A 72,089-nucleotide genomic window follows, 5' to 3' on the forward strand; every position below is an offset into this window, starting at 1 on the left:
AATTTTAAACTAATAATAATTCATTTTGCATAAAAAACAGAAATTCAAACATTAACAATATGGGAAATACGGATTTAATAAATAATGACTTTATAGTAATATATTTGGAACTAATTTTCTAATGTTAAGTATTCAAATAGGATTTATTAAAACTAATTGGACTTCTAGGTAGTAAAAGTTAATGTTTACCTACACTTAAAACTTCATTAGATAAGTATATTAAAATTATTAAAGGAACTTTTGTGGGCTGGCATTTAAAGTTTAATCAAACCCTTTCATTATTCAATCAGTATAAATTCCCAAACGCTGAATGATCAAAGGATCCAATTTAGAATTAATTTAAATGCAGTGGCGGATACTTATATTTAAAATGGAAGGATAAGTTAACTAAAAACATATTTAAAGATCAAACATGTTAAAGAAAAGTTTCTGTAGAGATGCAACCCTTGTAAAATATTTTTTATACAAACTCTGAAAAAGAAAAAGACTTAATGTTTGTTATAAACCATTTCTTTTATTTAACGAATATTTCACAAGGTTTCATATGAATCCGTATATCCACTCGTATTGTGCCAATAATGCTTTAACCAATTAAGCTACGGGCCTCCTACTTAATTACGATACTTTAAACTTGTAGGTTGTACATGAAATTCCTATCAAATTGCGTTGATTTTGACTGTCAGCTTTTATGTTTTAAACCAAGGAATCATTAATTACCTTAATTACAAACTGACGTCCGGCTCCCGCCAAATATTTAGTTATAACGTCTACTTGAAATTGCTAACAATTTTTAATAAACCACATCTTTTAATCAACGAATAACTCACAAGATTTGAGAATGTAACATTCTACAGATTGAACATACATAACTTGAAAATAACACATTTGGCATACTCTGTATTACTTGGCATATTTAAAATACGTTGATGTCACTGTAGTATTGCTGAGGAAATTTTTATATTTTGGCGCCATTACCGAATATGAAACTTAATAAAACTTATAGAAAATTTCGCAATTAGTACAAAGATTTCAATTAAAATTAATTTGTAATTTTCATACAGTTATTGAAGATAAGGTGTAATTAAACAATCATTAAAACGATGAACTACATAAAAATCTCTTTAACACCTTCTTTAGAACTTATTAAACAATATTTTTTTTTTTTGTAATGGAATAAATCACAAGATTTAAAAATGTATTATTTTTTAAAATACATACCTAAAAGCCAGTCGTAAATATTAGCGAAATTTGAGAAACACTTCAGTTGTATTATAAACATTAGTTAATTTAGTCAGAATTTGATAGGGTGCAAGTACAATAACCAGAATCCGATGAAAACAGATTCGAGTCTTGTCCGGCACTATTTTTTTTCCAACATGTATATTCCTGAGGTGTCAACAAATTATCTATTGTCAAATCCTAATTAATACAGTGATGGAAACATTCAGTGAAAGCTTAAACAAATTAATGCACGCTCCCTTAACGATTTTAATTCTCTTTTACCTAATTTTTACTTAATAGAGGTACTTTAAAGGTTTCAATAAACTCTACAATTGACGTATTATTGTCAATGCCCATTTATGTAGTGTAGACAATAACGCGAACAGAAAATGATAGTTGCAATTTAGCCTAGCTTCGAAGGAGTCGAATTCACGCGCGCAGCTTTGCGTAATACCTTTCCTAAATTCATAATTCATTCAAGTAAATATCAACTAAAACAAATACAGTTAAGTACTCTGTGCCGTGCCGTAACCTAACTTAATGTTTTTTTTTTCCTTTATTTGGAAGCAATTGAGCTCTTCTCTGAATGGAAGGCTATTCTGCTTTACAATGGTTTACAAAAGTATACATACATTTTTTTAACGACAGGCATAAATAGTTACATTATAAATGATACAGATTTACAATTTTGTTACACTATACACTAGACATTTACGTTACATTTTTGGAGAAATTCATGTACAATTTTCATAACTGAAATATTTGGTTTTGCCAGGAACGAATTAATCGTAAAAAGAGGGTATAACTTGCATTTTCCCAACTTATTCAATAACACACTTCTCTCTCCTGGTCATAGGCATCACATTGCCAGACAATGTGGTTAAGATCTTGAGTGGGATGTCCACACTGACACTGAGGGCTGTCTACCACTTTAATTTTGTACAATGCTAACTTAATGTCGACAATATAAAAACCACAAAATTGCCATGTGAGTATCATTTAAACCCCAAAAGAGACCATAGCATCATGCATTATAATTATAATAAATGCAACCTTTTACATAAGATAATAAATGTGGTATCCTACCATCAAGGAACACTACATACGGTATCTATATAGTACTTACCTACCTATTTATATTGTATTTTATTAAATATCGATTTGTACTGTTGTTCTTTGAGAAAAATAGTGCAACTACCTAATAAAAATAAGTTTTCACCATTTTCACCATGATTGGGTAACATCACCATAAAACAAACTATGATGGGAAACGCCTCTGACTAGCAGTCTGGCCAAAGTGGTATTGAAAGCTCTCTCCGGTCATTTCACGAAAGCTTGATTTTATTTACCGCATGTGGTGATCCTTATCATAACGACCCCATAGAGGCTTAGCGGCAGAAAGCTAACACAACGAGTCCAGATTTATTCGCTCAATTGTTTCCGTTACTTCCGCCGCTAGATAGTGTGGACGTTGGAATGGTCACCTAACCAATGATCTGAGCAATGCAAGGTAATATTTATGTAATATTCGATTAAAAATATATACTTACTGTAAGACGAATTTTGATTTTTAAAAATGTTAACCGGAAAATCTGATTTACGGAAAGCAAAGCAGAAGAAAAGCATCGGAGTACTGAAGCGATGTAGTGAAGAAGCTTAATGGCAGCTTTCATTCTGTCTGCAGAAGCTCGTGAGGGGTGGAGAATCTCAGTCATGGGGAAGGACATGAAAAAAAAATTAGTTAAAATTACTTTATTGATTCAAATAAATTTAAATTCATATTTATTTGATCACATTTAGTAAACTTTACAAATTTTGAATTAAAAACATTTACAACATAAAATTAAAAACAAAAAGTATTATAGCAGTATTAAAAAAATAGAATAAATATTAGTAAATAAATACAAAAAATAAAGTACACGGAATTACTCTATTTTAAGAATTTATAAAATATTGTTCACATAAACTCATGCTAACGTAGGTTAAATATATAAATACAGTGATTGCCCGCCTAATTAGTATTATCAAAGGCAGGTTAATTATTCTTCATATTGGGAGAACAAACAACTGATGTTGCTTATTTCTAAGATCGTAGTGAGGGACACAAAGGTCAGCACTATCAAACATGGCAAAGTTCGGAGTAAATAGCATTATAAGGTGTGTAACAAACATTTTACCTGGTTCCATATTCAGGTAAATCAATAGTCATGTAACACCGTGCGCCAGAAACAGCAAATAGTGTGGCCGGATCAATTAGTAAAATACAATTTCGTTGCACTAAATGGTCGTTCGGTTTAAGTTTTTATGTAACTGTATTTTATATACCATTAAATGCAAATCAGACCATAAGAAAGTCCAAGTTCTTAAGAACGACGTGTAATTAATTGTTCCATACTTTGAATTGCAACATCAATATTTTCAACAGTACGTTTACGTTTTAGACGAGTTGGATTCATAACATCACAAATATTACCATTTGACCCAAATTTTCTAATTAAATTACGAATAGTAAGCTCTGTAGATTTATTATTTTGACCATACATTTAACGTAACACCCGAAACTTAGCTAGAATAGATACATTATTGTTGTAATAATTTTAACAATTTTCATACCCTGTACAATTGTGTATATCTCTAGGAAGATTTGCCAAATAATACTGAACATAAATTATCAATTTTTCTGGGAATCAGAAAAAAATAATGTTGCAATGACGTTTTAAATATCTATAGTACTAATTTGATAACGCTTTATTAGTAATAATGATCTGAAACTAACAACATGAAAACATCAGTTTGTTATTAATTGTACCCACTGCTTGAAAAATAAAATATTATCAGGTTACATAATATATTGTATAAAATATAATATTAAAGAATGCTTTTAATATTGAACTCTATAGAGGAGTGGCTTTATATTTCTGTCGTTATAATGTAGGCTGAGAAAAATAGTTAGCTTTGTCAAGTCAATTTCTGTCAAACATGTTATATTCTATTCTAAAAGGGTTACCAATATAACAGCAAGAAATAAATTCTTCATATGAAAAAATATATCCTGCGCAGTGGTCCAAATCAAATATATCAAGACAGGCGACCATTTATTGGAAATGTATTGTTTTTACAGGAGGTTTATTGAACAGAGAAGTAATTGAGAGACCTTTTTTTCTTTTCCGCCGTCACTTCGATCGGCACAGCTATTTTTGGCCCTTTTGCCTTTTTATAATTTCCCTTACTTTCTAACTATTTTCTTTTAGAAGCTCCTTTTCGTTTGATAGCAAACCTTTTCCGCTTGATTTGTAACGGTTTGGCAGTATAAAAAAAAGCTTTGTTTCCTGATGTAAATTTCTTTGATGGTTGTTTCCAAATAAGAAATGAATAATATTGAGAATTTTATTAATTAAGAGTCTTGTCAATAAAATCACCAGTCAAAGCCTTCTTCTCTTCAGATATTTGATAAAACCGTCACTGTTCTGGCAGAAGACACTAATTCGAAAAAATGACATATTGAGTTAGTTATACCAAAATGTTCCTTATTTCACACTTTACCGTCTGGAAACCTTCTTAATAAATAAACAGTCTTTATTTTAAAGTCATCCATTTTACGATTACTTAATATACTCACATGATAGACCATTTCAAACATTTTAACAACTTCAAAGTCAAATTACTCAAAACATTCTCCAGGTAGTGTGTTCTGCCAGAACAGAGACGAAACATAGGTAAAACCACATTTTTAACCTATAAGATCTATACTCTAACTCAAAAACAAATTAAAAAACAATATAACGTACTTATAAAACCCAGGATTTGATCCTGAGATCCACGAAGTTATAGGCCAACGCTTAAGCCACTCAAAGATTTTATAATATTATAATTTTCAATTATTACAGTTCTCAAAAAATAAATGTTATATCTTCGTATAAATAACATATTATTTTATATAACGGCTTAAAGTAACATAATACGTCATGCAAGATGTTTGCTACCCTTTTAAAGTGTATTAGTCAAATTGCCATTAGAGTAAGCTGGCGAAATACTAAAATTAATATTATTGCGAATTGTTAATGTGGATTTTACGCGGCCGAATCGCTTTTAGTTACACAAGTGCCTTCAATTAATATTGTAAATGGTTTATCTAAAATGTAAATGTGGCATTAATACATTTGGGATTTGAGCAAAGTGAATATTCTGACTAAGCACACAGACGCGACCAAAGCGAATGGAGTATGCGCGTGTAGAAAATCTGAATATCAAATTTAATTCAATTAGTGTGAATTGGATCACAATTAGGTAAGTTATTCTTTTGAGAACTCTGAAATAATTACTTTGAATTGTAATTCTAATAGTAAAGTTAGTTAGAGTTTATTTGGTAACATTCTATACATTTGTCAAAATAATGCTGATAAATGATTTGTCATTTTTGCAGAGTGCCAGTCTTTGAACACGTGGATTGTGCATTTGAATCTCGAGTCTGAAAAAATTCTCATTTTTTCAATACGTGTGGACCCAGTAAATTGGCTCTAGGGAAAATACAAATGTAACTTTACAATATCATTAATAAACTTTTTCACATTTGCAGTAAAAAAAAAATGCAGTAAGTACGTAGTATTTGTTACACAAAGTATAAATAATACATAATATTATTGTGTTTTATTTTAAGAAACGGAATATCTATCCAACGAGAATTGACCGCTAACACCATTTAAAAAAATCTGTTTCATTAGATCACACGGTGAACTCTAAACATATTATTCTATAAACATTTCTAATCACACATTAAAATTTATGTGATCTACAGAGAGTGTAGGTTTAGTTTTGTAGTAGTAGTTTAGGAGAGTTTGGTTAAGATCATGTTAACGCGCGTGTTTGAACATGTACCTAACCGAAAAAAAATCTTTTTTTTTAAACGGTAAAAATGTAGCTTAACCCTTGGGGAATGCCATAAGAAATGGCGTATTTAAAAAAAAACACTACCTTATTCTTAGGTCAATAATTATTATAAAGCAATCATTATTCGTAGGATGTTTATCACACTTGAATGATCAAAGACATAACTTATAATAAATATCTTTAGAATTATCTTCAAATGTGTTAATTTTGCCTATTTTTTGAATAATAAAATGCCTAATTCTTGTCAAATTTGGGATCACAAAGATTATCAATATAATTTTTATCGTAAATATTTTACCAAAATTATCTCATCATAAATTATACTAATGGTTTTATAAATGCGTTTAAAAATTAATAAACGCAAAAAATCTTAACACCACTGCACAGTTATGTACTGAAATATGATTATATTCTAAAACATTAGAGCGAGAGGTTTAAAAAAATACTATTTTATGTAATAAAAATACTTTATGCAGTCATCAAATGTTTAAAATAAATATAAAAGATAATAAGGCTTCAAAATTATACAAATAGATTATCTACAACGTTTAAGGTATGTCCATGATCATGCTGAGCACGTCCGCCCATAAAGGATGTACGAAAAACTATTTAAATTCTTATGAAGGAACTTATGATGTGATCTATAATTCAAGAAAATGCCTCATGTAAAATAACTGGTAAAAGATTCCATTAAGTCCCCTTATATAGCGGGTGTCTAATCTCATTATCATTTTTCGTACCACTGATAAGAAAAAACATCATGCTTACCTGCGCAAAAGTATTATTTATATAATTAATGAATTTATACAAATTGCCAGAATATCTTCTAAAACCTTCCAATAAATCTTATACTTTAGTAAATAATGCAATTTCTATTTTTATTTGTTGTGCAAAAGATTCGTGCGTGCAAGTGTGTATTATAATATTTTTATAATTTTTTCTTGTTATTATCATACAACCATCAGTATTTTCTACAAACAAACATTTATATAATAATATGTGTCTTGATCACTTTGTCATTTTTTTATAAAAAAACTGAAAGCTACGTAAGAGAACAAGGTCAATATGATACCTCTAGATTAAAGCTTTTGTTTCAACAAGCCACTAGTAAAACTGTAATATCCGATTACACTAAAAAACACGTTTTTATACTCTTTTAAGCACTAAAAAGTCGCATTAGTTTGAGCTCAAATAAAAAAAAAGCTTCGATAAGAAAAGTGTCGTACATTTTGAGGGTGTAAACTTTAAATTTCTACGTGGTAGTAAAACTTAGCCGAACCTGACGTCGAGCTTAATACGTTCAAACAACCTATCTTTGTCTATGAAGAAAGCTTAGTACTAAAATACACATTGCAAGAAAGTACTTAAATAATATAACTAACAACAATATACACGCGAAACTTTTGGCAAACAATAACAGCATTGTTGTAAAACTATTGTAGTATGTGTGGTGAGTTAATCTGTATTGTTGATAATACAGATAGTGCTATAATCTTTTAAGCCTAATGTTTAGTATACTATGTACGTACTGGGTAAGTGAGACATAAACTTCTATAATTTAATCCATGTCTATCCTCACGTAAATATATGTGGTCTTTAGTCAATTTATGATAAGTGCTAAATTGGTAGGCCTAATTCCAAAACTGCCTAATTATAAAAGTGATGAAAATTAGATTGATATTAATTTTTTATATGTTATTGTGCCAGGAGGCGATTACATAAAAAAGTATATTTAAATTTACTAAAAACATTCAAGTAACGTATGTTTATGAAATTAATATTAGATATTTTTTTGACCATGTCCGATCCTAATAAGTTCATATTATAGGCATCCTTAGAGAGGCGGTTTGTATTAACAGATTTTTCGTTTTTAGGATAAATGGGGGTTGCCAGTTACTCAATCTATTAGGCCCATACTCTGACTCATACACAAATTGAAAAACAATATGTGTACTTGCCAGACCCACGATTTGAACCTGGGATCCACGACGGTATAGGCCGACGCTTAAGCCGCGTGGCTATCGTGGGTATAATACCATAATAAGTATATTTAAAAAAAAAATGTTTTCATCCCATTAAGTGTTTGATAAAATTGTAATACCTTTTTTGTTAAAGATGGTAACAATTCGACGTTTGTATTTATAAAATTAAAGAGAATGCGAGAATGGAAAATTAAAATATTTAATCGTTTTTGGAAGCATGCAATTTGGAAAATAGCCTCTTAATTTTGGATTGGGGATATTATTTTATAAATTTATTATAACTAAAATTTTCTATTTTAATTATGTTTTGGTTAACAGGGAAAAATTAATGATTTAACATTGTCTAATGAAAAATATGAGACTTACAGTTGATGCAAATTCACCAAATACTACAATATACTATTATCATATTTGAATATTAAATTGAACCAATCAATGCACTCTCCAGAGATATATTATACACTTCCAGCGATTTGCTGTATTTAACATTATTTATATTTTTTTCTCTCTTTACTCTCCTGATGGTAATTTTTACTAAATATTATTTTGCTTCAACTTTTTTGATTATAACCAGTTATTTTAAAATCAAAATGTCATGTTGTGAACGTCCTTAATTCTCAGTTGTTATGTATACAGTGTTTTATATGTACAGTAAATAAAGAATTACATATAAAAATAAATACATAAATAAATAAATAATCCTCACCACGTTAATTTTAGATATTGATAGGTGATAGAGTACAACTATGTATATAAATTGGTTATCATCGAAGTGTGGGGTTTTGGTTTATATACAATAAACACTGTTACATAATATATTATTTTAATCTATCAGCTTAAATATTATTAGCTACCCTCAATAATAATAATCTGGCGTATGCATATATTATAAACATTAAGCATATAAACCATTCGGGTTATAAGATAAATCACAATTAATTCAAAACTAGCAAATCTGTCATGATCGTCGTTATATCTGATCTGATAAATAGATGTTCGAAATTCAAAAATTAAAAACAAAAAATAAACTGTATACAACATGACATTGATTATTAAGGTTCAAATAGATTATGATCACGTTACGTGCTGTCGCAAGCTTTCACAGTAAGCTGCCGCTACGGTAAAAAGTGTGTAATGTCGTTTTTGTTGATATTTAAAATGTTATCTGACTGATGCTATGCTCCCACCCCGTAGCAGATTTTGAACCTTTAAACGAACATTGTCGGAAATCTTCCGAAATCACCAGAAAACAATGAGGTCACCTCACGCGCACCGCGCTTCGTCGACACCCGAATGACTCAATGAACGTTTTTTTATAGTTTTCTTAATGCCTACATAATATGACTTAAGAAAATATTTTTTCGACGTATGTCAAAATTGCGTGTTATTTGTTTTTAGTGGTTTTCTCTATGATGGATTTTCTATTAAATTATTATGGTCTACAGGTTGGGTTATGTTTCAAATATTATCCATGGATACAATATTGCAAGTCATTTTAACGTATGCACGTCATGTAAAAACTGTTCAAATTAATTGAAATTAGTATGAATAATAATTCAAAATACTAATACATTAGAGTTGGCACTCTCCATCATTGAATCTATAAGTTAGTAGATTGTTGCATTAACACGTAGTCTTTTCTGTACTTTGTTTAAATATTGTTAATACAAATAGTGTTATATAGAACCGTCTAGATTAATTTGGCAATAAATACAATCCAGAGTTAATAATTTAGGTATGTTTTCATATATTTTACATGGTTCTGTTTTAAGCCACAGCCTTTTTCCGTAGATTTACTACCTGCTTTATAACGTATTATTATGTATAGGAACTGTAAGCAATGCAATATTAGTTGCCGATATCGACCTCCTAAAGATAGGCGCAATATTTTGAAAGCTTTAAATTAGTTATTTGTAGTACACCAACCGTAAAATAAATAAATTTGTAGCAGCGTGCCTTTGAAAAGAGAACGATAGGTAGCCGGATTAGAATTTAACTCTATATTCACTCCATAATTTTCATCTTTCACAGTATTCCAGCCAGTCAGCTTAGTCTAATTAGATTTAACCTTATTAATCATACAGGTCCACTATTTTGAAGCTCAGCATCTTACGCTATCGAGATTCGTTTCTAGTGATAGGTGTGGTTTCCAGTTGTCAAAAATGATACATACTTGAACTGAACTAATTCTTCGGCAAGTTCATCTGGTTATTTGGTCGCGCGATTCATCTTATCTTGTGAATCTGTTTTCGTGTACTGTTTGAAGTATTCTCTGTTATAATCGATTAAACTGGAAGTTATACTTTTTTGGCGTAAAAACAAAACTTGTGATAACCTAGATTCTTCGACTAGCTCTTAATAATCTTGTTAAATTACACACTCAAGAAAAAGGAACGCTTATTGGAACGCCGTTCGTTTATTTCTATAATAATTCTATAATATTAAATTATATAATGGTTTCTCGTTGTTTTTATTTTTAAAGTACCAAATGTCAATCTGATGTTTAATCGTTTGTTTACGTAAGGAATTGCAAATGGCCGACAATAATAAATTCGTTTCCTAGGCAACGGAACAATTTATTCTTCGTACATATAATAATAAATTCACTGCCTAGGCAACGGAATAAATTATAATATTATACTGTATAATCGTCAAAATTTCATTATCATACTGTGGTGTAAAGGCAGTGCGTTCGGCTGATAATAAAACAATCGTGGTTTGAATTCAATCGAGTGCGATTTTTTTCGTGGGAAAAATAAATTATGCGTCATATGTCACACGCCAAAAATACACTCTGATCTGATTTTCCAAACACGCCTAAATAAGTATAACTTCAAAAACATACTATATATTAAAATTTTGCATTTGGGCTGTGGGAACAGAATCGACAGAATTTATGACACTCAAAATTTTGATATACGAAGAAATACGCACGCGTTAAATCTTTGCTAACCATCCACATATACAAAATATATATATACTGGATCTTGTCCTTGGTTCAGAATATAATATCAGGTTTTTATTACCCATCAAATATGTCATATATCCAGAAAATCAAACCATAAACTAGCATTTATTGCATTCACATGTCTACGCCATAAAACTCAGACAATTTTAGATTTACGAGAACCGTATATTTCGAAGCGCGGATCGAATTTGCAAACATTTGCATAAAACACATATAGTTATGTTGTATGGAGAGTGTATTTGTTGTTTCACATTTCGATGAAGATTGATCGAAGCCTCTTATAAAACGTGTTATTTTCTCCCATCTTGGCGATTTCGTTGCTAAGGTTTGAATATTTATAGACAACGTTTTTGCCTTCCTTTTGTTTCAATGAAGATTACGTAAAAAATTTTATTATTGTAGAAAACACGAATAATGTTTCTGTAATTCGAGAATGTAGCATTTTGTATATTAAACATATTGTATATTTTAAATCACCTCAATTATATTATATACACTAAAAAAAATCTTGGAAAATAATACGACGCCGACGGAACTTGAACCCATATTACTCCAAATTTTAGTTAACCTAAGTCGTACCGTAACGTAGGTATATAATATTATCTGACCTATTTTTAATTTATGTATAATCAATAGAAAGAATGTTACATTCTCAAATCTTGTGAATTATTCGTTGAATAAAAGAAATGCGTAATTTATTAATAACAATTAATTTACCAACATTTTACGAAAATTTTGTTTCTAGCGCATTTATTCTATACACAACATTGCTATCGATCACTACGAGCGGTTATTGAGGGTAGTTTTTCATATTTTTGTATGGAGGTATTATAATGAATTGTTACAATATTAACCGTTTAAACAGTCAAAACAGTATATCTCGCTCTAAAAGTTTGCATAGCCAAGAGAGGTTCTGTTAAAACATAGCACTTATTGTAACAATTACAACTAGCTTATTATAAAAATTTTAATAACTCAATACAAAAATATGAAAAACTAACCTCCATAGCCACTGATAGCAGTCTTATGTATAGAATAGATGCGTAGAGCTCTCATATAATATGATAACGATTTGAACTAGTTTTTCCCGCCAACTTTAATAATTATAAAATTATTTTGAAAATGTATTATATTATAATAATTTATTTTAGTTTAGTTTATTATATTTAATATTAACTTGTGTATTGTAATAACAAACGATAAAAATGTTATGCTAAACAGCATTAATCAATTTTGTTCATAAATTTATCTGTATTGATTTGTATTGTCGTATAATAATATGTTTAATTCATTTATTGTTATTTTAGTTAAGGATTAAGACTCCAAATCTTTAATTTATTGATGCTATTCAGCGCAAGGGAGTAAGCAAATACAATGACTAGATACACAAAGCAAATAAGGATTATTTAGGAGACAACGAAAATTTATACTCTAAATGTAAATAGCATTGTTTATTGTTGTTAACGATTAATTATTCAATTCAACTGCTGAATTTATTAATTATAATGGAGGCTTAGAAAATTCAATTTTATTTTATATTAAAAAAAAAACATTGTGTACCAAAGATGTTGAAAATAACATTCTTCTATTAATGGATGGAGCCCTAATGTATCAAATAGAAGCAGAAAAACGACCTCTGCTCTATTGAATACGTTAACTTTAATATAAGTGACTAAGTTTCATTTGTCTTCATTTAATTCAAATATTAAGTAATATTTTAGATTTACCGAATTAGTAAATCACATAAGTAGGTACATGATTATTATGATGACGTGTAAGATCAAGTTACAATAAGCATTAAATACGTTAATTTATAGTTTTGGACATTGGTGTATCAAAGCAGAAATATTAATGTTATAAAATTTAACTATAAATACTTGTGGAAAGATTTATTTTCAGTTAGTTTTATGTAAGCAGTCAAAATCAATAAAAAGGGCAGACATGCTCAGCGTGGTTCAAAATGGAGCATTTTTTCTATTTTCAAAGCATGATCCTAGACATTCCTTAAATGTTGTAGATAATCTATTTATATAATTTTGAAGCCTTATTATCCGTTATATTTATTTTAAACATTTGATGACTGCAAAAAGTATTTTTATTACATAAAATAGTATTCTTATTAACCTAACCTAACCTAACCTAACCTAACCACTGGGGAATGCCAAAATAAATGGCGTATTTTAAAAAAACACTACCTTATTCTTAGGTCAATAATTAATATAAAGCAATCATTATTCGTAGAATGTTTATTACACTTGAATGGTCAAAAACATAGCTTATAATTAGTGTCTTTAGAATTATCTTCAAATGTGTTAATCTTGCCGATTTTTTGAATAATAAAATGCCCAATTCTTGTCAAATTTGGGATCACAGAGATTATCAATATATCTTTTTATCGTAAATATTTCACTATAATAATGTCGATATAAATAATTATAGTGATGGTTTTATAAATGCGTTTAAAAATTAATAAATGTAAAAAATCTTAACACCACTGCACATTTATGTACTGAAATATGACTATATTCTAAAACATTAGAGCGAGAGGTTTAAAAGAATACTATTTTATGTAATAAAAATACTTTATGCAGTCATCAAATGTTAAAATAAATATAAAGGATAATAAGGCTTCGAAATTATATAAATAAATGATCTACAACGTTTAAGGTATGTCCAGGACCATGCTTTGAAAATAGAACAAAAGCTCAATTTTGACCTACGCTGAGCATATCCCCCTTTAAAGTAAAACTCCAAGAAATACGGTTGTTGGTTTTGTAAATGAAACAACAAACTTCAAATCAAAACGCAAGCCACCATTTTAGTTTTGGAGCTGCCAACAAAAAAGAAAAAAAATACCATTACAACCAACACGAAACGCCAATGCAGTGACTATACATTCTATCTGGAAGCGGTCCAGCTAGACTACAAATATTGTACATATCTATAACATTTTCTCAAAAAACTGGCTTTTTGTTAACGATTCTATTAATCTGTGAAATTTACAACTATATTTATGATGGACGACTCAAATATAAATATAAAAAGCTTGTAGTTTTAGTGTACTTTTCAAGATAATTGAGCTTAAACAATACTTTAGTGAATGTCTTTATTTTATGCGTGTGTAGCAAAGAAAAGATATGGGTACTTCGGGTTTATTCTATACACAAGGCTGCTTTCGGTCCGCTACGGCAGCTAAATAGAGTAGGAATGTATCGAATTATTAACACTTATTGTAACAATTACAATAATTTAGTTATAATTGTTACAATAAGTACTATGTTTTAACAGCACCTCTTTAGGCTGTGATAAATTTTAAACCGAGTTAATGTAATTGTTACAATAAGTGTTAATAATTTGATACTTTCCTACCCTATTTAGCTGCCGTAGAGGACCAAAAGCAGTGTGTATATAATAAACCCGCTGGAGCAATGTAGGTTGGGGCATTAATAAATTATAATTTAATGCATTACAGTAATTCAAATGTGTGGGTAAAAAAATATATAGCATAAGGGCACGCGAAAAAAATCATTTGAAATATCATGTCTTTGTTACATTGCATTATAGATCATAACATTCGTTGTATGAGATTTTTTCGCAATCCGCTCGGACAAATTTGCTATTACGCTTTGATAAATGGCTACGAGAGATACATTCTAGCAACATCGACTATTGTATTTACGTGAGAAATTCTAATAAAACATAATACGCGACTGCGATCTTTTTTTGTTTATCGTCGCATCAAAGTGCCCGTATCTATTGTGATACAGGTGAAAAATTATTATTCTGTTGCTTACTAAAGAATATCGTAATAATGTATATGTATTTTTTTTTATTATTGCAGGTGAAATGAACAGTGGCGGGAAAAGCTTCTTTACGTGAATTATGGTAAGTACTTGAGTTTTATTTTGAATGGTATTTTTGCACACAATTGCTTTCATTTGGGATATACAATGTATGTTTCAAAATTAAAATATTAATTTTTTATACTTATACATTATTTTTAACAATAAGTTGTCGATTTTGTTTTTATTTATTTATGTATTATTCTTCTTCCGCCATATCCATCCCTTAATCGGAGCATATGGACACCACACAGCGCTTCCAAGAATTCCTGTCCCTCGCCAGTCTTCTTGTTTCGTTCCAGGTCAAACCAGCATCCCGTAGCTTCACCGTATACATTATATAGATAATATTTAGTGGCCTTCCAGGACGCCGGAATCCGGTCAGCTTGAAGAACAGCAAGCTAGGTTAAGGTTCTCTTCTGGCATCCGCAGCACGTGGCCGAGCCAGGTCAAAAGTCGCCTGTTCACTCTCAGCGTAATGATAGGCTGCTTGGTGCGTTCCCTTATCTCCTCGTTGCTCCTAAAGTCATACCACCGCACACCCAGTATCCCTCGCAAATATCTGTTTTCAAAGCTCAGTATAAATTAATTATTTAATAGAAGAAAAACCCATTACAATAATAAATACACCATTATTTCGGTAATTCCGGGTCCCCCCGGTGGCCGCGCGACTTAAGCGTTGAACTATAATGCCGTGGGTCCCAGGTTCGAATCCTGGGTCTGGCAAGTACATATATTGTTTTTCAATTTGTGTGTGAGTCAGAGTATGAACCTAATAGGTTGAGCAAGTGACTGACATCCATTTCTCGTAAAAAACAAAATCTGTTTATACAAAACCTCTACTCTGTGGAGGGCCATATGATCCTTTAGGAACGGACATGGTCGAATAATAGTACTGTGCCATATTGTAGTGGTTGATGACCTCGGGTCTTCTCAGCGTTATTTCGATAACGTAAAAATCAGCAAGTCACTATCGCACATTGGCGGAGGGTGAAGGTGGGCTGTTGAGATCCGTCATTAATAGTGCACACTAAGCTTTGTCATTCATACGTATTTGATGTCATTGAAATAAGACTGTAATTTACCGATGGTGTTGGTTAGTTTTTAAAATTCAATTAAACGCTGCGAAAACCAAGCCAAAATAGATACTAGCAATAATAAAAATACTCGTCTCACTATAAAATATCTAAAATGATGCATTTAAATCATACGTTACATAAGATATCTTATAGCTGATAGAATAATATTTCTTATCTATTATAGTTTGGTTTAAGCAGGGCTTCATGAATTAAAAAAATGAACTAACAATATGTGTAATAATATGTAAGTTATTCTTAATCCAATGAAAAAAAGAATGAATTAAAAGTGTACACAATTTTGTCGTATCGCCCAAAATATACCAAAACTATTATAGTTTGGTTTAGGCAAGGCTTAATTGATTTTTAAAAACTAACCAACACCATCTGTAAATTGTAGTCTTCAAGTCAATAAAAACAAATTCGTATGATTAACAAAGTTTACAGTGCACTATGTTTGGCGGATATTAACAGCCTACCTCTACCCTCCGCTACTGCAATCGCATAATCATCGGATCTCAGCATATTTTATACGTGTGACATTTTTTGATGGGGTTCGACTACCACAGTTTTGGTCATCAAAATGCCTCGAAATTGCAATAATTGATTTTCCAATTGCAAATTACATCAATAACGACTCCGAATCTTAATCGAATATTCTTTTATAAATGGCGAGTCATAGTTGATGGGTTACCTCAGTCATCTAAGTCAGTGCCATAATCGTATTGTTAGTCAGATCTTAGTGTCAGTATCACTCCGCACAGCATATCTTCCACCGAGCCTCGGACTCTTTCGTCACATCTTGCCCTGAATCATCCTTTTATCGTGTCTGGAACTACAGCATCACTTTCACTAGTAACAACTCTTGCAATATTTAACCTTGTATCAACTGTATACCGTTACTTGGTAATAAACTCTCGCTCTTCCATTCATCAACCTCCAATCCAACTTTTATCTCTACACCTGTCACCCCTAACACGTTCCCGTCCCTCTACAGAGAGATCGCCAAAAGATATTACAATTAAATAAAACTAAAAAATATACAACATCGTTAGAATGAAATATTTTTTAATGCGTTTAGCATTCAGACTAAATTTATGAGTTTAAATAAATTACTAATATCCATTTCTCGCAAAACTGTTTTAAAATCCCTCTTTGTTCTTTAAAAAAATTCAATATCCAGGCCACGAATGATGTTTGAGTTATCTATTTTGACAGTCTGCATAAAAATTATCTAAAATAAATAATCATAAAAGTTCACACAGTGAATGATCACAATTCGTAAACAATGATAAAAATAATGGTTACTCTGTTAAGTCAATTTGCCACGTTGCCATTGATATACTACTGGATGAATCATATGCTTCTTAAAATGACGCCAGATTTTCAGCGACTCGGCCAGTGTTAAAACTTACTGTTTTAATATCTGCGGACTTAACTCGATATAAGCTCACTTAATATTTGTCTCGAAAACGACCTGGCAATAATTATGGGTAAGCCCGATCTAGCTTGCATCTTACTCTAACTAATAGTCAGCGCATGACAACTTGCTCTGTCCGCTCAGACATGAATTTTTGGTAGCTTGCTAGCTTTGGGTTGCAGACACGCTTAGGGTCAATATTCCAAGAACGCAAATTTAGTTTTACAGCCAAGGCAATACGGGTGAAATTCGGGAATCCATGTTAATGGACTTAACGCATTATACCTACAAGGAAATATTATAAGACGATATTCGTAATATCTTCTTTTTTCTTTTGTGGTACATTTTTAAAATGACACTTGTATGGGAACTCCTCATCTAGTACTATATCAATGCACGTTGCTTAAAGTTAATAGTGGTATAATTTCTTGAAATTTTTTATGATTAATTTTATCCAATCTAAAAGTTTATACACGAAGCAATAATATTGTGTATATGGTAATGATTTAAAAAATAAAATTAAAAATAACTTAGCATTTTAACTAAAATACCATTTCAAAACCTGAAATTGTGGTAGGTACCGCTATTGATTCATTTAATTTACCGATTATGAAATATATCTTAACATTGATAATTTGTTTTTATTTTTATTTGGTAGGTATTTATATTTAGTGACATATTATCTCATTACATAATTATTACTTTATTATATTCCCAACACGTTACCTGGTTCCATCTAATGCGCTAACTGAAATATTAAAAAAATGATTTTATAGTAGTTAATCATTTACTTAGTCGATAATAATGTTTTTACATTATTTTATTGTATATATTATGTATTGTATAAGCAAGAGTTAACTGTATTCGTGAGGGTGTATAGTACCTGAATGTGCCGAAAGGTAAAACCCGGATCGTAAAATACCACTCAAATGAAATTACAAAACTTAAATCAATTAGAAAAAGATTAATATTTATAAATACCCTAAAAATAATTATGTTGAACTATTCTTTTTAAAAGCTTAAGAAAAAAGTATAAATCTACTTTAGAAAAGCATTGTACATGTGCTACAAAATTAGATATTCCATAACAGGCAGACGTTTTAATAACGGGTAAACATTCATGAAAAATACGTCAAGAACGTATTCATTTTTTTAGTATATGTATATACATAATAATATAAATATTCTTTATAACACTACAATAAATAGGCCACGACGCAAAATTAGTAATTAGTAATATAAGTGAAACAATTTATAAATATCCAACCTTTGAGAAAATCACATACAAAACATTATTGTGACCTCACTGGTAATCAAACTTGGAGTTCCCGGATGAAATTCCAATACCTTACGCACTGTACCAGAAAGAATTACCATAGTATCGATCTAGCTCATGGTCCTAAACCTGTGTATTACGCGTTATACTTTACACGTCAGTTTCTCACTTAGTATTCTTTAAGCTATGAAACAAGTAAGAAAACAACACATAATTTTAAAAAGTCTTTTAAAAAATCTCCAAATTATCTTCTGATATATGTTACGACTGTCATAGCTGTTATTTAATATAAAAAAATACAATTCTACATTATTATAAAAAACATTTAAATCAATCGAAAATGTTCATGTCCCAATAACTACCCACTAACGACTAATAATACTACCAGAATGCTGAACCCTCTCTTGTAGCATTCCAATGCCAGTTAATTCAGTATGTAACCAAGCATTTAGTCTCCGGCATGTAATTAGATTAAAAGGATTACACGCCACGTGATATGTAGCATCCTACATCATTGTGCCACTGTCGAGCCGTTAGTACGCATCTAGTAAATTTATTTCAAATCAGGCAGTAAGTGATGAATTATTATTATATTTAAACTAATAGCAACGTCTACATATAAAATTCTTTTCACTTAAACGAATGTTTAATTCCATATAAAGCGAAATTTTGTATATTATATTAACAAATAACGCTCCTTTCACATTATACGATTTTGACCGTACGGCAAAAAATCGAACGGTGACATTCTTTTAGTGGCGTGAAGAAGAGCATGGTCCCTTTTCACATTACGTGTTATTATTTCTTTCAACTGTAGTAATAAATATTAAGAATTACATTTTTGAAGTTATAATTCTTTTGGCGCGTTTGGAAAATCAGAGCAGTGAATTTTTGCGTGTGACATGTAACACATAATTTATTTTTTCTCACGAAAAAAAACGCACTCGATTGGATTCGAACCACCGATTGTTCGGTTATCAGCCGAACGCACCACCTTTACGCCACAGTATGATACTGCAATCGTGACGATTATAGAGTATAATAATATAGTTTATAATTGTTCCGTTGCCGAGGCAGCAAATTTATTATTGTCGGCCATTTGCAATTCCTTACGTAAACAAACGATTAAACGTCAGATATACAGTTGGTACTTTAAAAATAAAAACAACGAGAAACCATTATAATATAATTTAGTATTATAAGTTAAAGTGCATAGAAATAAACCAACGGCGTTCCAATAAGCGGTTCTTTTTCTTGAGTGTGTAATTTAACAAGTTAATTAAGAGCTAGTCAAAGAATCTGGTTTATCACAAGTTTTGTTTTTGTTTTGTTACGCCAAAAAAGTATAATATCTAACGCGCGTACATAAGTACACACACCGATTTTTTTCATTTTAATCTTTGTCTTAGTGGATTAATAATTTATAATAATTCTTATAGAAGTTTCCTTTTTCATTCTAACATGACGAATAGCAACAAGCACCACATCAAATATAATTTATGTAACTAATTATACTACATTGTTTGTTAAATGTTTAATCTACTGGCTCATTCATTTCACGTCAAATAGACAGAGTTCGGTATAAGAGATATCTCGGAGAGAGAGAGGAGAGAGAGATTATTTTAACGGTGTCAGGATAAGATTCTTCGGGGTGTGTGAGAGTGTTGGTGCTGGGTTTGCCTATTCTGGCCTCAAGTAGGCAAATCAATAGGCTTTTGCGGAAATCCTACAGGGGCGCCACCACCCTCCTTTGAACATCAGACGTATAAAACCTTTTAATACTTTTATAATACGACCGCTTATCCCTAAGTAAAAATAATAATTTAAATCATTGATTTTTTCATACACATAGTATAATATTTCTTAACCATTGCCAATAAAAGTTTATAATTATCACTTTCAAAATACATAATAATATTGTGATTTGAAGAAATATTGTCACATACTGGGCTTGGCTATATAACCATCGATTTTCGGATGATATATTTTACTATTTAAGCTAATACATATTGATACAATTGCCTTAATTTAAAATTAAATTTCTTAAGATAAACACTCGACCCACCAGAAACATCTCGCTTTTATGTTAATTTACATATTATTAAAGTATGTTAATTATTAAATACGTAGGTACTTATCTAAAAAATTTGAAAAAAAATAAACCAAATATTTTTTTTTTTAAAGTCAAAGATTATTTTAACAATTAGAAAAAACGATACAAAATGTGAATTCGTTAAAGAATCCTATTTTATTATTACATATTACTATTATTTTGTGGTCATGTTTATTATAAATAAAAAAAAACATAATTATGATTTGTTGGAATTAATTCTAACGAGAGGTGTTTCAAATTTGCAATAAAAGAAACAACGAGTTTTGTAATCTTCTTCTTCATCTATTGTGTGCATCTGACAGATGCGCCTTGACTCTTTACAATAGTACTTTGGCTCTGGATTTGTACTCTTAGTTACATAATATCAGTTTATTAATTTCGTTATTTTGTTTGTCTTATTGTCTTATACTCGAAGGTAATATTTTACTTCATTATTTATTTATTTACTTAAAAAACACTGTGTTGTGGATATAACACATCTGAATTCAAGACGTTTTCAACATGAGATTCAAATTGAAAAAAATCTAGCTAATCAAACAAGTATATACAGTATGTACATAAAAAATGTATACTTGTCTAATATATTACAATATAAAATAAAATTTCAAAAACAAAATATACAACACATCACTGAAAATGTCTATGTCTTTTGGGAGAGCATTGGCCCGTCTTGCACCCTCGCTAATGATGTATAATAGCTTGACACGAGGGAATGGTTCTGACCTAGAATAAATTAATCGTGGCTGTAGCCGCGTAGGTAATTATCAGGTGAATATAAATTATTTTTTTTAGGATGCCAAAATTTTAAACCATCCCTCGTGACAGCAGGCAAAAATGTTTCAAGAGCAGAAATGACCTACGGGAGTCAAGAGAGCGTAAAGTTGTGATCAAATTGAGATGCATGTCACGTCACTATCACGCTGTCACGACGACAGATTTCTACCATTGTTTCGTCAATTTACAGAATATTTTCAACGATCATCGCCTCTCTAAATTCAATTATAGAGAGTGCCACCTCTAATGTATTAGTATTTTTAATTATTATTAATTATGCATGCCTATTTCAATTAATTTTACAGTTTCTACGTGTACGTACGTTAAAATTACTTGCAATATTATATCCTTAGATAACCCAACCTGCAAACCATAGATAATAGAAAATTCATAGTGCCAACCACTACAAACAAAAAACGTGATTTTAACATGAGTCAAAAATATGCAGGCATGTAGAAAATGATAAAAAAATGTTCATTGAGTCATACAGGTGTAGATGCAGTGCAGTTCAATGTGAGGTAATCTCATTGTTGTTCTGGTGATTTCGGCAGATTTTGCCAACTGACATTGTTCGTTTAAGGGTTTAACATGTGCTACAGGGTGGGAGCATCAGTCTGATAATATTTTAAACACTAAGAAAAACGACATTACAGACATTTTTCCCGTAGCGACAGCTTACTGTGACGTCACGTAATAGTAGGCGACATGCACCTCAATTTGATCAGAACTCTAAAGTTTATTTACACGCGCGTGGTTTTTTTTACTTCGAATACCGATTAAATTATCCACCCCTAAGCTGTGACTTGTTGTACATCTCTGTTGCAAACCAACCGATAGGAATCTCAGCTCCTTCCTTTCCAAAGCATGCTACCCTTTTGTATTTGGATGAATCAAGTCCCTCCTATTGATCTAAATATTTGTAAGGTACCTACCTGCTAGTTACAAGTAAGTACTTACACTGCGTATCTCTCGAGTTGCCTCAAATATCAAAAGCAAGAGGATAACATTTCGCGATTGGAAATTGTGATTGGGTCGTGTAATACAATATCCGAATTGGTAGACATCAGTTAACTAAATTCTATAATGTTTTTTCACAAAATATTATCAAATTACGTTATCAGAATTAAAGTTATAGGTACCAATGTATTTTTTTTTATTTAAATTAATACTATCTTTAATAATGAATTAATAATCCTGCTTTATATATTCTTCTTCTTCTTCCACGGCGCTACATCCCGGGGTGGGATTTGGCCTCCTCCACAACCGCTCTCCAATCACAACGGTCTCTCGCCACACTTCTCCAGTTACCGGGTCTTCCTATATGAAGCCAGTCCACTTCTAAGGCGTCAACCCATCTCCATCTTGGACTTTACAACAAATATGTTTTACTTTATTTTCTTTAAAATTTGACAATACAATAATTTGAAAAATAAGTGTGTGTATTTTTACATTAAAAATACAGAGCTAATTTGAACACACCTTTTACGATGAAAACCTTGGTTCTTGTCGGTTAAGGAGAAGCCTACGGCAAACAAATTTTGAAAAAAGCCGATATACCGAATTATTTGTAAGGTTAGGTTTTAATTCTTGAATTAACGAATTTTGCAAAAATTGGCTATGAAAATTAGCTCGGTTCCCGCCTGGCTTCCCTTGAACCGACTTCTAACCCAAGCCTTATAATTTTATTTAAATATTTTTTTTCTGTTATACAAAGAATTTTACTTTATACTCAATAGTTTATTGTGAATTATTAGTGGAATAAAAATTAGTATATTAAAATAATTATAAGTACGTTTAGAATAAAAATTGGAGACATTTTGATGTCGGCTAGGAATTAAAATAAGTACCTATCTATTTTTGATACCTTGATTCAATTCACAATATTAACAATTTAATAAGAGATTTAGTTTTACATACCTAATTTTATGACACCCACGGTGATTATCACGCCGTGCATCCCAGGTTCGAATCCTGGGTCTGGCAAGTACACATATTGTTCATCAATTTGTGTGTGAGTCAGGGTATGAAACAAATAGGTTGAGCAAGTGGCTGACATTCATTTCCTGTAAAAAACAAAATCTGTTAATACAAAACTCTACTTTGTGAAGGCCCATAATGATCCTATTAGGATCGGACATGGTCGGAAAAAAAATATATATCTAATTTCGTCGTTATTAGGTAGGACGTCGGTGAGTTAATTTGTAAAGTACACAGGCCAATATCCAATGGATTTTTTTCGAGAAACAGTTATTTCATTTGCATTTTCAAACTATGTAGGTATGTTTAATTAAAAAAACAAAAATTGTTAAACAATCTTTTACTTGGTGAAATTTAAAACATGCCTTTCATTTGTCATTGAATTAAGCTACTGACTCGAGTAAATACCTTTCAAATATTATATAATTAATAAGTTATTATTTAATTCAACGAATAATTTACAAGATTTCAGAATGTACCATTCTATTATTAAAGATAAATAATTTGAAAATAATTCTGAGAATTATATAACCACTATAAAAAACTTTTTGAAAAAATATGACAACCACGATACGACCACTATGCTATGCATGTCTTATATAATTGCGACAAAAATAATTAATGGTTTTAACAATACTCTCTGAAGCACTTTCTAAATTGCGTTACTTATTGACAATCGGTTTTTGTATTTGAAATGAACCAGCCGTGCGCTACAGACCATTCAGATCCTTGGCACATTGCATAACCGTCCTTAAGGAATCTTTATCCCAAGCTCTCTCCACACAGTCGGTCTCACTCAGTCTTTCCACATCCCTCTTAAAGTTATCCACCCATCTACTCTGGTAGCGGTCCAGAGGTTCATTCATAAACTTTATGGAGAGCTCGAGATTGACCAAAGTTAACACCATGACCAGCCCATTTGAGTCTTCGCACCCTCGATACATTCACTATATTGAGCTTAAAATGTCAGCAAAGCTCACCATTCGTACAGATGCGCCACCTTTGGGTTTTGTTTAGGCTCCAGGTTTTACAGTAGCATTGTATGCCTGGAATTTTGTCTTTTTGAATTGGACTTTTCTTCTGTACGAAAAACGCTACATTTACACTCTTAAGTTTTCTAGAAAGCTCTAGGTTTATCTCGTTCTTTTGAAAGATATTGGTATCCAAAGGACTTACAGAATATAAAAATAATAATGTGTAAGTATTTTGGTTCGATAGAGGATAGATATTGCAGATGAGATACGGTAGTATTTGTTCGCGATGATGGAGGAGGCTTGATTTTATTTACTGTTTCAAATAACTACAAAGGTACAATCGATGCAATATATTAAATATAAAGGTAGTTTGGTGCGATGTGTCTTTGACAGAAACTTGTAATCGAGTGAGATGTCCAATCAATTCTAACCCGCTATTTATACATTTACACTATGAAATTATATTAAAATTATGATGAAACATTATTCATTCGTAATATTATGGAGGTCAAGGCTGTATTCTGTGAGGACCAAATGTCGTTTGTTTAACGCGTGCGTGCTACCTGTGCTCCTGTATGGCTGTGAGACATGGCATATTACTAAGCTTCAAGAGTCTCGTCTTTTGAGCTTTGAAAATCGATGTCTCCTCCAAATCTTAGGGGTACATTGGTACGACCACGTTACAAACACCCGATTTCGTAAGCAGACACAACAGCCTTCGGTGATTGAAGTTATCACGAAGAGACGCTTTACGTGGCTGGGACACGTATTCCGGATGCCACCAAAGAGTGCGGCACTTCGTACCCTTGTGGCTCAGCCTCAAGGGTTCCGTCGCCGTGGCCGGTCCTCCCTCACCCTGCAGCGGTACTACAAAAGCTACCTACGTGCTGCAGGTCTGACATGGCGGGAGGCGCAGGATTTGGCGATGGACCGAGGGAAGTGGTGCTAACTTGTGCTTGCCCTATGCCCCAATGTTGGGACGTGACAGGGTGGAAGAAGAAGAAGAATATTATGAAATTGCCGAACCGCTGTCTTATAACATATAAGAATATATTTAATAAATAATATTATAATTATTGTGATCTGGGAATCCGATGACAGCCACAAAAGTAAGAATAATTATTGATAGTTGTGTTATTTAGACATGTAACATAATATGTATGACCATAGATAATAATACAGTGTATTCCGTAAATATATATTACTTCTATTCAAGAGCCAGAATACAACCTACAACCACCGTCCTTAGTAAAGGCTATTCATCGCTCAAACATATCATACTCACTGCTACAGGAACACGTGTCTATGTTTATCCACTATATTACATAATACAAGCAGAGAAACTTGTGGTTAAATCAGTATTAGGCAGTGATGGAAAACACGTGGAGTGGAGTTGTAGAAATGGCAGGCAATGCACAAGACCCTTGCATTGTCCAAACATATGTGTAGACGATTCTATAAGTAATTACAACAGTATTAATAACAACATTTTTGTGTAGTATAATACCGTACAAAAGTTCCATCTATACTGATAATGTATTCAACATAAATAATTTGAAAACACATGCATATAGGTATACACTAGAAAAAATCATTTTGTAGAAAAAAAACGATACCCGACGGGACTTCAACCTATATCTGCTGGAGTCACACCAGTATGCTCAATATATAGATTACATATGTTCAATATAGAATGTTACAGCCATAAGTAGGTAAAATAGTCAGATAGCAGCGGTGAAGTGGTGAAGTGAGGTGCGGGTAGAGGAGCGCGCATTGACATTTAACAATTGTCGACTAACGCACTTGCTAGAATTACTATTATTAACCACGAGTAGGTAAAGCGGACAGATAGCACATGTGAAGTAGTGAGGTGAGGTGTAGGTAGACCCAACCGTTGTTCACATGTGTGAATAAATTACATTCACATTAAATCGACATATTTCTTTTCTAGTTACACTAAAATATATATATGTTAACATTATGCCGTGTCCACACTGGCAACAAGTTGCTGGCAACCTCATTATATTTACGATAATTAACAAAATTTGTTTGACCAAAAATTATTTTAATCGAAATTTAATGAGGTTGCCAGTAACTTGTTGCCAATGTGGACGGTCTCTAAGATATATCTCTTTATCATAATTGCTTAAGAAATTTTACGATAATTATCATACTTATCGTAAAATTTAACGAGGTTGTCGCGCGACATGTTGCCAGTGTGGACCTGGCATTAGATATACATAATTTTTAAAACACTTCTGGGAAAATATATTAAAACCAATAGAAAAAATAGACACCCCGCAGGAATTGAACCTGCATCTCTCTTTCGATCTGCATCTACGTTGATTTAAAATACAAAAGCCGATCGCCAATGTAGCTCAATTGAGAAAGTGCTTCAGTGAGTATTAAAAGCCATTAGTTAAAGTTTTTCGTAATTAAGTATGACTCCTTTAGCATTGTGGTTAATGTGCGTGGGCGCGATTCCCGAGAGATGCAGGTTCGATTCCTTTTTACAACGTTTTTCTTAGCTCTTATTCTTATTTATCCAGTGGTTGTTTGTCCGGTACAAATCTTGCAATCGATTTTTAACTACGAGTAACTTCCTGACTAGCTAGACATTTGAAACTTTTAGAATATATCAGAACACGATGCCAATGCATTTTTTTAATACTTCTAGCAGTTTTAGCCATCTTTAAGTAGAATTGATTTCATTTTCAGTTAATTCTGTTTTGTATGAAAAGTTATTTTGGAAGAAATCCGTAAAAAGTAAAACTATTATTGGTTGCTAAGTGAGTCTTAGCAACTAAATTATTAATATTAATAATATATACGTGCGTTACTATGGAAATCAATATGATATTTCAGTATTATTTCTATCAAGTACAATTTTTTTTGATCGTTTAAGCTAGTCGAGTCTAGTTTATAATGATTCAATAGAAAATTTTAAAACGTTGTATATAAAAATTTCTTTTTATCTTTTAATTATTTCTTACTTTTTTCAAAAAGATTTTTTTTATTATCTAAGTATTTTCAAAATTATGTATGTTCAATAATTAGAATGTTACATTTTTAAATCTTGTGAATTATTCGTTGAATAAAAAAATAGTTAATTAGATTAGATATTTTTTAAAGGAAAAGTTTTCTTTTTTAATTTTTCTATCACTGATGAAGACGGTACCTATACAAGCATATTATGGATATTTTTTTACGGAGGTAGTGCGTTTATAATACTCGGGTTAGCTAAGGGTGACATACATGACAAACAGTCATTTGGCACGCATATCCTACCCTGTTATACAGAAAAGGTCAATAGGTGATGCCTCCACTTCATTGTTAACGTATCGAAATAATAAAAAACAACACCATTAATAATGACATTTGTAAATTGTGTATTATGTTCTATCGTGTGCTTGATACACATGTCAAAATACTGTTTATTCTTGTACTGTATATTGTTCAATATATGTTGTTCTTATTTCAAAATAAAGAATAAAAGTAGTTTTGTTTCATAAAGTCAATATCTTTTGAAATACTTCAAAGTATTGTTCAATATTGATTTTGGCTATTTAATGAATATTTGATACACAGGAAAGGTTATCATCATTAGCTTTGGTCAATCCACTACTGGATGACAATTTCTCTAAGTGGATCAAACACTGTGAGTCTCATTGCCAATATTGTCATATACAGGCGGACCTCAACTTTCGTACAATTCGCTATTTATTATGTATGTAGCTGCAGAATAATAAGCGATCAAATATCTATTATATCAAATTGCTCTGCAGTAATATATTCCCAGCGAATCCATTTCCAGCAAACAATCTTAGCTAAATCAGCAAGTTGTTTGGCGACATTAAATACGGTATATTATTACATATCACAGCACATTATAAATCATTACGGTGTATTAGCTGAATAATCATTTTTATAGTATCATATTTTCGTACAACTGTAATAACAAATAATATTTCATTTCGCTACTCAATTTAAAGCGCTGACTCTATATTTCGTTCAATATGATTATGTACCAGAATTTTATGTTAATGTGTTACTTTTATTGTATAAATAACGAAGAATAATTTATCTCAATGTCACTCAAATCCAAGTACTTAGCTCGTAACTATCATTTATAATATACTATTGTACCGATACGCTGTTAATAAATCTCACCCTGCTACATCGTAGACTTCATTCTCATCATCCTCTACCTACACATCGACACCACACTAGTGACCCAACATGTAATTGTAAATAATATGTCTTCTTCTTTCACCCTGTCACGCCCCAGCATTGGGATACAGGTTAATCACAAGTTTGCGCCACTTTCTTTGGTCATTCACCAACTCTTGCACCTTCCTTGCAGCACGCATATCATTTTTGTAGCATCGCTGTTAGGTGACCAAACCCTTGAGGCTGTGCTACAAGGGTATGAAGTATCACTCTCTCTATCGGCTTTCAGAACGCATGTCCCAGTTACGTGAAGCATTTTTTCGTGATTACTTCCGCTCATAAAATCGTGTATTTGCAACGCGGTCGGAAACCGAGGATCAGAACAACTTAAAAAGCTCTTTCATTTCAATAAGAATATGGTTATAATTCTATATGACGTAATTGGCATCCCTCATATTTATTTCTAAGCAAGTAAGAGATTATATTAAGCTATAATAACAGAGTTTGGAAGCAAAAGCTCCGTGACTGATTAAAAACTGAAATGTCCATTGATCTAGAGTCAATCTAGTTACCTAGATTTACTTACTTTATCACATACATCCATAAAATTTGCACATCGTCCCGGAGGTTTTTTTTCTAAATCGCTAAATTTTTCCAGCAATTGTTTCTTTCTACGAGCTATGTATCTTGTGTATTTGTTATTTTTTTATCATTAATTAATTAATATAAATATGTAGTACTGATTTCCTAAAGTTTCATTTATAACATGTCTGGTTTTGCCTGTTTTAATCGGATGATGCCAAATGCTTTTTATTTGGCGGTAAAAAGATATTTTTGACTTGTTTCCGGAAGGTGCTCAAATTCTTTGTATCCGCATAATTTTTTTAATTTAGATAATATTATTTTATTTATATTAATTAAAACAACGATATTGTTAGTATTAAAAAAAATGTAAGTAATCATTTAATACCCCTGTTTAACAAGCAGTGACAAATAACAGAGTACACTTAAAATATGTGTACAAAATACTCCCTGATAAGGCATAATATGCGACGTGTTGTGACATATTTGTGTTAAAGAGATAGCGCGCCTTTTTGAACACACGGTTGACAAGCTATAATTACTGTAATTATAGTAAATTTTGTATCAGAAATATAAGCTCACAAACAAAGTATAATACGAAACGATTAGTTGCAAAAACCGCTAATTGAATTTCGTCTAAATTTACTTGTATCCGAGAAAATATTATTTATTAATAATAGTTTCCTAAATAAATGAGATTTTTGAGATATACTCCCATACTAAGCGTAATAAAATTAATATAACCAACACATATACAGCAAAAGTTAGTAAACTACATTTTATTATTTTCTATAGGTTTTTTAAGTGCATTTTTTTTCGGTTGTGTTTGCAAAATCGAAATTCTTTATTTGTCCGGACAATTCTTGAATATAGTTTGGAATATTTTTAAATATTATATTTAAATGTTTTGGGAGGCACTAAATACGTTTAGCGGTATTACTATGCCTCTCCTGTTTTTAGTTAAGTTTTGCAATTATTTACTTTTTATTTAAGTACTAGTTGTCAGTGTGTATTTGCCTTTGGTGAGTGTGTATAATGCCTAAAGACACCGAAAAACAAAACCCATGTTGTAATAAATGACTTAAATGTAACAGTAGAAATCTTTAATCAATTGGAATGTAAATTCAAATTCCATCAAGTAGGTATCATGAGTGGTTGATAGTATTAACCATTTTTTTTTCGTTTATGGTTTTCGTTTCGGTTAAAATAAAAATTATGTATCGGTTCGATTTAGGTTTCCTGTTAAACTCCAGGTGATTATTTTTTAAACATTTTTATTTGTATTGCATGAATGAGTGATGCAAGAGTCTAAGAGTTTAAGAGTCCAAGGGCCAAGACGTAAGACGTGTTGCATCTTGACTACTGAAATGGGGAGTAAAATCATGTTAATGCGCGTGTTTCAACATGTACCCTACCGAAAAACCAATATTTTTTTCGGTTCGTTTCCGTTTTTATTCCGACAAAAGTAAAGGTTTTCCGGTTTTCGGTTCAGCTCCAGTTCGAAACCCTGATATTAATATAATAATATTTATTATATGAAAGTAAAATTTTGTTTCAAGAGTGATTATTATTTTTTTCAAGTAGTATTTATTAACTATCATAATATTCTGTACCTGAGAGCCAGTGTATCGTATGTCTAAAAAGAATACTTACTGAAAACGTAATTTAATATTTTGAGCCACTTAATGTCGATGGAGTTTCATCTAATCTATCATCTGTTATGAATAAGCCCAACTTTAATAGTGAATTAGCTGAGAAGATATTACAATTTCCTACGAAATCATAATTAAATTAAATGATATAAATTATAAGTGGAGAACCTTTTTACATTATAAGAAGGTCGTTATTCGTAACATAATATAGCCACATTAATACTTTGGACGCGGAAGACGCACACGGTGCGTAATGACCAGGCGGCCGATCGATGTAATTAACGTGCATTTTAAAGGGGGCAATTAAAATCTCATTATCTATTCAGCAGCGAAAGCGTTAAATAGAAATATTTAGAAATATCATACATTACTCTGGAGGAACTTGATAAATTGATAAATTTGTACTCATTCAAAAGACCGTATAGAAAGGTCTATTTGAGCCAATAATGATCTTAATTTGATCCATAACCTGATTCAATATTCCTTATTTACGTATCATAAGTATTGTCGCAGTCCAGACACTGTAATACCAAACACTTAAATTAATAAATGACAGTTCGTTACATTACAAACTCCGTCGACTCAACACCTCAAAAACCATGATACCAGCACTTGTAAATTGACTGAAAACCACTGTGACTCAACCATCGAGTACCCGTTTGACCTCCATAAAAGAATATTATTTAATGTAATAAAAATACTTTATGCAGTCATCAAATGTTTAATATAAATATAAACGATAATAATGCTTCAAAATTATGTAAATAGATTATCTACAACGTTTAAGGAATATCCAGGATCATGCTTTTAAAATAGCATAAAAGCTCCATTTTGACATACGCTGAGCATGTGGGCCGTTAAATATTAAATTATCATCATAAAATATACGGAGAAAATTTTTGAGAAATGAAATTGTATTAGGTTTTTCGATAAAACAAAATCATTATAAAATTTAATTCCATATTTGAATAACATTTTACTATTGTTTAGGTTGGTATATAATTTGTTTGTATCAAATCTTTTCATGATAATTCTCTGATGTATTTAATACTATGTCAATTTCTAATTAATTGCCTTTAAAGGCCACATAGAGTTATTTTAAGAATAAATTCACATAGCTAACTTATAAATTATTAATCAATATTAGACCCTTTTTATTTACTTGGTAAGAATATATAGTGATAAATAATTACGTGGATTAGGTACTATTTTCTGAAAACGTATTATTTATTTATAATGGCTTTATACCCAGAATAATTTATATTGGTAATGAGAAAAATTTAAGTAAATAATATAATATAATTAATAATTACCAAATAAAAGAATTTACTGCCGGATAATAATCTGGTATATAAAAATCAATATTTGTTTGTTTGTTTGTTTGTTCGTATTTTATGCGCTGCCATACCGTTCATCCGATTGCGATAAAACTTTGTCAACTTATTGCTTGCACTTGCGCAAAGAGTTTAGGCTATATCTTATATATATAAATGAATTTCTGTTTGTCTGTCTGTCCCGTATGCGTTCCTATACCATTCATCCGATTGCAATGAATTTTTGGTTGTACGCACATCCGCGAAGGTTTTTGAATTATAAAAATCATCATCTTCTTCTTCTTCATCATTCTATTTCCTTTTATTCGTATGGTTCCTATACCATTCATCCGATTGCAACGAAACTTTCGTAAGCTATTGTATGCACACTCGCAAAGGTTTCTAAATTAGAAAAACCATCTTCTTCTTCATTATATCTTCTTTTATTCGTATGGTTCCTATACCATTCATCCGATTGCAATGAAACCTTCGTCAGTTATTGTGGTACCACCCGCAAAGGTTTCTGAATTATTACAACTATCTTCTTCTTCTTCTTCTTCTTCTTCATTTTATCTTCTTTTATATGTATGATCCCTATACCATTCATCCGATTGCGATGAAACCTTCGTCAGTTGTTGTGGTAACACCCGCGAAGGTTTCTAAATTAATACAACCATCTTCTTATATTCGTATGTGTTCCTACACCATTCATTCGATTGCAATGAAATTTTGATCAAGTGTTGTGCTCACGCCCGCAAAGGTTTCTATATTGATACAACTATATTCATCTTATTTTTATTCTATTCTATCTTCTTCTATTCGTATGCGTTCTTATACCATTCATCCGATTGCGATGAAATTTTGACCAGTTGTTGTGCGCACGCCCTCGAGGGTTTCTAATGAGTAATATATAAAATACAAAGTTTGTTTGTTCCATCCAATTTTGATTTTTTTTACTACATATTAATAACATTAATAACGTTTTCCTACTTTGGATTCGATTTTAGTTTAGTGTTCTTTTGTTTGACCTTTACTCCTATTAGAATTATTTTCATATTGCCATATTGTATTACACAGATATTTTAATATTAAAAAAAGAATTATCTTTTATTATTTTTTAAGATAAATATAACCACAAAGCGACCCTGTGCAAAGCCGGTTACTTAAGCTAGTTATTGTAATAAATTTTATAATATTAATGCGATAATTTGTCGTATAGTAACTATCTCTTAAATCAATAGAGCACCAAAAGCAATTTACCTTACAAGTTATGTTGCATGCAGGATTGCATAAATTAACCCGTTGGCCGTTTTATTACTTCTCTTCCACTTGCATTTCACGTATAAAACACGTTAAAAACGTGCCATACAAATTTGCATCTCTATGCATTTTAATGGCATCAGATAATTTAGTTTACTACGTGGATTAAAATGCATGAAGCTTATAAACTTTAGAATTTATAAAAATGTGCAGTATAAATCAAAAAAAATATAATTTACTGCTTCTATAAAAAACGACGAATATAGTAACCTAATATAGTCATAATTTAGTAAAATATATTATATTTTAGTAGAAATAATCCTTAAAAAATTGTCTGAGTGGGTATCATCAACTCACAATTTACATTGCCTGGCTTATTATATATTGCATTACTAACAATCTAACGTTTTTAAATCTCGAGTATATGCAGTAGCATTTGAATCAATAATAATATAATATTTCTGATGCGTTTAAAAGTATGTAAATAATATATTTTTTAGTTAACGGCCCACATGCTCATCGTAGATCAAAATTGAAATTTTATTGTATTTTCAAACCATGATTCTGGACACTCCTTAAACGTTGTAGATAATCTATTTGTATAATTTTGAAGCCATATTATCCTTTATATTTATTTTAAACATTTGATGACTGCATAAAGTTATTTTGTTACATAAAATAGTATTCTTTTAAACCTCTCGCTCTTTTAATATAGTCATATTTCGGTACATGAATGTGCAGTGGTGTTAAGATTTTTTTACATTTATTAATTTTTAATCGCATTTATAAAACCATAAGTATAATTTATGACGAGATAATTTTAGTAAAATATTTACGATAAAAAATTATATTGATAATCTCTGTGATCCCAAATTTGACAAGAATTAGGCATTTTATTATTCAAAAAATCGGCAATATTAACACATTCGAAGATGATTCTAAAGATATTTATTATAAGCTATGTCTTTGGCCATTCAAGTATGATAAACATCTTATGAATAATGATTGCGTTATAATAATTATTGACCTAAGAATAAGGTAGTGTTTTTTTAAATACGCCATTTCTGTTGTCATTCCCCAGTGGTTAAGCTACAACATACGGCCGTAGCCATAAATTGACAAACTATAATTGAAGTAGGGAGTAAAATGATATTGAAATGCGTGTTTGCATGTCCCCCCTTAAGTAGTTTTTCAAATTCTACAGTTTTATTTTCTTTTTTTGTCTTTTACACTAATATCAAGTCTAACTACTTGACTATTCAGTTATATTTTATAATCTTCTTCTTCTTATTGTGCCATCCCCTAGCGGAGGTCGGCCACCATCAAGGCAATCTTATCTTTGTCGTCTGCTACCCGGAACAGTTCAGTGGAGCTGTACTCGTACCAATCACGGAGATTCTTAAGCCACAAAATGCGGCGCCGTCCTCTGCTACGCTTCCCATTGATTTTTCCTTGAATGACAAGTTGGTGAATGCTGTATTTTTGTCCTCTCATAATGTGGCCAAGGTACTGTAGTTTCCTGGTTTTGATACTACGTAGAGCTTCTCGGTCCTTTCCCATTCGATTGAGAACTTCAACATTTGTCACCCGGTCAGTCCAAGGAATTTTGAGGATGCGTCTATACAGCCACATCTCGAAAGCTTCAAGTCTCCGTGACATCTCTTGGTTTAGCGTCCATACTTTCATACCATAAAAAAGAATTGAGAGAACATAACAACGTACCATATGCAGTCTCAGACTAAGGTAAATATCTCGATTGCTAAGGAGAAGTCTCATTTTGAGAAAGGCGCTCCTTGCGATCTCAATTCTAGTTTTTATTTCCTGAGACTGGTCCCATTTCTCATTGACCCATATACCTAAATATTTATAATGGGTCACACGTTCGATTGGTTTTATAATTACTATTGAATAATTCAATGATAGATTTCACAATTCTGCGTTTTATTTTGGTCGTACTTACAATATTAATATTTTCAAACTTAATAGCCATGTTATGTTATATTGTGACAATAAAATCATAATTTATTGTTTTACATAGGTATTATATAAAATGGAAAACAGATGTGACCGCTTTATTTAAAAGTACATAAGCATGTTTAATTATCGTATTTTTTCATATATTTCATTATAATTATATATTCCACGGATGGCTCGCGCCGTGTTAATCCAGTGCAATTCATTAATTAAAAATTAAAAGGATAAGTTCGTCCCATTAGCTCCATAAATAGCAAAAAGGCCACCTGCGAGATGATCTAGTGCGACAAACAGAGTAATAACCCTTGCTAGCCGTTGCGTCACTAATGTTTTGGGTCATTTTAGACCCCCCTCGAGAAAATATTGCCATGAACTTCCATATACTTTTGGGTGGAAAAATGAAAATTATTATCATATTCTGTTTTTGGATACATTTTTGTGAATGAATAGAACTACAATTTTTTGTTCAATGGATACTGAATATATACAATAATAGAGAATGAAAATTTCTTTATTAATAGAACATTTATTATTTAATTTTGAAAAACCTCAGTAAGATGCATATTAAAAAAATGTTGGACTGAGTGGGATTCGAAGACATGAATAACAAATTTAAATAATTGAAAGATGGATTACAAAGACAACATAATAAGTCAGATCTGAATAATTTTACAGGAGAGAAAAAAAACTTAATAGAATCTATTTCTTGTTAATTATGATTTTCTTTTCTTTTGAACCACAGTATGTGGTTACTTTTCAATGTGATATAATAATCATTAAAACTTTTGAAGTACCTGTCAGAATAATGTGTAATAGACAGACATGCCATTTGATTTAATTGTTATGATGTAGATATTTGTATAAACTCTTTTATCGAATGATTTTTTTTTTTTAAACGATAAACTAATTCTGTTTAATTTCATAATGACATTTCTTATATAGCCATCAAAAGCATCATCTGATTTACTATTATACCTCGTTTACACGTACATGGATTTATTGCTTACAGTACATATTAATATCGCGGCCATAACAATAAAATGCACGTGTAAAAATGTATTATCATGCAAGTTGCAAGATTGCATCCATGAATCATCAAAAAAATTCGGAAGCTTCTGAATTTTTACGCGACATTTGGGATTGTTTTATATCAGCACCTGCGCAATAGAACGATAGTGGCAAACCTGCGGGTATAAAAACCGAAGAGATTCATTTTTAGGTTAATCGATTTTCACAACCTGTCAAATAGTACTATAAAATGACAACATCACGTCTTGCTTACTCTTGAAGACTGAGACTGGCGAGACAGTCAGCATTTTTACGTGTAAACAGTTATTATCGCGATAGTTTAAATTACACACAATTGCTGCAAGTAAATTCATACACGTATGCAGTATTCATTCTAAAAACTTTTTACAATATTGTTATTAATCCTGTTGATTGAAATGGTATTAACTATTTGCCTAACCTATTTGGATATTGTATTGTAAAAAACATGTATTTATTTTATTGTTACCTACGGAATGAACTTGTGACTAACGTCATCAGAGATGTACACGTTTTTGTACCACCGTGGGTGCAATAAGTTACTAAGCATAATAACATACAGTCATGGCCAATGAAACCTGTATTTATACAAAAATATATATTATTTTTTGGTCTTAGATAGTTTGTCATATGACGTTGCATCGTTTGACAGTTCTGTAGGGGAGAGTGAAAAGGAAGACTGCTAATAGTAAGTGTCTTTACCTTTGTACCAACATTGTATGGTTTTTTCTATATAATCATAATAATATTACAATTATTTATACGTATAACTATAATGAAGTTAATTATCTATAATCCTTTTTAATTGACCTACTTCACTGTGCCAAATTCAACTTCTTCTTCTTCTTATTGTGCCATACCCTAGCGGAGATCGGCCACCATCAAGGCGATCTTATTTTTGTCGTCTGCTATCCGAAACAGTTCAGTGGAGGTGCACTCGTAATAATCACGGAGGTTCTTAAGCCACGAAATGCAGCGCCGACCTCTGCTTCGCTTCCCATTGATCTTTTCTTGAATGACAAGTTGGGGAATGCTATATTTTTGTCCTCTCATAATGTGGCCGAGGTACTGTAGTTTCCTGGTTTTGATACTACGTAGAACTTCTCGGTCATTCCCCATTCGATTGATTACTTCAACATTTGTCACCCGGTCAGTCCAAAAAATTTTGAGGATGCGCCTATACAGTCACATCAAATCAAATTCGACATCGAATTTAAATTCAAATTCAAATTCATTTATTTAAAATCGTATAAATGTTATTTTGGAAGACAGATATTTAAAAAAAAAAGCAAATTAAATCATGTTTGCAAACTACCGTCGCATTTTGTGATATTGAAGTACAATATAATCCACGATAAAATGTTCAACGAACCCCTCAATTGATTAAATACTATACGAACACATGTTTCAAAGACAACGGCTCACGAAGAAGTATCTGACGGTCAATTGTATATGTACGAATTTCCGGACACGACAGATTAGTAGATAAGTACTAAAAAAAATAGTAAATGTCATGCTCCCTTAGGCATACATTACCATAATATTATTATGCTGATAGCGATTAATTTTACGGTTTGAGAAAACGTGACTAACAATTTTTTTTTGTTTATTTAAGAAAAAAATACTGCTGATACATGTAGAAATTTAATTAAATTCACAAAAATTTCCATGTTTTTAAAAAATGTCAATTAATCTTCCGCAGCAATGATGCTGCAGATTTTGTCCGGTAAACAGGCGCAAAGTAGGCCGTTACGTCGCCTATTACCGGACAACTGAATGTATGCGGAATCAAAGATAACGGATGATTTATCCCCGCGAAAAGTCTTCACTCTGGCCGCATAAAAGTCTGCAAAATGAGCGCGAAATGTGTAATGCTTTGTTGGGCATAACCGGGGAGTCCCCATCAGCCCAACGTGAGTTTGCATACTTTGCAACTCGCGGGCTTATGTGTATATTTTTATTCAGGGATTCCATTAAAAATGGACCAGGTTTTGTATGTGATATGTTATATGACTAGCTTCAAGGCTGTAAAGAATTAAATAATTGCTTATAAGTTCCAATTCAACAAAAAACATGAATATTTAAAAGATTTAGAATAAGTATCGCCGGATTTATGTCTACATAAATGCATGAATAAAAAATAACCATGAGTGCAAGTGAGAAAGAATTCAATACACATATAATTTCCGCAATATGCATTAGAGTAAGATAAAAGACACATTAATAATCAATTTAATGAATATTTAATGAATGCATCCTCAGCTACGCTTGCTGTTGATATTTCCTTGAATGACAAATTGGAGAATGCTGTACTTTTATCTCATAATGTGGCCGAGGTATTGTAGATTTCTGGTTTTGATTGTATGAAAAACCTTTCGGTCCTTTCCCATTTGATTGAGCAGGTCAAAATTTATCAGCCGGTTAGTCCAAGAAATTTTAAGGATACATATTATATATAGCCACATTTTGAAATTCTCAACCATTTTTTAATACCATGGAAAAGAATTTAGAGATCATAACAGCGAAACCACACGCAGTCTCAGATCCATGTAAAGGTTTTTATTGTTAAGGAGGCATATCATTTGTGAAAGGTACTCTTTGCGATCTAAATCTTAGCTATTATTTCCTGGGACTGGTCCCATTTCTTGTTGCCCCATGTTTCTAAATAAATATAATGGGTCATATGCTCAATTGGTTGACTGAACAAAAATTTTGTTATAGTCGCTATTTTTGATACCTACTAAAAATAATATTATGATACGAAAATTTAATACATTGATTTTCATATATATTAACGTAAACATAATAAATTCAATGACTACTTACTTAACAAAATTGATTAGGGACTATTAATCTTCTTCTTATTGTGCCATCCCCTAGCGGAGGTCGGCCACCATCAAGGCGATCTTATCTTTGTCGTCTGCTACCCAACAACAACTGAAAAGTTCAGTGGAGCTGCACTCGTACCAATCACAGAGGTTCTTAAGCGACGAAATGCGGCGCCGTCCTCTGCCACGCTTCTCATTGATCTTTCCTTGAATGACAAGTTGGGGAATGCTGTATTTTTGTCCTCTCATAATGTGGCCGAGGTACTGTAGTTTCCTGGTTTTGATACTAGATAGAACTTCTCGGTCCTTCCCCATTCGATTGAAAACTTCAACATTTGTCACCCGGTCAGTCCATGGAATTTTGAGGATGCGTTTATATAGCCACATCTCGAAAGCTTCAAGTCTCTGTGACATCTCTTGGTTTAGCGTCCATACTTCCATACCTAATAAGATAATATTATTATTATTATCAATATAACTAGCCTATATCACTTCTGGATACACAAGCTAATTCAGAACGTACTTATGCAGAAATAAACTTTTTCGTGGATTTAGTGACCTCTATGTCTATATTTTAAACGTTTCTTACCACATGATTTTGTCCAGGATAATTAATAAATGTAATAAAATTGATGTTCTCCTTTCTTTAAATAATTGAATTTCAAATACATTACATACAATAATTCGTATTATTAGAAAAATGACATACTCCTGCATAATCTATACATCAAAATAAAATGAATAAATTCCTCTATATAATATTATTATGCCGTCCAGTTTTACATATTTGACAATTTTTAGGGGTCGCTCGGCGGTTTTGGGGCTATTAGATTTGCATGCGGCGTAGTGCTCGGACGGCGGGGGTGAGAGGTAAGGCTACGCGAGGAAGGGAACGGGGGAAGGCAGTTATGATTAATGGCGTTCTGTCACATCTTTATGTTGGCAGTGAATAAAGCATGGGAAATACACACTAACTTAAATAAACCGCCACCACGTAAAAACGAGCAAAACACGAAACTCTATCTACCCTATGATATTGTATACATTTCCGATGTGTGCTCGAGCCGAATGCGATACGGTTCCTCTTTTTACTTTCACTATCATATTATTACTCTATGTAGAGTTGAACGAATTTAGGAAAGCATGTCTTCATGTGGTAGCGCTATTTGCAGTGGACTGTATAATTTTGAAGGTGATGGTGAATTCCGAATCTAGGGGGAGAGGGATTTTAACAAGATGCCAGACACTGACCTTTTTTAATGTTGATGATGGCTTTGTGGACTGGTTGCACTGTCACTTGCGTGGTATTGTTTGTTTGGGTTACCCGGTGCGCTGCACTTGACGGTACACCATTGATGGATGATAATATGTGAGCTTGATGAATGATGATGATTGGTTATGTGAATGATGAGAGCCGGTATCGTGGCTTGGCAGATATTCAGAAGTATAGTTGGGACGACGATCACACTATATCAAGCTAACCCTGGCGGTGGCCCACGAACAACTTCTGAATAAGTCTGTATAATAATTGAATTAATTAATAAACTTTGGTTTAGCGGTAGGCAACAGGCTAACACGCACACCACTTGTATTCAGCTAATTCTTGAATCACTCTGTATCTAACATGGCCTCGTTCATATCGTAACAAATATAGCTCGACAGCTTTAGCAAGCATACGCGCTCGGCGGTTTTGAAGTAACTAAATGTTATTTACATCACGGTCTATCATGATCCGTGACTGCCGGTCACTTGGTCGTGTGACAATATTACTGGGATTTGAAGTGGGAGGTGAGAAGTAAGGATGAATGAAAATATAAATGACGCAACCACCATGTAAGATAAAATAATATAGATTCAAGAAAAAAATGATACGACGCATGACATCCACTGAATTTCAGTCATGTGCTTTACCAATTAAACCACGTGTGTCGTACCTAATTATGACGATAGCCGCTTTATTTATTTTAGGCTTTGGCGTTTTGACTCGCGCGCATTCCAGATACATGTGACTTCATTGAGTCGTCCACATACACTTGCGACTAGTCACCTAACGCGCGCGGTCAAGATACAGGTGACCTCATTGAGGTATCCACACGTACTCGTGGCGAATCGCGGCGAGACACGCGTCATGTAGACAAGGCCTTAATATTAATCCAAAAACCACGACAGATAACTTATAAGTTATAAGTATTTTTAATTATTAATTAAAAAATTATGTTAAAAAATACCCACGAAAATATATTTTTATTCACCCTATAATCTTTGGCAACAAAATTTCCCAAAATACAGGATATTTTCCTTAGCCCCAGCATAGATTTAGGGGTGAGATTTTCAATGTAAAGAATATCGATACACTGGTATATATTCAGAATGTGTATTTTGTATCCCTAATATGTTTCATATTTATTTTCGACGGATCATCTTAATGCTATAAAATTCTCTTACTAGTCATTTCCCTAAAATAGGGGTTTCTTGAACCATATAATGACAATGCACTTTATCTATATTCAAAGAAAAACTATTAGTTGCCTAGTTGAAATTTATATATTATATTCATTGTTTTCTTTGAAATTACACACACATATGTAGAGGTATAATTTTTCTTACGAAATTTATCAGAAAAATATTCTTTAAATGAGAATATAAATTTCTATAGTATTATAAAGAAATTTATTAGAGTGAACTTATTTTTATAACTTTGATTTTGTAATACGTTGGTATGTATAAAAAGCCCAGCAGAATTTTCTATAAAGATTTACTATGAGGGCTGTCAAATGCTTTTTTATAGTCCACGAAGCAATAGGCAAGAGGTATTTTCATCTCTTTATTCTTCTGCTGCAGGAGGCATTGGAGAGTTGAAATATGCTCCGAGCAGGACTTCCCCAGAACAAACTCACTCTGCTGCATACGAAAAACCTCCAGCGTGGGACTTCTAATCCTGTACAGGAGAGTCTGCGCCAACACCTTCCTTAAGCGCTGAGGAGAGTGATACATCTGTAATTATTACAGTCTTGTGGGTCAGCTTTACGTGGCTAGGACATGTATTCCGGATGCTGCTAGAGAGTGCGAAACTTCGTACCCTTGTGGCACAGACTGAAGCCGGCCCTCCCTCACCCAGAAACGGTGCTGCAAAATCGATCTACGCGCTACAGGTCTGGCATTTCGGGAGACGCGAGAGTTGGCGATGGACCAAGATAAGTGGCGCAGATTTGTGCTTGCCCTATGCCCCAATGCTGGGTTGTGACAGGGTGAAAGAAGAAGAAGATGTATAAATATTAGACAATACTTGTATTAAATTGGATTTATTTTCCTTATTGAATTCTTAATAAATATGCTTTATTAATATTATATTATGCAAAAATGTTATACAGGCCGAATTCTTGTTTTTTTAAAGATATTTTTATTGTACTTAAATAATTGTGAAAGTTTTTTTTATTAATATTATATTAAGTTGAAATATCCAGCTATGCACGAGGTCACTTCATTGATCAATATGCATTTATCTTGTTCAACAAAAAATATATATAATATGTTTATATTCATTCATATTTAAATACCTGTATCTCGGCATAGAACCTATCAAAATGTAAATAATTCTTATAGCCAAGTCAAACAAAAGAAATTAAAATCGAATCTAAAATATGCCAAATTTATCTGTCGCGAAAATTCAAAATAAGAATTGGCAGGAAAGATAATTTGAATAAACAAACATTGTATATTTTATATTATTATGTATTATATACGTCAGTTGAAGCTAAGTAAGAAAAGGAAAGCAAACAAACATATTTAGACTTCAACATATTATATATATATATATATTATTAATTATATCGTTTATATCGATAGTATTAATAGTAGTTCCGATTATAAAAATTAAATTAAAACTTTTCCACTAGTATTTACCTATATATTGTCATATATAAATTCTACTTCACATTTTTAAGCAATTTAAAATCTCTTGTTATTAAAGTATTATAAAAATCCACAGTTTATTTCCAAATAGTCACAACAATCAATAAAGTTTCAAGTTATATTGTCTTCATCAAAACAAAATAATAAATAAATACAATACCAGTAGTTGTCAATTATGTAAGTCTAAAAAAACTTATTTTTCTTAACCTTACGTAACCTAACCTAACCTAACCAACGGTTTATTTGTTAATCTCTTTTCTACCGCATTACACCTCTGAATATTAATTCCTCAGGTCGAACCACTGACAAATTCTTCAACCAAAAAATGCGCCTTTATTCTGGCATTTTTGCTGTACATGTTTCCCTAGTTGAACAATTAAAGCAGTCTATAATAATTATCGTATTCAATGATTTATATTTGAGATAAAGAATTTAAGTTTCATCGGCCCTCGTAGCTCAGAGCGTAAAGCACTCGTCTTTCATCCAGGGGTCTTGAATTCGATTCTCGGTGAGTTCACAATATATTTATATGATTTTCTCAAAGCCTGGGTAATTATTGTGATTGTTTCTCTTCTATTACTAAATACACTACTATTTGTTGTATTCAGCCTCTTGGCCTTCAGTAGTATTAAAATATATATATGTATATATAATATATGTGTAATGGTGACATATATTATATTTATTTATATATCTATGTTCATTAAAGAGTATACACATGGCTAAAAAGCTAATAATTATTTGTGACATTCAATCCATCGAGCTTTAAATAAATTATTAGTAAACGCAATCATTGATTTGGCTTAGTATTCGTGCCAAAAACATTTCGCTGGTTTTATTACCGATCAGTCAATCTAACGTTGACTTAGCCCAGTGCATATATTCTATACACAAGACTGCTTTCAGCCTAATCAGCAGCTAACTAGGGTAGGAAAGTATCAAAATATTAACAATTACAATAAGTTAGCCGTCTGAACTGGCAAAACTGTCTATCTCACTCTAAAATTTATCACAGCCAAGAGAGGTGCTCTTAAAACATAGCACTAAGTACAACTAACTGATTGTTGTAGTGTTACAATAAGTGCTGATACTTGGATACTTTCATACCCTAGACCAGGGGTCGGCAAACTCTTGGACCAAAAGAGCCAAATATGAGTATCACAACGGTTAAATTTTTTTTCGAGAGCCATACATATATTTTTTATAAATATGATTTATTTCAGTGAATGTTATTGTTTATTTATCAAGTGAAGAAGATTTTGCGAAAAAAAACTAACGCAAATATAAGTTTTTTATTGTTGAAATTATAAATATATTTTTTACAGAAAATGAGTTATATAAAATTTTCACGCATTCCTTAAAACTAATGTGAACAATGACCGTCCTTGCATTTCTTTGAAGAGTGTCTGTATGTTTGGTATGTAACTTTGTAGTTTTCAATTTTAGGCGCGACTCCAAATTCTCATCGGTTATTTGGCTTATCTAAATGCTATTTATATTATTCATGTTTGAAAATGATTTTTCACATACATGTAGACTCGAATATGAGTTCGGAAAGCTATACCATGTATTAAAAATCGCAGTATCTACCTTATTCTGTAGATCTTTTAGAGCGCTCCTCTGAGTTGTGAAATTAAATTGTATTTTTCTCTCTCCAAATTCTCAATTTTGGTGGCAAGACCTACATATTTGGAGCTACATAACTCTTTGCTTGTTAAATCCACAAAAAAATCTTTTTCAAAAGTGCTCGTGTCAATATGAAATGGAGAAAAATTTAATTTATCGACTTTTAAAATTGGCGGATTTAAAACGACAACAATCATACCTTTTTTAGAAAAAATGTGAATTGGGAATTTGGCAAAGAGCCGCATGTAGCTCGCGAGCCGTGGTTTGCCGACCCCTGCCCTAGACAGCGGCCGAAAGCATTTTTGTGTATAGAATAGATACGCTGGTGTCTTAAATAACCTAATAATCCTATATCTTGTCATAATTTTTATTAAAAATGTACCACTATCATTGGATCGTATGGCCTACTATAGCATTAAAAAGAAAAGAAAGGAAAACTATAATAAAATATTCCTCCATGCCAGTTTAGTTCTGCGAGCAATCTCGTTATTATATTATTTAATATTTTCTTACAAAAAACATTATTTTCTGTGATTATTTTTTTTACAAAAGTATCAGGGTGGCATACCGTTAGAGCGTAAAAGAAGATCGAGTTCTTACACGTATGTATGTATTGCGAAAATGTAACACGATTTTGCTATCTATGCGGTGCGACGAGCAACGTTCTTGCAGCATAACGAGTAACAGGCGAACATGAAATATGAGACAAAACAGGCTAGGGATTACGAGGCGTGTATCGGGTTACCCATTAAGGATTTCGCGGGACGGTCTGGCAAGGGATTTGGCTCGTAGCAAAAAGGTGCGCAATGCGACGGGCGCTAATAGAATAAACATCAACTGAACAGTTTATTGCCAGTAACTAAATGTACCAAGCCATTTAATACATTATTGTTATGAAATCCTGATCACTGTTTAGAATTTAGATATTCGTAGATAATAAGTGTAAAATTTAAAAAAATATATATCTTATTGGTTGGGCCAATTATGGTGGCCCTCATTCCTATATTTCCCTCCTACTTAAAATCCTCAGTATTGTCGCAAAACCATACATAACATAGTTACGACTCAATTACCGCTCATAAACACGTACAACCCATACTATTTCTAAACATCAAGTACCTCGCATCGGGTGACTCAACAAACAAAAATAGTGCAACCAGACCATAGAGAAAGATCATCTACAGTATAAAAGGTCAGTACCTGGCATCATGACATAAATTTCCCAGCATCCAGACCCTCCATCACAATCATCACATCAAAACCAATTACAGTCCACTATGAAAAGCGCAACCAATTATGATTATTTTACAACGTTTTTCTTAGGTCATATTCTTATTTGTCCGGTGGTTGTTAAGTTTGTCCGGTACAAATCATGCAATCGATTTTTAACTAACTTCCTGACTAGCTAGACATTTGAAACTTTTAGAATATATCAGAACACGATGCCAATGCATTTTTTGAATACTTTTAGCCATCTTTAAGTAGAATTGAATTCATTTTTAGTTAATTTTGTTTTGTATGAAAAGTTATTTCAATAACATAATTGGTTAGTAGGGGGTCCTAGCAACTAAATTATTAAATAATGTATACATGCGTTACTATGGAAATCAATATGAAATGACATTTCATTATTCAGTATTTCTATCAAGTACAAATTTGTTTGATCGTTTAAGTTAGTCAAGTCAAGTTTATATTATGATTCAACAGAAAATTTAAAAACGTTGTATATAAAAAGTTCTTTTTATCTTGTAATTATTTGTTTTCAGTTCTTGTGTAGTTAAAAATGAGTAAAATGATACAAAATAATAATAAATATCAATTGTTTTTAATTCTTAATAGTTTAATAATTAAGTCTGATAAAGTATAGTAGCTTTTAGTTACTTACGCAGTAATTTTTACTCAATACTAAATATCACTACCTGAAATCAACAGTGGGATAAGTAAAAAATAACTAGTTTCGAGATGATTTCATTGAACTTTAATATTGTTTATGTCAAACAAATGAAATTGTTAACTATACTTATGTTTATTTTGTTTTTTTCTGCGGTTTATAATTAATAGATGATAATGGTAGGATTTTTTGTAGGTATACCATTATTAGTACTGGAATATCTTGATTATCCCACTATTACTTTGAAGTTACAGGACAATTTTAACAAATGCAAATTTAAATAGGGTATTACATTTTTTTTAAATCTCGGTTAGTCATGATGTAGGTATAGCTTTCAAGAATGGATTCGCATACTTATCTGAAAATCAACTTATTTCACTTTGTATCACTGTTGCTTTCGGGTAGTGATATTTAACAGTGTAAGGTTATTTTTATTTAAAATCTTTCAAATAAATAAATAAAATCTTTAGCTCAGATCAAACGTTCGTTTTAATTAAAAATACGCTAGTCATATTTACGAAATTTTTCTACATTTTCTATCCTGTATTTTCTGTCAGGTACGTAGTTAAATAAAAATTACCTTCAATAAAGACATATCTTTCAAACTTACTAAAAGTGATTAATTTACTATTTAGTAATTATAATGTAGCTGTCAGTATATTATTAATCAAATATCTATTTTTAATGTATCAAATTATTTGACAGCAATAATAAATTCCCAGCGACTCATATACCGGTAAAAAACTTTACTGTTTACCTGTTTCAGCAAATTGATTGGCGATATTAAATACGGTATCACAATAGAAAATTAGTTTAATATCCATTCCCATAGTATCATAATTTATTATGACTGTAATAATAAATAAAATTCATAGCTACTCGTATTTAAACCGCTGACTCGTTCAATATAATTATGTACTGGAATATAATGTTTATGTATTACTTTTGACTGTATAAATTACGAATACTGATTTATCAAAAGGTCACTCGAATATACGTTTCCAGTCTGTTACCATCGCAGTCTCTATATCGTTTCGCCCATCATCTGATTGTACCGAGATGCGGACCTCGGATCCGTACCTATCATAAATTTAGTATTGTGACATCATACTATTGTACCAACCGTTACGCCTAATAAAATTCTCTCCTGCATACATCTTCGACTTCTTTATCATCATCCTCAACACCATTACCTACGACACATCGACGACTCCCGAAGTGTGAATCCACACATCGAACACTACAGTGGTGACCCCGAGTGGGACATCGAATCTAAAAATAATAATTCCTAACAAAACCTATGACATGGACTGTGTGAACTTATTCCTCAGTATCTACCAGCTAAGTGTATTAATAAACAGACAATATTATCATTCAATTTCAAAAAGCTAGATCAAACGGATTAAAAGATAAGTTTTTCCTGTCACACAATTTTAACAGCATACTTAAACACTTCAAACTTTTACACAATAAGTGTCTGTTAACAAAGTAATTTAAAAAATGTTATCCTAACACCCTTATAAAGACTTATGATCCCGAAATGAGTGTTTAAGCCCCTTTTATCACGCTTGCATCGAATTGCAAAAGGTGGGTGGGCCGCAAGGATAGGCTCTGTCATTAAGGGATGAACCAATTTTCGGACGCCATTTTGGAGGAGCCTCAATCGGCGTTTGCTCCCTAGCAGTTCCGAAAACGTTCGCGTATTTCCGTGAATGTTCGTAGTGGCTCGTTAGGGAAAACGCGAGTCGCAAAGTGTAATTTTAGCTGAGACAATAAAAGGTGACAAATGACATAACGTACCAGTGTCTTGTTTTATTTGAAAATTCCACTAATTCTTATATAAAAAATAGTAATGATCCTATCAAAAGTTTTATAAATGAATTAATTTTCTCAATCTTACAGCTAATTACACTCAAAATGTATAGCATGAATACATGATTATTAGGCAAAAATTAATAGTGAACAAGTAGCAGAATTTTGGCTTCTGAAGTAATGGGTAACGAGTTCAACCCCATCTAGAAAATAGTTCACATGTTCTTCTCCAATATAAATATTTAAGAATTAGTGACATGAAGGTAGATAGCAAATATTTATTATTTAAAATCTGTTTAGAAAAAGGCACCCAATAAAAATATACAAATCATTATCTTATTATTTTTGTGCCACCTTCTACCGAAGGATGGTCTCCAAATTCCAATATGTCTCCGTATTCTGGACTAGTCATCAGCTCATATCCTTAATGGAGGCTGTGTACCTCTTTCAACTTGCCCTTCTGCTATTTTTTACCTATCCTTGCATTATGAGTTGGAGTAAATCATATTTCTTGAGAAAAATATGGCCGTAGTATGCAGTTTTTCAGCGCTTGATCGTAGCTATATAAGTTATCTTGTCTTATTGGCCCATCTTATACCGTCCTTCATCCGTTATCAACGGCATGAATCTATCCACTGTTTAATGAATGCCTCTCTAAACTGATTCCACTTCTATCGGGTGCGTTGCGTTGCCACGTACATTTCATCGATCCAGCTGCCTCTAGGTCTACTTTGCGGACGTTTTATACCTCTTGGATACTTTTGGATGACTAGATTCGTCCAGAGATTGTCCCTTCTTCGAGTTATGTTACTACCAATTTCCATTTGAGGTTTTTAGCGAACTCTAATAATATGAAATAGAATCTTCATGATATGCCAATATTATAAGAGGGTTGCGATACAGGTAGAAGATATATTAAACCTACACGTGTAACCACCAATTCAAATTTAAAAAATCGGAGAAATCTTTATTTTAATCGGGTCGTGAAAGAAAACAATTACACTCTCATTATTTGATAGATGCTTCCAGTGGCGTAAAAGCATATTATCTAGAAGTTTAAATACGGAAATTTGGAAATACATATTAACAGTATATTATAAAGACTAATAATTGTATTTTGGTCAAGTATTTTACCATAATTTTAAGAGATGTCAGAATGTGTACAGTATATTAAATTATTTAAAACAATAATTTACCGGGCCTAGTATAATTAGTGTAAAGTACAGCGTGTATACACGCATATTTTCTATAACCGGCCTTGCCCGTATGGAATTGTAGAGCGTGTAAACATGTTTGTGACATTCGTTCAATTAAGGGTAATTATCTTCTTCTTCTTTCACCCTGTCACGTCCCAACATTGGGGCATAGGGCAAGCACAAGTTGGCGCCACTTCCCTCGGTCCATCGCCAACTCCTGTGCCTCCCGCCATGTCAGACCTGCAGCACGTAGGTCGCTTTTGTAGCATCGCTGCAGGGTGAGGGAGGGCCGGCCACGGCGACGGAACCCTTGAGGCTGTGCCACAAGGGTACGAAGTGCCGCACTCTTTGGCGGCATCCGGAATACATGTCCCAGCCACGTGAATCGTCTCTTTGTGATAACTTCAATCACCGAAGGCTGTTGTGTCTGCTCACGAACTCGGATATTTGTAACGCGGTCGTACCAATGTACCCCTAAGATTCTGCGGAGACATCGATTCTCAAAGCTCAAAAGCCGTGACTCTTGAAGCTTAGTAAGATGCCATGTCTCACAGCCATACAGGAGCACAGGTAGCACGCACGCGTTAAACAAACGACATTTGGTCCTCACAGAATACAGCCTTGACCTCCATGCGACTCCAAGTTGGTTGAACGCAGAGCCCGCCACACCCATGCGGATTCCAAGCTCACTAGAAATACCACCATCATCGGCAACCGTGGCACCCAAGCACTTGAATCTGGACACCAGCTCGACGGGCAGACCAGAAACCCGCAGAGGAGTGTCGGCGTCGATGCAAGCAGCACTGCACATGGATTTGGTCTTAGCGGCATTCAGATGAAGACCCACACGCATCGAGTTCGCGGCTAGCCTGTTCACGGTCACCTCCAACCTCTCGATCGTCGAGTCAAACACGACTGCGTCGTCTGCATACTCCAAGTCGCACAGTCTTTCTTCGCATAGATCGCTTGTGTCATCATGATGTAGGCGTATCCCACTGTCGGGGCAAACCGTCTTACGCATTATGAAATCCATCATGATGATAAAAAGAAAGGGCGCAAGTACACATCCTTGCTTGACTCCTGACGTGATTTCAAAGAGGTCAGAGGATGTTCCGGTTGCTCTCACGCGACACTCTGTATTGGTGTAGAGAGCACTTATCACGGCGACCAGTTTCCGTGGGACACCATATCCTAGCAGAATTTGCCACAGAGATTCACGATGAGGACTGTCAAATGCCTTTTCATAGTCCACGAAGTCGCAGGCGACAGGTATATTCATCTCTTGGTACTGTTGCAGAAGGCTTCGGAGAGTTGAAATATGCTCTGAGCAGGACTTCCCCGGGACAAATCCACTCTGCTGCGCACGCAAAACGTCCAGCATGGGACTTCTAATCCTGTACAGGAGAATCTGCGCCAACACCTTCCCGGGAACGCTGAGGAGAGTGATTCCTCTGTAATTATTACAGTCTTGTGGGTTACCCTTTTTGTGCAGAGTAACAACGGTACCATCCCTCCAGGCTTTGGGGCACTGCTCCCTTTCCCACACCTCGTGCAGAAGGTCACACAAGGACGGCAATACAGCGCTCAGTCCGCAGAGCAGAAATTCTGCATGGATGCCATCATCTCCAGGAGCTTTCCTGCGCTTCAGTCTTTTGACAGCCTCTTTAACTTCAGCAGTTGTCGGAGGATCTTCGCAGAATCCCGATGCAGTAGTGATTCCGAGGGCGGTGATCTCCGACGGAATATCGAAGGGATGCAATGGAGGTGGGCGATTCAGGACATCACTGAAATGTTGGCGCCATAGCTCCTGGACCTTTGCAGGTTCGGTGACTGTCACTCCGTCAGAGTTGCGTAATGCAGTGACCGCTGGACGTTTCTTACCGCAAATTGCTCTGGTGATGCGGAAGAGAGCACTTGGATTATTCTTGCAGGCAGCAGATTCCGCATCCCGAATGAGGTCATCCAGGCGTCGGCGCTTATCGCGGCGGGCAGAACGCTTTACCACGCGGTCCATTGTCTGGTATTCCGCGCTGCGCTGTGGGTCGTATGTACCATTGTCTCGCAATTCTTTCAGGAGCTTCCTCTTCTCAATCATCTCCCATGTATGAGGTGACATCCAGTCCGGTCTGTGCGTATGCCGCTCTCCTAATGCAGTAGTTGCGGAGCTCATTATAGCATCCCGGAATAATATCCATTTTCCTTCCAAGGGATCCGAGTCGATGGAAGACGTGAGAGTTCTAGCATCATATAAGCGCTTCTGCAGCTCCAGCTCATAGGTTGCACGCACACGGGTACTTTTCAGTTTTTCCACATCGAGTCTGACCGTCCTTTTGGGTTTTGGGACTCGTTTGAGGTCTATACGGGATTTCCCGACCAAGAGTTCGTGGTCACTGTGGATGTCTGCACCTCTATATGTCCGCACGTCTAGCAGTTCATGCCGGTATTTCGCTTTGACCAAAATGTGGTCGATCTGGTTTCTTGTATTACCGTCTGGCGATGTCCATGTATATTTGTGGATGGTCTTATGAGGGAAAAGACTACCACCAATCACAAGACCATTCATTGAGGCAAAATCTACCAGACGGGAACCATTATCGTTCATTTGGCCAAGGCCATGTTTTCCCAGCACAAAGGGTCCACGCGAGGGGTCAGATCCTACTTTGGCATTAAGATCACCAAGGATAACTGCATGATCACAGCTGGGGATATTTCCAGCGGCTTCCGCCAAACTTTCGTAGAATGTATCCTTATCTGCATCGCTAGCAGCCTCTGTGGGAGCATAGCACTGCAGAAAAGTGATGGAGCCCGACTTGGTCTTGAAAGTAGCGCGGAGTAGACGTTCGGAGATAGGTTCCCAGCTGGTGAGGCACTTGCAAGCTTCCTTGGACATCAGCAATCCGATTCCACTACGTCGCAATGTGGCGTGTCCGGAGTACAATAGACGAAACCCACGAATAAACTTCTCGCCAATGCCAGTGAGTCGACACTCACTGATCCCGAGAACATCTAACTTGTATTGAGAAAGTATTACTGTTAGATGCTCGGCCTTTCCAGGGACATTTAGAGTACGGATATTGTAGGTTCCAAAACAAAATCGTTTACCGAATTCAGGCGAGGTCGTCAAGATGGAAACGGGGGTCCGAGGCTTCCCTGTGCTTGGATTAATCTGTTGTTTTAGGGTGTGCAGGTGATCATCCCACAGCACCCGAGTTCACTGGTGGGGCTGCCACCTTAGGGCCCGTGAACATGCCCTGGTTTTCTGTAGGGGTTTTCCTTCCCGTAGTAAGTAGTCCCCGTGGTAATTATAATAAGGATATAATGTCATAACCTACTATAACCATGGGCAACATTTAACATTGGACAATGGAGAACCATCAGATGCTTGATAAATTAACGAGTTCAGTGTTGACGTGCTACTCGGCAGAGTCAAGAGACTCTACAAAGCTTCTACTGATAACTGATTCAGCAGCCCACAAAAAAATATTTGAGTCTGAAATACCAAAATAAAGATTGTAAAACAGAACATACACGTAAACGTTTGAGAGGGTGTGAGACAGGAAGAAGACAAATTTAACAAGAATGTTAATGGATGCCTCCTACTAATATTTGGTAGTTTAAATTAATAGTTTTATTTATCGATTATGTAATTAAGTAATAAAATATCTGGCAAACAATGGCAGTGTTTTTCCTTTGTGTTATTTTCTATTGTTTTTTGGTTGCTATGGTTTCCTTCTCCTATTTTCCGCCTGTCGCCGGTATTGCCATCTCTGGTGCCACACTAGTAATACTTATATATTATTTTTAAATAAAGCTGTGTTTTTTTATTTAAACCTCTCATCTGTCAATGTTTGCGAATCGTCTTAGATTCTCGTGGTTTGCTTTGCATAATAATTCCTTTGGAAAGTCGTCGGTTATTTAGTAATAAAATTTGCGAATTTCTGCTTTGAATACAGATCGGTTTTGTTTGAAGCGGCTTTCTTCTCTCATTGTTTGTGAAAGGCTTTTTCTACACAAATGAGTATTCAGTCAATACATCATCAAAGTACTGTTATCATAGTGCTTTAAAAAATATTTATACCAACCATTGCCGTAGGTAACCGAATATCAACCTTATGTCGAAGCATAATAATAATTATTATGTAATAAACTATTTTACCACGTTTTTCTTAGCTCGTATTCTTGTTTGTCGGGTGATTGTTTATCCAGTACAAATTTTGCAATCGATTTTTAACTAACTTCCCAACTAGCTAGACATTTGAAACTTTTAGAATATATCAGAACACGATGCCAATGCATTCTTTTAATACTTTTAGCCATCTTTAAGTAGAATTGAATTCATTTTCAGTTAATTCTGTTTTGTATGAAAAGTTATTTCGGAAGAAATCCGTAATCCATTCCACTATTATTAGTTGCTATGGGGGTGGACCTAGCAACTAAATTAATAATATATACGTGCGTTACTATGGAAATCAAAATGCCATTTCAGTATTCAATATTTGTTTGTTTGTTGCAAAATAGCAAAAAAAAGTTTGTTGACAATTGCCTTATTTGTCCTAAATTATTAATACATAGAATTGTCAAGTTTATAATATGATTCAACAGAAAAATTAAAGATGTGGTATATAAAAAGTTCTTTTTATCTTGTAATTATTTATTTTTCAACGAATGATAACTCACGCTGAGAATAAAATTGTAAGAACCGCTAGTTAATTTAAGCATAATTAGATAGGACATACGTGGCGTAGCGGTTAAGGCACATGTGTGCAAATCCCAAAATCGTATTTTTTTTTAAAAGATTTTTTCTAGTGGATATTATAATATAATATTTCTCAGACGTATTTTAAAATTATATACGAGTATAATAATAATCATTAAGGACAATAATGTTACGTTATATTATATCTTTATTGCAGAATAATAAACACGTTTTTGTTAACGTTATGATTGATGCATTATTCATAATTAAATATTTAGAAAAAGTCTACTCAAATTATGTACTAATTCAATTAGCTGTAACCACAAAATGTATTTTAAATACTGGGCCAGATTTTTTATTACGGCTATACTTCAGTTGAGGCATGGTCTAAAAAGATCGTGGCTAAGCGATGCGCGGATTGTGCAAATGACGCGTGCCGAACGAAATATAATTTGTCATAAAAATCCAACATGCGTCCATTTATTCCAATTTAGTCAAATGAACACACGGCTAAAAAGCTAATAACGATTTGTGACATCCAATACATCGCGCTTCTAATACATGAGTAAACGCATTCATTGCTTTGGCTTAGTATTCGTACCAAAAACATTCCAGTGGTTTTATAACCGGTCAGTTAATCTAACTTTGACTTAGCCCAGGTGTCCTAAATAACCTAATAATCCAATATATTGTCATAATTTTCATTAAAAATATTTTAATATTTCATAAATAGAAATTTATGTTGCTTAAAATATGAGCAGGGACAAAATATTTTAACGAAATTATCATTTTTCGGTATAAACACTCTTTGAAATCCTTTCCCGTAGACGCTGGGACATAAAGGAAAAATAAGGGGTGGATTATGAAATTAAAAAGCCTCCTCGAATTTTCCAGTTATTTTTATGGAACGCTCAGGTACGCCGCTTGAGGGGGGAGGGTTTTGGGGGTGAGAGCGAGTTTGCGAAGTGATTTTGCATGAAGCTTTGCACTCACAGATTTTCATTATGAAAAATTGCCCATAAAACGTTAAGCCACTGTCGTACGGGACGGCATTTTCGGAATACTTGTGTAGGAATTTATTTTATAATGTTATCAAGCTTAATAATATTAATTTGAAAAAAAATCTGTTTAATTTTAAATCAATTTTGAAGATTACTTTATTAAAAATATCGTCAAAAAATATAATTCCTGTTGTAAAAACAGGTTACATGTACGACACTTGTTCGTGAACCGTTTCACCGTGGAATATATTTGTACGTGTGTTACAAAATTCGGCGATGGTTTGTAAAAAGTATGCTCCAATTAGATCAATTTTATGAGATGACGTCCTTATTGGTTTTAAATAATTTAATGATGAAACTACATAAATATATACTGTATTATGATTATTATTCTAATTTAGTTACCTAGGTACTTACTTATTTTCTTTTGTCTTTCCGATGGTTTTATCGCGTATTTTTAAGTGTTTTATTTTGACATAAATGTTATAGATTAACCGAAATAACAATATTCACTTCAATATAATACTTTACAGGTTACCAATAGGTACCTACTTAACTATACGCCTTTATTACTGTTTGCAAACAACCATCGCATTTTGTGACATACGTACTATCATTTCCCTCCATTTTTGGTAGGTGAATAGCAAACTGTCACTTTTAATTTGTTGTCTGGTTTTTCGTCTGGATTCAGGATGTAGAGGTGCCGGAATTGTTTTGGAAACGGCAAGGTATATTTAAGTTAATATATTCTAAATGGTTACATTTTTATACAAATTCGTTTCGATTTAATTTTGACGGATAGCGAGGTTAACACTGCTTACTGCGTTGCTGTCAAAAACGCTTCTCCCGCTAAAACCAACGGTCACTTGAGAGCCGTACAAAATGCGGCGTTGCCATTCGTATTTTTTTTAACGCTATTCAGACAATGTTGCCGGCAGATATTTAACATTATTTAATTATTTTTGCAATCAGCCGTTACTATTTGTTGGATTTGATACCGATTCGGGCCTCTCCAGATACACAAAGACATCCCTAAATGGGGACCATGCGGATGTGTCACAGTAATTTACGGTGAAATGTTCAACGAACAACTCGTCATTTCATTAAATGCTATACGAACACATTTTTCAAGGTCAATGGCTTTCAAAGAAGTGTCCTACGGTCAATTGTATATCTACAAATTTTCGGACACAGTTAAAATAATGTATCGGTTTTGGGTTACTTAGGGTTTATGATTGAATTCAAATTATTATGAACACATACATAATCACACACACACACCTCAAAAACGTAACCACTACAAAAAAATCTTTGAAAAAAATACAATACCAAGCTGGACTCGAACCTACATTTACTGGATTCCGGTCTATAAATGCTTTACCATTAGAGATATCTGCGTCTTACGTAATTAGGATGAAATTAGCAAAGCCTGAAGCTCTTGTTGAATTGCGATAGTATTGACAATCTGCTTATATGGTATGTGCTAAGATACTTCTCACACTAGGATCTCTCCAAATGTCCAAGAGTCCTGCCCGGCATCGTATTTTGTCAAAGATTTGTGTAGTAGGTAGGTATCAAACTACATCCTTTGAAAATGTTCAAGAATATGGTCCGAATGGGAAAAAATGTTTAAGTTGGTCCAACCAGCTGTTGGGGCCTATGGGGCCGTCTGACCTGGTTGCCATAAAAACAAATTTTATTGCATTTAAAAACAATATGGTGTTGTATTGCGGATGTGAAGAGTTTTTTACATATTATATTTGTATGTTTTAGATTTGTTTTTTGTAGCTACTGTATATTTTATAATTAGAATCATTTATTTTTGTTAGATCACTCTGCTTATCTCTCCCATGAGCACTTTTTTATTAAAAAGTCTTTGTAAACAAGTACGTGGCAACTTCAGTCGCGGGCCTCTTTCCCTGAGATAATCCCAGGCGTAAAAAATATTATTTAACTTAAATTTTGCAATTAAATTACGAATAGTTAACTCTGTGGTCGATTATTTTGACCATAAATTTTACGTAATGTCCGAAACGTAGCTTTAATACATTCATTCAGTATTGTTATAAATTTTAATAATTTGTTTACGCTGTAAAACTGCGTATATTTTCATGATGATTTGTCAAACAATACTAAACACAAATAATATCAATTTTGGTGGGAATCAGAAAAAAAATGGCAGCCTTTAATTTCTAGCTTTATAATCTCTGTGGTGATTATTATATTATAATATCGTTTCATATATATTTTTGCATGTTTCACCATCAATCATTTTCTTTGTTAGTTTCACGCCGACCATTATTTTGAAACAGCTGTCATAATAATATGCGAGCTCTACGGGCTGTACGAAGATTGCAGCGCAGTTCAATCAATTAAGATTGGGAGACTGCGATGGCTAGGTCATGTGCACCGTATGAATGACAATAAACCGGCAAAGAGAGTGATGACCAGCAATCCAATATGACGTAGAAGAAGAGCGAGGCCAAAGATTCGCTGGTTAGATGGAGCTGCCAGTGACTGCCGTATTCTGTGGGTACCAAATTGGAAAGCGGCCACACTGGATAGGGACAGATGGAAGAAGCTGTTGGAGGAGGCCAGGACCCACACCGGGTTGTCGCGCCCCTGATGATGATGTCATAATAATATAGTCGTTGATATTTAATATTTGAATAAAGGTCAAATTTGCATTATTTTTTAAATAAAAGATACTATAACAATAGCATGGTTTGAAGACCAATGAATCTATTTTTATAAATTAAATACCGGCCTTATGAATGTGTTAAAAAAACATGTATTTTGGTTTTAAATTCACCGTTAGATGGCCAAATTTAGAGAACATTTTACAACAAAGTTATTAATACTCCTATTGTTTATATATCTGTCCGCAGCGATTTTTTTTTCCGGCCGGGATTGCGCAGTGAAAATGGCTGTCAAATAAGGAATATTATCTTGTGTATTATCAAGGGCCATTTTTTGATGACAAACAATGTTAAAAAACACAATCCCCCAGGGGTGGCACCACGTTAATGCAGTTACACTCTGACGTGTAAGCTAGCTTTTGTCTGTTAAGGCGAAGTCTTCACTGAGCCTTTTTTAAAGAGGCACCTAGCGGATAAATACGAAGCTTGCAATTTGAGACATTTTTTTGATAATTTACAATTTCAACTGTATTAATGAATAAATATGTATCTGAAAACATTAAAAATAAAAATATTTTTTATTTTAAGTCAAAGACAAACTTACAATTGTAAAAAATGTAATAAAATGTGAATTTGTTCTATCGGTCCGCACCCTATTATTACATATATTTTATGATCATATTTATTATTAAAATTTAGTTTATTAAGTTTTCTAAGCATCACCTAAGCGATTTTTGACAAATTCATAGTTTTAATATTTTTTATATCTATTTTAAAAAACATCGATTTTTATAAAAAATATAAATGTGTATAACTTGAAATCCTTTTTATTTATATTAATATAAATATTTTATTTATATTCATAAAAATAATTGATTTGATATAAATAAAAAGGATTTCAAGTTATACACATTTATATTTTTTATAAAAATCGATGTTTTTTAAAATAGATATAAAAAATATTAAAACTATGAATTTGTCAAAAATCGCTTAGGTGATGCTTAGAAAACTTAATAAACTAAATTTTAATAATAAATATGACCATAAAATATATGTAATAATAGGGTGCGGACCGATAGAACAAATTCACATTTTATTACATTTTTTACAATTGTAAGTTTGTCTTTGACTTAAAATAAAAAATATTTTTATTTTTAATGTTTTCAGATACATATTTATTCATTAATACAGTTGAAATTGTAAATTATCAAAAAAATGTCTCAAATTGCAAGCTTCGTATTTTTCCGCTAGGTGCCTCTTTAAAAAAGGCTCAGTGAAGACTTCGCCTTAAGCTCGTTTTGGGTTTTCGAAATTGCCATTTCCGTCCCTGCCCGCACGAGAATTTCTCTCTTTACGTGTTTTTTTCTTGTCACCGTAGAAAAAATCCCGCGGCTATTGCTACGATTTTTTTTAATTATCCACGTTGACTGTTATTAACATTTCTTCTTTGTTTAACGTCGATTGAGAGGCCAAGCTTTTGCGAGTTTCTTAATTCCATTATCCCGTGGTGTAGTAGTATGACAGGCGTGTGCAACATGGTTATGTAATAAAAACGGATGACAAAATTGGCAACACACAGCAATTAATTACGAGAAACTTAGAAATAACACAAAATTCTGATGATTACTTTCTGGTGGCGCTTTTAGCAATCGACTGTAATAATTTTAAGATGCTGATTGGTGGATTACGGTTCGAGGGGGAGGAAGTTGAATAGGATGCCAGATACTGACCTCACCGAGGTGCATGGTTTCAAATAATCGGTCCCGTGCGGCTCCGTTCGGGATGAAATGTGAGCAATTAAATATTCATTATATCGCAATACAGCGCTGTGGAAGGCGGCCGTGCATAATCGACGGCTGTACAGACATGGAGGGTGGTGGAGGGAGTATAATTGACCGCTTATGTTGCGAGGGCTGGTGCGCGCTGAACCCGGTTTGGTGTTCACGCACTCACGCACTGGTAAACGGACGGTTCGGAATGTCACTCTCACGGTTTCACTTGGGTTTTGGGACGAATGATGACAAGTTCAGGAGGGATGATAGCGGCGACGTTCGCTCAAACCGTATCAGATTTAGCGCAACGAAGGTCAAACATATACGTTTTGTGTCAATCTGTGGTTAGCGATGGCTAAGCTATAAAAAGACCGCCAGCGACCGCTTTCTTGATATCACTCGAAATAACTGAATATTATTCGCAATAACGGTCGTCTCATATCCCTTAACTGCCAGTCGCCTGGTCTTGCAACAATGATAAATAAGGATGTGAGGTAGGTGGAGACATAAAGAATGACGGCCTCCACATTTGGCCTAACCACTTTCTTAAAAAACCACATCATATTATTATATCCCACTGGTTTTAAGTCTCCTTCTTTACTTTTATTTGTATGGTAATCAAAATAAACTATAATATAAAGTTGTATTTCTTAAATTTTCGGCGATATTTTTTGTTATCTATCCCTGACTGTCGCTATTCTAAACAGGAATAATAGTGCTAAGCTCAAACCAGTGTGTGAGATTCTTTGGTACTGTTTCTTTTTTTTTCCAAGGTCTTAATTATCAGAATTAATATTCTCTTGAATAATATGACCTAGAAGATGATACCTTTTGGGTTACCGCATGATATGGTCAAAGTATTCCAACGATATTTTTTTTTCTTTTCTTTATTTGGAAGCAATTGAGATCTTCTCTGAATGGAAGGCTATTCTGCTTTACAATGGTTTACAAAAGTATACATACATTGTTTTAACTACAAGCGTAAATAGTTACATTATTAATAATACAGAATTACATTTTTGTTACACTATACACTAGACCTTTACGTTACATTTTTGGAGAAATTCATGTACAATTTTCATAACTGAAATATTTGGTTTTGCCAGGAATGAATTAATCGTAAAAGGAGGGTATAACCTGCATTTTCCCAACTTATTCAATAACACTTCTCTCTCCTGGTCATAGGCATCACATTGCCAGACAATGTGGTTAAGATCTTGAGTGGGATGTCCACACTGACACTGAGGGATCTATCTACCACTTTAATTTTGTACAATGAAAAATCAAATAAAGTTTCAATAAAAATTAACAATAATATTCATTTTACGTGTTTCGCCTTCTTCACTCAATGTGAACCAGGAAATTCAAACTGTTGGGTATCTATGGTATATACTATCTTATTTTAATATGTAGCATACCTACCGATGGCTCTGTTTATAGCCATCGGTGGTTAAGTGCAACCATTAGTAATGTTAGTTTGCGTGTTCATCTTTCCACGTGGTTTAGCCGGTGGTTATATGCGCATCGGTAGTTGGAGGTAGGCACATCGAGCTGTGAATTCAGCCACTGCTACGGCAAGTTGCACGTGTGTGACACAGTGGATACTGTAGAATGGAAAGCTCTACGGATAAAATTACTATAAGCGTAACAGTTAAGTTATTTTGTCAATTTTTTATTTCTTTTCCCTACTCCTTAATAGTAATAATTACAAGATAAAAAGAACTTTTTAGACACAACGTTTTTAAATTTTCTGTTGAACCATATAAACTTGACTTGACTAGCTTAAACGATTAAAAAACTTTGTACTTGACATGTCATATTGATTTCCATAGTAACGCACGTATATATTAATAATTTAGTTGCTAGAACCCTAGACCCCTAGCAGCCAATAATGGTGTCGAAATAACTTTTCATACAAAACAGAATTAACTGAAAATGAATTCAATTCTACTTAAAGATGGCTACAAGTTTTAAAAAAATGCGTTGGCATCCTGTTCTGATATATTCTAAAAGTTAGTTAAAAATTGATTGGAAGATTTGTACCGGACAAAGAACCACCGGACAAATAAGAATACGAGCTAAGAAAAACGTTGTAAAATAAGAACTCTAATTGTATTAATTTTTAGTCTCTTCAGAGGATTGTGATCACATAAATTAAATTAATTACCAAAAATTTCCTTCCATTTCAATTAATATTATGATATTATGATTTCTTTAACCATAATATTATATTGTTCAGGTTTTCATCTTCTTGATATTTATGCTTCATTTAGTTAGAAGATGCGAAGGTGGAATCCCATGACTGATCTAGGTACTCGTACTTAAAAATATACCAATAATAATATCATATTTCTACAAGAGTACAAAAGAATAATTCTTGTTACTACGATGGTATATTCAGAAAATATTCATGCTCAACAGATGAAATTATTTGCTATCCTTTAGCTCATGTAAATATTAACCGACAACCAGCGAAAAAGACAAGTGGACAATATAATATGATACAATTACTGTTTTCATGATTTATGAAGTATTCCTAAGTAATAAATATTGGTCAACTACTGACCAATTGTGAGATTCTGTCTGACTGAAAAATTAAAAAACGCAGTGTTTTAAAATATTGTTTCAATGTAGTGTACACAGGGCTCGAAATGGACCGGAAAGCAACGGAGCGCCGTTCCTGTTCGTGAAATCGGTAAAATTATCGCTCCGTCTCGTGGAAAAAATAATTTGACTGTCTGAGCTAGATAGGTCATATAATAGAAAATATAACACACTTATTTTTATGAAATACACATAAAATTTGATAAATATGTCTTCTAACTATGTATTGTTCTTCAGAAAAGTGTCTAGCGCTCCGGTTCGTAAAATCTTCCATTTCGAGCGCTGAGTGTACATTATATTGATAATTATTTAAAAAATATATTTAAAATCAAATAATACAATTTTCATATAATTGTATTATTATTATTATTTTTATTAATCCTGAAAAAGTATCTTCTTCTTCTTCTTCTTTCACCTTATCATGACCCAGCATTAAGGCATAGAGGCAAGCAAAAGTTTGCGCCACTTCTCTCGATCCATCGCCAACTCTTGCGCTTCCCGCCATGTCAGACCTGCAGCACGTAGGTCGCTTTTGTATCACCGCTTCAGGGTGAGGGAGGGTCGGCCACGCGACGGAATCCTTGACGCTGAGCCACAAGAGTACGAAGTATTGCACTCTTTAGCGGCACGTGTCCCATCCACGTAAAGCGTCTCTTCGTGTCATCATGAAAAAAGTATAAGATAATAATAATGTATTTCCAGTTACATTTTAGTATCAACTTGACTATCACTGGATGATTTTATCAATTTTGATACAAATGATCAAATCCTTTGGAGACACCACTGTGCCGTACAACAATACTCACTACACGTAAATACGTGATAAAAAGATACCTGTGGGTCTATTCTATACTTATCGAACACTAATGTGATAAATAGTATCAAACTTAGGGTAGGTTTGTATCAAAATATTATCACTTATTGTAACAATTACACGAAGTTGGTTTTTATTGTTGCAATAAGTGCGATATTTTAACAGCGGCAAGATAGGTGCTGTTAAAATATAGCACTTATTGCAACAATAAAAACCAACTTCGTGTAATTGTTACAATAAGTGCTAATATTTTGATACAAACCTACCCTAAGTTTGATAATATTTATCATTTTATCACTTTAGCGGTCGATAAGTATAGAATAGACCCACAGCTGCATGTTGTAGTATTGTGACTGTGTTTTTCATAATGTATATTTAGATCACATCACTTACAATCCTACCGCTATACGAGTGAATGAATATAAGTTTAAAACAGTTAAAAATAACTGCCTGAAAGAATGTAACTGTTAAAAATTTTAATTTTACAAAAATATTCGACTAACTGGCCATGATTTGATTAGAAAAGCTTTGAAGTGCTATTAAATTTTTTTACCTTATGAATCTCAACTTTTCTATTTTCAAAGGATTAAAAACTTACCATCTGTTTGATAAAGCAATGTTTTGCACGAACTTAACACTTAAATAATAATATATTTTACGAGATTTATAATATAAGTGTAAAGTTATGATTAAAAGTGCTCTTTAATACGGATTATAATATTAATCTTTGAAAATAACATAAAGAAGTTGCTACATATTTTGTACTTAGCTATCAACGAATCGAGTTGTATTCGAAGATTACATGCGGTATAGGATTTGGTATAACATCTGGAAGCATTAACCCAATTGCGACCGACTATTTTTCAAAAAATTAAAAAAACAAGATTTTTTTTGTTGATGCACGTGAAATTTCATGGCATCAGAGAATTGATAACTGACTAATACTTATCTGCCTACCCATACAGAATAAAAATATTAAAATATTTTGGGTCTGTAATTTAAGTAGATAATTGAGGTATTTTGAGTTAATAATTTATTATGTGTATATATATATTATAATATAAATATGTATGCTAAAAAAATTGGACCATCTGATATATTATAGAACATGCGCATAAACCACAAATAAATTAGCATTATGCCTGATTTTAGACGAAAAATCAAACTACAAATTGTAATAATTATTACTTTTTAAGGCGGCTCTCGTGGTGCAGTGGGTAAGGCGCTGGCCCATCGCCCGAGAGTTCTGGATTCGATTCCCGGTGAGGACACAATATTTATGTGTTTTTCTCAAAGCCTGGGTGTTTGTGATTGTTCAAAATTACTAACAACCATCTTGTACGAAAAAACATGGACATGGTTATTAATAATTCTAAAAAAAAAATATTACTTCATAACGTGTAACTCCATTTAACTCCATTTGGAGACTAACCAACTTTTGGCAGTAACATTATTATATACACAAAATTTAGAGTAATAATATATATTATATACACAATTTTTCACACTACATCACGCCATAAGGTCTAATGACAGTAGCATATTGAAACAGTAGTGTAATTAGTGAACAAGTGAAACAAGGCTTTGCGAATTTCACATAAACATTTTGATCTCACTAGGAATCGACCCCGAAGCCCTTGGATGAAAGGCCTGCGCCATACGCATGACTATGAGGGTGCCATAAAAAAGCATTACGTTATGTTAAAAACATAAGAAGATCCGTCTGATAGATCTCTATAATTGCTACATTACTTAAAAAACTATAAAAATATAAATCTTATAATGTCACCAATTTTATATGCTGTAAACGCGTATAGCTAAAAATTCTAAAGAAAATACTCCAATCAGTATTATCTATAATGTTAGAAAGTTGTTAAAGAAGTGGTCAATATACAAATAATATTTTTTTAATATTTAAATGTTTTAGTGAGCCTTCTAAATTCGAGAATGTATGCGCATTTCTTTACGAAAGTCAAATATTTGAGTACTATAATATATATATATATATATAATATATATATAATATTTATTATAAAACACAAAAAACCGTATATAAAAACGTTGTATAAAAACTGTTTAAGAAACTAAAAAGCCTTTAATTGGTTCATAATATAATATAGTATTGCCCAAAGAAGAGGAAGTATTATGAAACATGCTATTCTAATATAAGTTTTTTTTTATTAAAAAACAAACTGAAAAGGCGTTTACAGGTTAGCATTATTTATCAGAAAACCTCACTTATTTGTACAACCAAGGCTAACGCCCAACTTTGTTTAAGCTTCGCTTAACAATTTCCGATCCGAAAGCTTGTAAGTTATTAAAGCTATCTTAATATAAAATGATGATATTTGCTGATTTTAGCTGACTAATGTAGTACTGTTTGTATGGTTGTAATAGCAGAAAGTAATTTTATTTACTCTATACTATAAACATTAGTACACTTTTCAATAAAAAAATAAATATTAATTTAACCAATTCACTAAAGAAACTTAAAAAGTAAATAATTCAAACAATATGCTACTTTAAAATAACAAATACATAATAACATGGAAATCATGACAGTGTTTTGAATTAAAATGTTTTAATATATCACGATGGTAGGCGGAGTGATATAGTAGTAGCTGTGAAACAATTATTATAGGTTTATAAATTAATGTATTGTGACCTCACTTACACATTAAATTGTTGGCTAGAATTGTTATCTGATATCGTTTTTAAGCTACAATAATTTATACTTTTTTTTTTTAATTTATACTACATTACAATTAATATTTTTGTCTTTTAATCTTTATGCATTACTAGACCTCAGCAATAATTTTTTTACTACTGTTCTAAAATACACAAGTTAACTTTAAACCAATATTTTTAAATAAAGAATTCTACTTCTGTTAGAGCGTTTCTATCCCAAAATTGCACCTTAAAATTAACAAGATGCCGAATCAGAATATCGCATCACGTAGTCAAAGTTAATTTTCCAATTTGAATTTATTTGATTATGCCTTTCTCGATTCATCGCTATCACCTTAGTGTTAGAAACTTTTTTTCTTCCAACTAATATAAACAATTCTAGCTACAATTTAAAAACTTCATTTTTTAAAGATTTTATCCATCTCCCCTCTAAAAATTAAATTTAAAACACAACATCTTAACATTCTCATTTTAATTTACAGATTAATGTACTGGCCGCGCTTTTCAGTGTAGGTACCTACTGTAAATTGTGACGGAATGATTTGGGTGCTAAAGGGGTTATGTGTAAAATACCAGGCACCGACCTTTTATGCTATTGAGGCTGGCTCCATGGTCTAGCTGTCACTTCTGGTCGCCCTATCACTCTCGTGCTGTATTTTTATTGGATCACCTGGTGCGCGGCACTTGGCGGTCAAAAATGGTTCAGGTTATGAGTGTTTATAAGAGTACAGTTTATGAATGACTGTATGTGCGCTTTGAATATTTCTCGTTAACGACGGTCTAGATGTAACAAGCCTAGATGGACTCGTTGTCTTGAGGTAACTTAATGTTTTTCAATAACGGTCGACTGCTGATCCGTAACTGAGTTGCGCCTGGACTTACTACAATACTGAGGATTTGAGGTAGGAAGGAAATATAAGGATGAGGGCGACCATAATTGGCCCAACAAGGCACTTTTTTTTTTGTCTTTCTTTTATTGTTGATATTTTATACTAATGCTAACTGTATAAGACTATTAGCAGATAAAGCGAAAGCGGAAAAAATGTACCAACGCAGATTACAAAAAATGTGATGACACGTCTTACCACTATATCGTTACCTCAATACTAGAACTAGATAACTTGTGATTTTCACTATTTTTGAGATAGCTATTGAATATGATTCTACATTTCCTTCTCCACAAAATTATAAAACTAAGTCAAAGTCATTACTAAGTCAAAATTAAAGGAAACTGTATTAATTTTGTAATCGAAAATATATGATAACTTTAAAACCATTACATGCATTAAATAAAAAAAATAGTATAATATCTACAATATTTTTTATAAAATTGAACATTATTAATTAATTATTCTCAATTATTAGACAAATAAATACAATTTTCCATTTTATTTTCAATAATAATTATAGCCTAAATTTATGTTATCCAAGTAAAGTTCAAATTTCATTTAACCAACAATGACCAAATCTGAGTTCTTTAGTTATAGTATTGAGGTGACGATAATATGAAAGTTCGAGGAATTTTAACCGTCACAAAAATTAGACTTATCCAAACCATTGTCCATACTTTTGTAAAAAGTTGAGTAGTATATTTTAAGGGTAAGGGATAAATAGATTGATTCAAGGTGTGTTATTGTCGTCAAATACTTTGTATTTCCTGGACAGAGCACTCAGAGATGTCAGATAAGGAAATAGGTAGTCAGATAAGGCTCTGAAGGTAATAACCTGAGACGCATTTTAAAGTTTTTTTGAGATAATATTTGGCGCAGACTAGATTATGGAGAGACTGATCGTTTTGGGAAGCAAAATAGGAGGAAAAAGAGTTTACAGTAGTTTCACTTTGTCCTGTAATTATCAGAAAACCTTGAGGGAAGGAGAGTTGTAGTATAAAATAAGATGACTATATTACAGGGTGGTCACTATCCACAGCCATGTTGAACAATTGAAAACTATATTTTGGACGAAAGCTATTTCCATTAAGTATTTTTTTTGGTAGAAGATCTTTCACCGGTTTATCATTTTTGTCTATTTATATTATAAATTGGTATTGGTGGCGCTTTTAGCAGTGGACTGTAATTTTTAGGTACTGGTGGATTACAGATGTAGGAGAAGGGGTCTACACAGGATGCCAGACACTGAACTTTATGTTGAGATGGCTGGCGCGCGCTGGAACCGGTCCGGTGTTTACGTACTCACCCACTGGTAAACGGATGGTTTGGAATGTCACTCTCACGGTTTCACTTGGTTTTGGAATGAATGATGATGATAAGTTCAGGATGGATGATAGACGCGACGTTCACTCAACATTTAGCACAACGAAGGTCGAACATATGTGTTTTGAGTCACTCTGTTATTAAAGCTTCCTCATTCGTATCGTGTCAGATAGAGCGCGATAGTTTTAACAAGCCTACGCGCGTCGACTATCTTGAAGTAACTAAGCTTAACTTGCGTAATCCATGACTGGTGGTCTTGTAATAATAATTGTGGATTTGAGGCTGGTGGAAAGAAAGGACGAATGCGGATATAATTGGCGAAACCGGGTATCTTTGTGATTTAGATAATATATCTAAATTGGTAACTCATAAGTTACGATTCATTTATTATTCTTCTCATATTTACTCATTCATTTTTAATATAAATTTACACAACCGCTTACAAATTCCCCAAGAATGTTTCATTTAATTTTTACTTTCCGCCGTTGTGTACGTACATATTTTCCTAAGAGAAACGCTTGCCAATGGGAAAATCTAAAGTGTGCGGTTTTATTATTCACGTACAATACGGCTAAGAGTAAAACAAGGAGAGCATATGACACGGGGGGGTTGAAAATTTCCATATCTTCTCTACCGCGTGCATTCCATAAAGACACGGTTTGAATAGAAATGACATTCGCCGCAAAATACATGCTCTTTTGCTCTGAAAATAAGTCAGACTCACGCAAAGAAAGTATTTTCGTATTCTATTCTATAGTCTTCCTTTTGAAAAAATGTTACAGATTGCCACGGCAATTTGGCATCTTAAATCGACCAATTTGAAAAATAAAATGCAATCGTTTAATTTACTGAAGTTATTTTTTTAAATTTTGAATGTAATTAACCGTTTAAATTGTTAATTTTAACACAATATAAAATACAACTAAGTGACATACAACTGATATTTTGGTTATATTAAAAACTGTTAATTCAGTCTTTGACTAGCCCGAACTATTGAGCATAATTCAGTTTTGTGTCCTCACTAAACAGACAAAAAATTATGAACCTTTTCAAACTGATTTTTTTAAAGCGAATTTTTATAAAAAAAATTCAATACGAAGGATTCATTCATAACCTTATTACTGTCAGCCAATTGTTACTAGGTGGACACTTGTAGACCAGCTATTTTTAGAATAAATAAATCCCTTAACACATATGAAATAGGAACAGAATTATAAATATTTGTGTAAACTTACTAACACAACATGTTTATTGAGTTTATCGTGAATACTTTCACACTAAAATGATAAATATTGTCAAGAAAATATACACAGAATGTTTATTCAGAAGTGATGACGTTTATAAGAACCCGCGAGTTAACTCGTCCTTGGCCTGACGCGACATAGATGTTTTTCTTAACGAATAAATCACAAGATTTGAGAATATAAAATTCTTAATATTGAACATACATAATTTGTAAATGTCAGTTATATCTAGAAGAGTCTCATGCTCTACCGACTGAGCTAACCGGGAAAACTTTAAAAGGCTTTACGGTTAGCGAATCATGACACATTACAATGTAACGAAGGCTCAGAGCAACCGTATACTGAACTTCGAAAATAGATGCTTGCGACGGTTACAGTGTGACATTATGAGCAACAAGGATATAAGAGAACGCATCAAGCAGCCTCTCATTACACTGGGAGTGAAAAGGCGACGTTGTACCAGGTTTGCCTGTTTTTCTAGCTGACCGGATTCCGGTGATCTGGAAAGCCACTAATTAATACTATCTATAGAGTGTATAACAAAGCAAGACGACTGGAAAACAACAGGAATTCTTGGAGACGCGTGGTGTCCATATGCTCCAAATAAAAGGCGGATTCTGCCGAAAAAGAAGGTGAAAGATAATAACTAGAAACAAATAATTTAATGAAATACAAAGCCCGACGGGACTTGAAACCGTATCTACCAAATTTGCGCAAATGTGCTTTACTAATTTAACCACAAGCATTTTGTCTAATTACAATGAAATAAATTAGTAATGTATAATATAATTTTTAAATGGTTATCAAATTGCGTTAATTTATCGTTAGCGTTAAGAGCATACTTCAGTGAAACGGCAAATAATTTTCAACTATAGGTGCGACGAAATTTTGGACTCACTGGCAATCGGAGAGCAAAAGTCGAGCTGTGAGCACGTCAATTTGTTTCGTGATGGCGACGGGGGTAATAATTCTTAAATCGTGTAAAGATGACTAAAAAACGTTACATAATATTTACTTGAAAAAGAAAAAATGTCAATGAATATATTATTATTGTTACTAATAGAACAATAAACAGAACATTAAATGGACGCATGTTGGATTTATGTAACAAATTATATTTCGTTCACCAAATTATATTTACCTATCCACGATCTTTTTAGTCCATGCCTCAACTGAGGTATAGCCTTAAATAATCGGCTTTTGTGTTTTTAAATCAAAATATTAATTAGGTGCTCTAATTACTGACACAAAAGTAGATAGCTAAAAATGATCGTATTTTGATAAAAATTTTATTATATATATTTAAAATTATAATAATATTATATATGAAAAAAGAATGAGGATTTATTAATATGAAGTTAAACAAATATTAATTTTAAATACGTAGACGATAATATTTTGTCACATTTTATAAGAAGAGTGCTTTCAGTAATAATAATATTCATAGGAAAATAGTTTCAATGAAAAGATAATGTTTAATTATACCTATGTACATTTTAAGAAAAACATCTTAGTAATTTATGCAAAATAACATCTATAGCTCTTAAAAGCCAGGTGTCTTTTTTCCCTATGAGAACACATTATGCGTTCTTACCTATCCCCTTTTAAGTCAAGATATCATTTCCTTTTAAAAGTGGCGTGCATTTTAATTTCAGTATTATTTTTTAACGGAATAAAATAATTTAAATGCAGAAGACCTTATCTTCTTTCTTTTTTCTTTCAACCGTGTCCGATTCTAATAGAATCATATTATGGACCTTCACAGAGTGGAGGTTTGTATTAACAGATTTTGTTTTTACGAGAAATGGATGTCAGCCACTTGCTCAAGCTATTAGGTCCATACTCTGACTCATACACCAATTGAATAGCAATATAATATGTACTTGCCAGACCCAGGATTCGAACCTGGGACCCACGACGTTATAGGCCGACGCTTAATGTGAAGCCTTTACTCAGCCTTTCTAAAAGGGGCAGCTAGTGGAATAATACGAAGCTTGCAATTTGAGACATTTTTTGATAATTTACAATTTCAACTGTATTAAATTAATAAATATGTATCTGAAAACATGAAAAAGATTTTTTTTAAATTCAAGTCAAAGATAAACTTATAATTGTAAAAAATGTAATAAAATATGAATTCGTTGAATCGGACCGCATCTTATTATTACATATATTTAATGGTCATATTTTTTATTAAAATTTATTTTATTAAGTTGTCAAAGCATCGCCTAAGAGATTTTTGACAAATTCATAGTTTTAATATTTTTTATATCTATTTTAAAAAACATTGATTTTTATAAAAATATAAATGTGTATAACTTGAAATCCCTTTTATTTTTATCAAATTGAGCTTCAATATTGGGACCATACCTAAATAAAATTTGGAAAAATGACACAAGATGGAGATTTAGTTTGTACAATTTGTATAAAAATTAAATACAATGAATATTATTATTTACAATAATTCAATCACTGTCATCAAAAGAAACTATTCCAAAATGACTTATCAAACCATGTTTTGACCAATAACATTATTAATGGACGACGCACTCAATACAGTAGCTAGCAAGTAAATTTGCGCATTCGCATGTATAGGTAAACGTCACGCAATTTCCATTATGCGATATCACGCATCGGGAATTTAT

The 72,089-nt window shown here is 32.7% G+C and overlaps 1 protein-coding gene across 1 annotated transcript; it reads right to left on the reverse strand.

Moving 5' to 3' along the window:
* Positions 1-18,118: 18,118 nt before the first annotated feature.
* LOC147070655 (uncharacterized) lies at positions 18,119-52,663 on the reverse strand. Its single transcript, XM_085949226.1, has 2 exons — positions 51,280-52,663; positions 18,119-18,144 (listed from the first exon to the last, which is right to left on the reverse strand). Exons 1-2 carry the CDS (start codon positions 52,661-52,663, stop codon positions 18,119-18,121), a joined length of 1,410 nt encoding a protein of 469 aa, XP_085805352.1.
* Between the last annotated feature and the right edge of the window lie 19,426 nt (positions 52,664-72,089).

The sequence above is a fragment of the Rhyacophila brunnea genome, unplaced genomic scaffold, assembly GCF_057557595.1.
Source record: "Rhyacophila brunnea isolate RB1 unplaced genomic scaffold, BYU_Rbru_1.0 scaffold_21, whole genome shotgun sequence".
Classification (NCBI taxonomy): Eukaryota; Metazoa; Arthropoda; class Insecta; order Trichoptera; family Rhyacophilidae; genus Rhyacophila; species Rhyacophila brunnea.

Bases quoted from the DNA above. Each gene is read 5' to 3' on its own strand.
- LOC147070655 (XM_085949226.1), bottom strand. From the start codon at position 52,663: ATGTCCAAGGAAGCTTGCAAGTGCCTCACCAGCTGGGAACCTATCTCC. The intron at 18,145-51,279 runs GTACCGTTGTTA...TTAATATTTCAG, and splicing joins CCCCAAAGCCTGGAGGGATG to TTAGCGCATTAGATGGAACC.